The sequence below is a fragment of the Silene latifolia genome, chromosome 1 (assembly GCF_048544455.1).
Source record: "Silene latifolia isolate original U9 population chromosome 1, ASM4854445v1, whole genome shotgun sequence".
Lineage (NCBI taxonomy): Eukaryota > Viridiplantae > Streptophyta > Magnoliopsida > Caryophyllales > Caryophyllaceae > Silene > Silene latifolia.
This window is the reverse complement of record NC_133526.1, coordinates 85,276,219-85,348,307: the sequence shown is the minus strand read 5'-3', so window position 1 is coordinate 85,348,307 and position 72,089 is coordinate 85,276,219. Positions and strand designations below refer to the sequence as shown.

Here is a 72,089-nt window from a genome sequence, read left to right as displayed (position 1 = left end):
TCATCCATTTTATTCAACTAAAAATTTTAAAAGGTGACTGAAAACAATAAATAAAATGAAGAAATACTATTTATGCTGTCTATTATCTGCATGGCTGCGCTGATTTGCAAGTTTTTGAAAGAATTTTAGCTAAAATTTGCGCGTTCAATAGAAAAAACCCAGGTTTAGAGAGAAGAATAGAGGATAGAAAATGGACGAAGAAGTGGAGAAGAAGTGTGTTAAGAAAGGAAGTAAGTGGGAGTGTAAACATAGTACACAGGATATATCCTTTGTCCATCAGTGGAATGTTTGGGAAGAACAATTTTCAGGAAATGTTCTCCTCTCTCCTATCTTAGCTTTTCCTTTTTTTTTGGCCTATATTTTGTAAACAATCTCAACCTTAGATGTTGTCTATCTAAAGGTCCTTATAAGGACTTAAGGACTCAAAAGATGAAATGGTGATTAGATCTCCACTATGTGTATATATATATATATATATATATATATATATATATATATATATATATATATATATACATATATATATATATATATATATATATATACATATATATATATATGAGTCCATAAGTCCTATTTTTAGCCATTAGATTATAACAAAATCAAGGGCTAAGATTGAATCTGAAATAAAAAGCATATATAAAAGACAACAAACCCTAATTCTTTTCATTTCACCTTCCTCCAACTCCTCTCTCTACCTCCCTTTCTCTCTCTTCCTCCCTTTCTCTATCCGTCCCATCTCCCCAACCCCAACCCCAACCCCGACGACACCCACAGTTCCGTTACCACAACAGCATGCCTCACCACAACCACCGACAACATCAACTCCACTGCCACGCCGTAAACGCCTCAACACAACCGCTGACGACAACAACGCCACTGCCACGCCTGCACCACCCGTCACTACTACGCCGTAAAAACCTCGGCACCACCCGCCACTGTCATGCGCGCCTCTCTTCGCATCTTTTTTTGTTATTTTATTTTTTTTCAGATCTGAAAAAGTTTGATGTTCGTGGTTGGAGATGCGGTTGCTATAGGCCTTTCTAGCCGCCTGCTACGCCGCCTCTCCCTCTTCTCCCTTTTTTTTTTGCAGATCTAAGATAGTTGTTGGTAGTGGTGGTTAGAGATGCGGTGGGTAATGGTATTTCTCGCCGCCTCTCCTTCCCCTTTCTTTTTTTTCTTTTTTTTTTCAAATTTGAGTGGTGGTGGTGGCGCTGTGGTGGTTGTGAGTAGTTCGTGTGGTGGTGTTTCTACCTCATAATCCTTCCTTTGTTTTTCATATTAGGTGGTGATGGCCTTGTAGAAGGCGCGGTGGTGCGTGTATTTTTTTTTCGGATCCAAATAAAGGTGTTGGTGGTGGTGGGGGTTGTGTGGCTGGTGGTACGTTTTGGTGGTTGTAGGATTCTCGGATTTGGTGATTGTTGGTGAAAGCAGTGGTAAAGGTGGTGGTTGTTAATTATTAGTGAAAGGCGGGGTGGTTAAGATTAGAGTTTCAACAATATGGACGGAAATTACATGGATAAGGACTTAAATTACATTTTTAACGGACTAAATTTATGTAAATTCAAATTAACATATCTAAAATCACCCTATTTTTAATATAAAAATTCAGTCACGGATTAAAGTTTCATTTGTAAAAGAATAACGTTTCATGATCAGGTATTAAAGTTACATAACCATTAAAATTAAAAATGGCCAAAAAAAAAATAAAGTTTCAATTTTTAGCATTAAAGTTTCACTCGTATAACATTAAAGTTATATTCATAAATCAATGAAATTAAATAAATATTAATCATTAAAGTTTTACTTTAAAATATTAAAGTTTCACTCGTATACTATTAAAGTTACGGTAAAAAAATTAGTTAAATTAAATAAATACAAGTCTCAATTACATTATTTCATAAATTCGAATTTTTATATTAAAAATTGGGCTACAAAAATTAAAGTTACATTTTTTTTGCATTAAAGTTTTTGTCGTAAAACATTAAAGTTATATTCAAAAATTAGTTAAATTAAAAAAATACAAGTCCCAATTAAATTATTTCATTAAATCAAATTTTTATATTAAAAAATGGCTAAAAATACTAAAGTTATATTTTTTTGCATTAAAGTTTCAGTCATTGAACACTAAAGTTATATTCAAAAATACAAAAATTTAAATTTTTATCTATAAAATAATTTTAAAAAACCAAAGTTACATATGTAAATAATTAAAGTTACATTCACAGATTAAAGTTTCCCTGAACATCCGTTCTCGCTTTGATGTAGCCTTTAATTACGTGTTTAATTAACTATTAATCGTAATATCACCCTTAATCTATCCTATATTGTTACTTTAATTTCTAACCTTTTATTTTCCTTTCTTTTCATCTTCAAATTTCCGTTTCGAGTGTATTTTTGACGTAAATCAAGCGAATTATTGTAATTCATTGTAAGTTCAATTATCGTTATATATTTATCGTATTTATTTCTGTATGATTTATTTACTTGTTCTTCACATGTAATCAATCCTGAATCCCAATTCGACATAACTGTTTACTAAACTATTTGTTCACCGACATAGTTTAATTCACATGTTAGGTTTAAAACGTTGGATGTTGCATCGCATACATACAATCGACAACATATCAAATACAAACGATTTCCCTAATCATTAGTATAGGCCGCTATCGAGGCGGACGGGATTAGGTTTTCGATTAAAGAGCTTCCTAATACGTACCCTCACCCCTTACTCCAGATCTCTGTGAACATCCGTGTTCATTGGCATCCACGAGAGTCATTCTAGACATAGAATGCTATGGGTAACGAGCTCTTAGTGTTCATGTCACTATTTTGTGTCTTGGTATGACACGAGGTCTTCGAACGGTTCCAATTTCCCTTAAAAATTTGCGGCGACTCCACAAATGCATGCTTGTTCAAACGCTTCCGCGCGTGCCGCGGGTGGCCCATGTCCACATAATGGTACCAGGAAAACTCTTGTTTTATATCCTCTAAATTAGAATAACAAATTTGTCTTCCCCTGCTTAGCTCAACAATTCAAAAACTAGACGATACTAGTCAAAAAATCCAGAAAAATCACTTTAAACAAGTGTTACATTCCTCTTAATTAGGAATGTCAGTGGGGCGGGTACAAGTGGATACCGCCCCGCACCCGCCCCAGTTGGGGTGGGGATGGGTAGAGCTTTGGTGGGTGGTGGGGCGAGTGCGGGTATAAAAATTCTACCCGCCATGGGTAATGGGGCGGGGATGGGTTTTGCATCTTACCCGCCGCATACCCGCCTACCCGCCAATTGCTAAAAAAATTAGTGCGATTATGACAATTTTTTAAATCTTATTTAGTTATAACGAAGATATAATGTAAATAATAGCTATTTTATAAATTTTTTACTAACTTTTTTGGTGAAAAACTAAACTTATAATAAAGATAAATTCGAAAAAAAAAGAAATTAATAATGATTAAATCAACGTTTGCAAAAAAAATTATCGAATAAAATTACGGTGTAGCGGGTTAATGGATAAGCGGGGCAGATACGGTTTTATATTTCCACCCGTTGGGGCGGGGATGGTTTTGGAAACTTGTACCCGCCATGGGTGGTGGGGCGGGGACGGGGACGAGTTTTTATTAGTGGGTATGGGTACGGGGGAGCCTATATCCACCACTGCCCCGCCCCAATGACATCCCTACTCTTAATCTAGAAAACAAGTCCAACATCTATCAAATAAAATAAAAAGTCCCGAATTATTCGATAATGCTTTAAATATTCTTTACAAAAAAAAGTTACTCTACTCAATGTCGGTTGTCCTTCGGTCACAATTTCTACTATCATGGTTCACCATCTCCCACAAGCCCTGCGTTTTCTTAGCGGTTTCTTGTTCACTTCCGAAGCTTGTTCTCTTTGTGAGATTAGCCTTTTTCCCGAGCCTTTGTTTTTGCACTGCCTTGGAGGCAAAACCTTAATCTCACTAGGGATGCCTGCTTCTAAAAACATCCCAATTTCAGCATTCTTGTCCTTTTCCTTTGCAATACCATTATTGTCACTTTCATCAGGGACATTTGTTACCCTTTCCTTGAACTCAAGTAAAATCCCAAGCAACTCATCACAATAAATAGGAGTGACACACAAGTGAACAATTCCGACCACAATTCACTGATTTTTTTTTATGTACATCCACTGTCGTGCAATCAGCAAGCAACTGCCCATCAGAACTGAAGATTGGCTGGCAGGTTGCTAGTTTGCTTCACCTACTAAGTAGATATTCACTTGGAGCTTTCTTAAATACCCGATCTTTAAGGACATACAGAATATGTCGACAGAGTATTCCATGTCTTTCAAACTTCTTGCAAGTGCATACCTGTTTCACTTCATCCATCTTGAAACCAACCACATATGTATTGTTTCCTTCTTGATCTATGATGTATGTGTAGTCAATTGCATGGTTATCATCTTTTTGTTTATCCCTAACCCCACATGAAAAGCATGCAGCTTTTAATTCATCTTGAAACTCATAAAAGATTTAGGGCATGTAAGTATTTGCTGCGTGTTTTTCGAGAGCAAGAGGAGTTGATAACGAGGGAGGAGAGTTTTTTATTGTGCAATGAGTTTAGATTGGGTCCATTGTTGGCATCCATTGCACTCTCAAGTCGCACCCAAAACTTTACTAGGGTTAGACCTTGATGTAGTTATCATCAAACCTCCTAAAAACATTACTAGGGTTAGACCTCGAGATGCGTGCCAAGACCGAAGTTCAAGAGACCAAAGGAGTTGGTTTCCGCATTTGTAATAGTTTATTAGATTTAGTATTTTTAGGAAGGCCATACTAGGATTTTATTTTTATGATTTGCATTTTATTTATATGTTGCATGCATCGCTAAATCGCCATAACTAAACATGCATTTTAAATCGAGTTTATAGATCGTGTCAATTACAATTATCGTAGTTTACTTAAAACGTGATAGATAATAAATTGACATGACCTCTCGCTAAAATAAACAATTGAGACTTAGCCTTACCAAAAAGTAGAAACCATGAAAACCTATTTCGTGAGGGAGTGCGCTCGGCCAAACCGGGGTACAGACCTTGTTACGTAGGGGAAGTGGGTGATAAATGTCTATCCACCGAATTCATGTTGATGAGGATTGTATCGCCAAAGCGTGCCCAAGTTAATGTGAATTTGGATCATGGACATATTTATTCGAAATTTGGGTTGAACTCAACAAAAGTATTCTCGACCATAGCCGGATGTGTTTTGGGCTAAAGATAAATATTAATGTAATTTTATCGACCAAGAGTTCTAAAAGTAGAATCGATTAAAGAGTTAATCCACCGAGTTATATTGATAAGGGTTGTATCGCCAAACCGTGCCCAAGTTAATATGAATTTGGATCTTGGAATCATTTATCATAGTTGGGTAGAGGTCACTATGTAAATGTTTTACTTGTTTACAAGTATCATTATAACGATAAATGTTAGTTTTCATCATTCCGTTGTCGCATCGTTCTATTTCTTCACCACAATTTATATACGATATCATTTCGATTCAAATCTCCATTAAAACATCGTAACTAAAGACAAATTTGAATTTTCTTCTAAAAACCTCATAATATCCATTACAAGGATCTCTTGTGAAGAGTATAGATAAAAGTTATTCGGGATCAAAAGGGTTTTTGATTCTTGACTAACATATCTACTTACAATGAATTGTTTCTCATATGCTTAATTGAGTTAAGCACTTTGAAACGTTAAACCATTTTGGTAAACTAGATTTGTAGGAAATCAAAATTGACCAGAATACCGCAACCACTTCAATGAAAGTTTTAAGACTAAACGAATAAATTGAAGAGTAGTCTTCATGAAATTCAATTTTGCTTCTCTAAGCAAAGGTTCATTGAAATGAGTGGGAGCATTACCTTAACCGTTAAGAAAAGGACGAGGTTCAAAGAAGTAAAATTAGAATGGAATTGATACAAGGTAATGTTAAAAGTAAAGTTATTGAGAATAACGATACTAAACCTATCAATCCCGACCGATAAAGTTTCCATTGTCTTAATTGTTGGACGCTAGAAAGGAAATTACCCCAAATTATTGAAGAATCGGCAAGTTATTTGTGGGACATCTAATGGGACCTTCTTCTTTAAATGTTTATTTGAATAACATAAATCTTGCTAGTACTACTTCGTCAATATTAGAAACCAATGGAGGTTTTCATCATTGTCTTCGATACATAATATGATTATAATATGACGACTAGCATCAAATAATGTCGAGAGATAGATTCATTGTGTAATCAATCTAGTTTTGGGTTTATAGTTGTACTTTAGTTATGACTATTAAGTGCATAAACTCTGAATAAGAATATAATCTTGTTAAGATACAAAAGAGGTTTCACTTTTGTGACCCTATACACCATGATTTGATGTATGGCTAGCCCATTATCAAGGTGAATATATTCTAAACCAAACTAGAATGATACATCACGTAGATGTTGCAAGACTCAAATTGGTAACCCAAGATTAAACCTTAAATTCTGGAATGATGAACGCAAAGAGTTATCGAGTACTCTTGGAACCATTAGATTGTTAATCTTATTGTATATGCGTATCTTGTATTCAAAGCAAGATGTCTCGTGCTTTTTGGTTGAAAAGGAGATCGAGGTTGTAAATCATTGATCCAAATAGGTTGATCATTTTTCTTTTACCAACGATTTAAGTTGACACTAATTTGTTCATTTAATAAGGTAAATAGAGATATCTTTGAAGAAGTTCAAAGAGTTCCAGGAATCATGATTTAGTCATGATGGGATTATCAAAGTGAAGACTTTGATATAAGCCAAAGGAAATGTGATATAGTATCACAAATTAATCTCTCTTAGCATGCATTATGGGATAATGTGTGGTTGTATAAAGAAATCAAACGCTATTCGATATGGTTCGGACTTTAATCAAGTTACTTTGAGTTACTTGATCCTTTTGAGGATTTTATCATATTGTCTAAATTGTTTTTCCACTAAATCTAAAACGATTCATATGAGATATGAAATGGTAGGGTACCATGCTTGTAAGTTTTTCACAAGAAACAAATGCTCATTTTTCCTTACAATAATCACGAGTACAACGGGTTTGTGGCTCGTGAAGCTGTCTTTCCAGAATACAAGTTTATTTCTAGAAGACAGAGTGGGAGAAATTATTCAAGAGCCACAAAAGAATTGTGTCAAAAGAGCCACAAAAGAATTGTGTCAAAAATTGTATGTCGCAAGAAACTGGTTTTTTCTTGGCTACATGACGTTGTTTCTTCAAAACCTAGGAGGTTGAACTCATCACTCGTTGAAGATGATGAATTCATGTTACTTTTAGAAAGTAAAGAGCTTGCAACTTACAAAGAAATTGTTTGATTCAAGTTACTTCTGGAAAGTAATGAACATATGACTTAAATGAGAGTGTTTAAGTCACAACTCAATACAAGGCTTAGAGCCATGAAAATCCGAAATAAATTCCAAGTGGAATTGTTGGATATCAAAGAGAGATATCAAAGCTTGATTAGTTGCAAAGTGTTTTGCACTATTTGGATCTTCTTAGGGATTGTGTTTCATTATGATGATATACATATAGCGAGTGAATCTAAAACCCACTTCTTCAATTAGAAGGAATGTATTCAATACATGTCTTGAGTTTTGTAGATTCTTGCAATCCTAAGATAATGTGAAACTTAAGAGAGGGTCTTAAGTAGGACATCAATGAGTTGGAATCAATGTTTTGATCATGTTATATAACTTTTCTCGATAAGTCGAGAAGTTGTGTTTATACATGGAGTTTAGTGGGAGTTACGGTAATTTTAATTAGTCTAATATGTGGATGACATATTGATCATTGGGAATGATTTAAGACTTGGAGAAATTTAATACATCTTTAATATCCAGATTTATGGAGATAAATCCACATGATATTAGGGTCAAATAAGAAGTCTTATGATGATAAGATTCATGACTAGTTCAATCAAGTTGAACATATTTGATTGATTCCATTTGCTTCCGTTGCCGGATCATTAAATGAGTAATGATGTATAACACTTCATATACTTTGAGTATGATGAATTGTTATAAATCGAATTAAAGTAATAGTTACCTAGTAGCCATATAGATTATCCTTAAGAGCTTGAGGAAGCATTAAGGATGTAAAGTTAAGTGTTTTTTGATGCAATTCACAAAATTGTGTAAGGGCTTACACTAATGACTGTTGAGATTGTATAAGGTTTCGGACAAAAACCGTATTCAGAACACCTAAAGATGGTTAAGGAACCATTGTGACTATGTTATTTAAGAATGGATTTGTTAGAATCGTTCTAGGCAATAAAGAACAATGAGAGATGCTTACAACGGAAATTAAGTACACTTGCAATCATGAGATGTGCAAGAGATTGATCCCGCACACTGTGAAAACAGTGAGAGCTATTCTAAGGCTAGAGAGCTTATGTCTAGATTGGATCTAGACACGTACTCAGAAAGTTTTGTAATGCAAATGTATACATTACAAAGGAAAACGAGTATGTAGTAAGGTTTAGTAAGGTACAAGAAGTTGATAAAACCTACTAACCAAAGCCTTCTCATAGGCTTAACGTGATGAGTCATGTCATTTCAATTGGATTGAGATGAATAACTAAATACAAAGATCAAATTGGATTGTAAGAATATGAAATAGTAATCAGGTATTGACTATTCATATGTGATAATCACATTTGTCGTTCGAGTTTTTAATCTAAAAACTCCTTTTATACTTTGTTACATCCAAACGGGTTGTAGAGACAATATTGAACCCCGTTAAAGTGAACCGGGTTTAACATAGTATTCGCTCATAATCACTTGTATGAGGTGACATCTCGAAGTGACTAGAGTGTGATGTGATTGATGGCAAGTTTAAGTGCTATAGAGTCATGTGAGATGACTAGACGATCACATAGGAAGACTGTTAGGAACACTCTGTTGGGCAGTGACCACTTATAGAGTTCTGGCAAATTTATAAAGCCTGGTCGTGGCGAGAGCTACTAAAGTATTCTAATGAGTCGATTCTTTTGACTAAAGACTGCTCGCCTAAGGTGGCACAGTTTCAGATTAACTTTGATTTATGTTACTACGACCTTCGTAAATGGGGTCAAATGGGCATATTTTGGGTTATCATGGCTATGGCTAGTCGAAGGGAATAGTGCGATAGGAATTGTCCACCCCCTTGTCACGGTTAAAACAATATCTCAGGGCCACTCGAGGAGTAATGAACTGGAAATGCGTGGCCACGCTCGGAAGGTATCTATCGTAGATAATTCCGGTCAAATCAGTTATTCTTCAGATCGAGGAAACCACTCTCGATATGATCACTTGCAAGTACGACCTGAAAGACACCTTGCATTGAGTGGGAGATAGTAATAAGATAAGAGAATTGGTGACGCACACTTGTCGAGGACAAGTGGGAGATTGTTGGAGTGTCCCTGACAATAATGCGATCACAATTGTCGATCATGATGATCACATGTTTAAATCTCATTTTTAAGAATACGTAAGGGATGATTCATTTTATAGTCAACTGATCAACATTAATCGGTAACGATTGGCTTGCTAGAGTTTGACGTTACTGTCGTGGGACGGTGGTGGTCAGTTGATCCCTTAAGGTCACACCTAAAGGATGATGCCCTAATCTATAAAGTTTATTAATTGTATGACGATACAAGTTAATCAATTCCTTAAAATTGAACAATTCAATTTGTGAGAGAGAATATTGATATCTTATTATAATGGGATTAAATAAGTTTTATTTTAGTAATTGAAATATTTTATTACTAAAATTACTTATTGTTTGAGAAACAATAGAGATAAGAATGAATGGTTAATTATGATTACAAGATGTTGTGAATTATAATTATATGACCCATTTTATTTATATGATCAAGTATCACTAGTCAATTTGTTGTATGAAATTTAATTAATTCGTAAAATGATATTTATGTGATAAATATGCATTAAATTAATTAATAACATGTAACATACTACATGTGACATATTGTGTGACAATTGACAAATTGACAAAATAAAATGGTAGTCCATTTTATATAAATGGACCGAAATAATGAGAGCAATGGGTGTTAGTGGGTGAATTATTTTATGAGATAAAATAAGCTAATGATACCTAATCTACACCTAGCCTTACAAGCCTAAGGTATTGATAAGAACAAAAGAAAAAGTGAAGGACCATATATTGGTCCTCTACCACTCCTAAAACCGTGTGGCCTCCTCCACTTTAGAGAACTTTTGTTCTCTATTCATTCTCTATATTCTTGTCCATTCAAAATACATGCAAAGGTTATGCATTATTCTCTCTACTCTTTAATCTTCATCAAAAATATAAGAAGATTCAATTTAAATTGTTCAATCACATTACTAATATTATTAATGTAATATATGAGTATTAGTAATCAATTTTAAGGTAAACTACTAAACAAATATCTAGCACATATTATTTAGTAGAGATAAGGGATAATCTTGGGTGCAATCAAGAGGAGCGGCTTCTATACTTGAAGACTTTGGAGGATCACCCTAACATATGAAATCTCAAGAACAAGTGAGGTAGGAGACTTCACTTGTGCCCAAAATGGCCGAAAATAAGATGGTGAGAAATCGTTTTTCCATCTCTTTTTATTAAGTTTGCATACATAAGATCCTTAAGTTTTTATGACTAAAACTTTAAACTATAATATGTGATATTTAAAATATAATTTCCAACACAGATAACCCATGAGATTCAACTATTCTTGCCCAACTTTCCTCAAATTCACAAGGTTCCGCATCTTCACCCTAAACACATGAGTTTATCTCCTTCCGAAACTCGGTTTCTTTATATATTGAAGGCCCTACTCTCTCAAGAAGTTTCTTCAATATGTGCCACATACAATACCTATGTTTGACCTTATATTTCCAAGCTCATTTCATTCCTACTTCTATCTCCGCATCTTCATCAGTTATCAGACAAACTGGATGACGACCCCCCATGGAATCTAAGAACTTATTAAACAACCAGGCAAATGACTCTTTGCTTTCATTAATAATTAGCCCGGCACCAAAGATCACACATCTCTTATGGTGATCTACCCCCGTGAAAGGGCCAAATATCATTTTATACTTATTTTTCCTAAAGGTAGTGTCAAAAGATGTTATGTCCCCAAATAGCTTATAATTTTTTATACTAATAGGGTCAGCCCAAAAAATATGTGACAATCTGCCTTGGGAGTCTACCTCAAAGTAAAAAAAATAACGATGGACACACGTGTTTTACTTTCATAAAATGCTTAATAAGCATTTAAGCATCACCTTCATTTAAGTACTTTTTTATGTCTCTTGAAAATTATTTAAAGACTTCCATGGATGCACCCACATTCTTATACCCTCTGACATACTCTTTCAATATCCTAAAGGACTTAACTGGAACTAGGTTAAGTTTCGAGTTGTCAACTATCATTTTTTTTGTGAATAATGTTCAATTCTCTCGATTGCGTCAAATGCGCCATTGTTAAGGGTGTTTGTGGCATACGATTGTGACCTTCGTCAAAATCATAAATTTCGTATTGACTCTTATCAATTCGCCTATACTTAATCAACGCAGGACATCCTATCCTAGTTCGTTTCCTCTGCTGTTGTGTCCCCTTTGCTTCACATTCCCCAGCCTTATTACACAAACATGTTTTGTGCGTAATGACGCCTTTATAAACTTTTTGTGATCCTAATCTAGTCACAAATCCACACTCTTTCGCATATGATTCATAAAACTCAATACCGAGCTGAAGATTAGGGAATACCATACAAATATTAGGCTTAAGATGAATAAGACACTCAAATATCCAATTTATGTTGCTTGAAGAAGCTTCTGTCTCCTCTACCTCCTCTTATTCTGTGTCTTGTACGTGCATATAAAAGCTTTGTATGTGCATTAAATAACCTCCTACATGCATGAACTAGGTAAAATCTTGTTTCCTAATAAACAGTTTGTGTGAGGTTAATATACAGTCCCCATATTTTTCCCTTTGCAACAAATACAGTCATGAAACAAAAGAGAACCTTGAATATACCTTGAATAAATTCAAAAGTCACAACATCAGGAATATCAACCTCATTAACTTCAACTACAAGTACAGAATGAGCTGCATTTAGTTCAACAATGGCTCATTCATTTGTAATTACATTTGAAGAAGTGTTTGATAGTATTGAGCAGTTGTCATTATTGCTGCAACAAGAAACGTCACAAATTAAATAAGCAACAATACAACACTATAATTCACGAAATTGCGTCCCTAATTTTAACAAATGTAGGTGATTTTTCAATTTCTCCAACCCTAATTTCTCAATTAAGCCAATCTGATTTACAAAATCATAATTTGATGCGCCTAAACAGGAATTTGATGCACATAAACAGTCTCAAATGTCCCGATTTCAACAAATTTAGGTGATTTCTCAATTTCTCCAACCCTAATTTCTCAATTAAGCCAATCTCATTCACACAATCTCCAATTTGATGCACCAGAACATGAATTTAGATGCACATAAACAGTCTCCAATTTCATGATTTTAACAAATTTAGGGAATCTCAGCCCTAACCCTAATTTTTTAGTTTCCCGATTTAATTGACGAAACCCTAAATTGAGAACCATAATTCATCAATCCAGAAATTTAATCGATGAATCAAACCCTAATTTCATGATTTTAACAAATTTAGGTAATTTCTCAAATTCCTAACCCTTATTTCTCAGTTTCCCCAATTTAATTGACGAAACCCTAAATTCAAAAGCATAATTCATCAATCCAGAAATTTAATCAATGAATCAAACCCTAATTTCACGAACAATCTAACACGACCGTGTACCTCAGGTACTCGACCAAGTACCTCTTTGGCGGATGTAGTAGTCTAATGATATTGACTGAGTACCGCAGTTCCCCAAAAATTTGCATTAGACCTAATGTCAATCATAGTATTCTACATAGAAACATTAGACCAAAAGTCAATGATTTGCATTACACCAACGTCATTGTAATACTACGGTTTTATGTGCTGCTGGGTACTCTTTCGAGTGAGGCTTACTCTGTCGAGTAAGTGTGTTGTGATTTCGAAACAGTGTTCTGCTTATGGGTACTCGATCGAGTAAGTGGGTTACTCGATCGAGTAGGGGCACTGGATCGAGTAAGTTACCTGCTGGATCGAGTAAGTCGTGCTTTACGGGTTTTCAGTCGGGTTCGGTAGTAATGCGTGGAGGGATATATAAATCTATTTCGACAATTCCTCTTTACTTTTACCCTTATTCTCTAATGTTTTTACAAGGAAAACAAAGCAACGTCGATTGTTCTCCTCTCATTGCTATCAAATCCTAAGGGCTAGAACTGTCGGATCGTTGGGTTCTTTACGCCGTTGAGACCGTCGTATTGTGGGTAAGACCATTGTAAAGTTTTTATATCGTTTAATTGATTTTTAGTCGAAACCCTAATTAGGTATTTTGGGGGTTTTGGGAGTATTTTGATAATAGATGGTGATTGTATGATTGTGTGTTTGATAGGAGGTGATTTCGTAAGAGGAACGTTTCTGATTAGCTTATTGTGACGATCTTGGTGTTTGCTTATCTAGGTAGGGTTTCCCTACTCGGTTATTGGTTACGTAATTGTGATGGTGATTGTGTTTATTGTTTATCTATATCATGTTGGTTTGGTGTTAAAGTTGTTGTTGTATAATTGATTGTATAACTGTCTGTGGTTCTCGAGGTGCGTCCTCGGCTGAATGGAGTCACTTGCTGGAGTGGTTTCACGCCCTTGATTCTCCCTATGTGGAACCCGCCACAGAGGGGATGTGCACATTAAGGAACATGAGTTATCGCTAGGATGAGATGAACGGGGCTTAGGTGGGAACGGTTGCGGTCTTTTACTAGCGGCGAGGAATATCTGTTGCGGTAGGTATTCTGGCACGACTACACACTTTAGTGTGTAGTCAGGTGTGATGAGTTGTGACGGAGTTTGGGTAATGTGTGTGTTGTATCTTATGTATTGTGTTTTGCGTAATCAGTAACTGACCCCGTTTATATGTTTTAAAAACTGTGGTGATCCATTCGGGGGTGGTGAGCAGTTGTGTAGCAGGTATACTATGGATGCGCGCGGGATTATCTGGGGATGGAGTCGCCACGAGTCTGATAGTAGTCTTCCGCTGTGTTATCATAATACTCTTTGTTACTTTAGTTGTAGTTTGGTTTTAGAACAGTTGTACTTTACTTTCCAGTTGGTTTTTATGTAATCACTTTAAATTAATTTGTCTAAAGTATGTTTCTTTTTGGTCAATTTGATATACATTGCCTTGGGTAACCGAAATGGTAGCACGTCCATGCATTAGGTGGTCTTGGTAAGGCACTTTGGTGTATGGGGATGTTACAAAGTTGTATCAGAGAGACGATTTTGGAACCTGTAACTAATGAGCCTAATGCATATAGAGAGTCAAATTAAAATGAACCCGGATAAGAGTTGTTAGGAGCTAATGCAAAGACTTGGAAGACGTCCTAAAGTCGCGAACTCGCCCTACAACTTTAAACCGGTCACTATGGGGTGTCGTGGGATCGCTATGTGTTTACTTATGTTTATATGAGTTTGTTGGATGAATGGTATATGGTTGAATGGAGGATGTGGTGAAAAGGATGAAAGTAATCGTATATGTAATATGATTAGTGGTTAAGCTACTTGTTTACTGTTATTTCATATGCATATATTGGATAAAGTGTATGATGGATGATTTGGCGAAAAATATGAAGTAATGTTGCATAAGAATATGATTTCATGATTTAAGCATGTTTATATGACGGAAGTGAATTTTTATAATGTTGTTATGTTAGTAACATGTGAATATAATGTTTGTGTTTGATGTATACATACATATATATTTTGTTGCGAAAAGTTATAGAATAAAAGCGTGCGGGCAGAACATGATTGGTAAGTTGAATACTATATCATCATAATGGATGTTAATGTTTGGCTTTTTTAGATAGTAACATGTGGTTAATTGAGTATCAAGTTGATTTGTTTACTTTGTTGTTGTTTAAGTTGTTTGGAAGTAGGAATCAAGTTGTTATGTTGTCTGATTACAGTGAAGTTGTCTTTAAACTGTTATAACTTGAGATTAATTATTAATACTGATGTGATTCCACTTGGAGGTGATAGCTTGCTCTTTTACGATTCAAACGATAGGTCACACGCCCAAAATGACCATGAAACGAGTGAGATATGACCGTTTTACGAAAATTGGACAGTGCTAAGAAATGCGTATGGTACTCGATCGAGTGGTCCTTACTCGATCGAGTGTACCTCTTATTACTCGATCAATTAACCCTTACTCGATCGAGTAGCCCTGGTAATTTATTATACGTCCTACTGACCTTCACCTACTCGATCGAGTAGGCTGTACTCGATCTAGTGACCCTTGTTTTGGGTCATATGCTTACCTTTTTACTTCGTCGCATTTCATGTTTAATTCAAAGGTGTTCTTTTGATTCTTTATGCATTGGTTTACATATGTGTTGGTCTTGATGCGTAAGTTACCCAATCTTATGATGTAAGAGAAGCACCAACTGATGCGTATGAGTTTGGTGGGGAGGACATGAGTTATATGTGGTTGTGATGGATAGTGGAAAAAGAAAAGGGAGGTTAATGAGCTTATTGAGGCATGGAGCATGTTTTGTGAGATGTGATGAGTGATATGATGGCGTGTTGAGTAATGTAAAAGTAAGTGAATATGGGTAATGGGATGATGTAAGTTTATGGAACGTGAGAATGAAAAGATTGAAATGAGGGATGCAAATGGTGGTAACTAAGGATGTTTAAGGATTATGAAGGGAGATAGTTACAACTGGGTTGGATAAGAATATATGTAATGGGAAGGTCGTTGTAAATAGATGGAAAATAATGGTGTATAAAAAGCTTAGATTGAATTATGTCGCGATATTGATTTGTAGATAGAGATTTAGTTTGGGAATTTGGATTATCACGAGGTGAGCCTAGTGAGTAATTTTCCTGGACAGTTAACGGTATAAAACGAGTTCTGGTTTCTAGAGGCGAAAAAAAAGTGAGACGGTGTAGACTGATTGGTGACAAGTGTGGGTGATAGCATGATAAGAGAAGATCCATGGTAAGAAAGATTGAGATGGTACTGGTATGAAATAATGGGATTTGAGTTTTGGAGTAATGAGAAGATAACCGGAGCACTAAAGAGTTAGGTAGAAGGAATATGGAGTTGAATTGTTAATTGACTTTGTCGAGTGTAAAAGGAAAGGAACGAGGGGAGTAAACCAAGAGAACGTTGACCGGAGTTATGGAGCATGAAAGTAATGAATCATGGAGATGTACGATAACATCATGAGAGGGTATGAGTTAATGGTTATATAGAAGTTTCGGGACAACATGTTAGCCATGAGTTTTGAGGAATTAAGGAAAGTAAAAATTGGTAAAGTATTGACACGATTTGAGATTTTTGTGGTGAGTTAGGTGACGATACACTTAAAGACTGAATTGGAATGAATGTTCAGGTAAATTTTGTTGAGGGGTTTGATGTTCTTTATTTGGGATGTTAATCGAAGATACTGTTATATTTAGAGGTGAGTGTAAGAGATTTGTTATACGAACAGTGGTGGTGTTGTGGTGTTGTCACTAGTGGTTAAGGGTGATGATTACTGATGCGTGCGATTTATATAGGCTTTTTGTACCGGATTTGCACGCATTTCTACGCATATTACGTAGTGTTTAGCTACAAATGTCTCCCGAATTGTCTACTTTGGTTGCTCTTGTCTTATTTGCAGAAATGAACCAAAGAGAAGCAGAATCAAGCTTAATACATGTCCCTATGCGTGGATTTAGGAGATGAGTTAAGTTGGAGCTTTGAAACTACTATTTTGAGATGCGCATACAAGTAAGGAAGCTTAGCGGACAAAGGAAGAGCTTCATATTGCTAGTGCCTACTTTGAAGAGCCATATCTCGATTTCTACAACATACTTTTAAGTGAGTCCAATTGAAGATGAAAGCTTGTTCTCTTAGCTTTCCAACGCCACCGGAAAAACTCTGTTTGCCCAAGTAATGAAGAACTGGTGGCCGTTTGAAGTTCAGTGCGCGAAGCAGGAATTGTGCGCAGGAAAGTACTCGATCGAGTACCTAATGCTCTCGATCGAATGGTGCCTTTTTGATAGTGTTCGATCGAGTACCTAAATCTTCGATCGAGAGGTTTTAGCTTGGATTTGTTCGATTGAGTGATATGAAAGTCCTCGATCGAGTATTTAGTTGTTGGACGCGGGCTTTTTATCTTAATTTCGTGTTTTAGGTTTAATAATTGTCTCTCCTATAAATAGGAGAGACGTAATTAGGTTTAGATATCTCTTCTCATACCTCCTTTTCCCTTTTCCTATGTTGAACGATGCTTTGCCCTTCTTTTGCCGGATTCTAAACTTTTGTAACCTTTCTTCTCTCTCTTTTATATTAATTCTCTTTTGCTTATTTCTTCATCATGCTTGTTCTTGCCTTATTTCTCATTCCTATTTTATTTGTTATGCTTAGCTAATCCCTTAATGCTAGGATTAGGGGAGCCATGGTAGTATAGCGATGATGCGATATTTGGTTTAGGAGGCTTAATGTGAAAATTGTTTCATTAACAATATAATTATTATCGTTTGGTTGAATGCATGCAACTGAATTAGTTAATTTGGTTAAGTTCAGAACTAGATCGGAAGATTAGAATGAATAGACCTGTTATGAGCAATAGACTACACTAGTGAGGGCGGAAACTAAGCTAGTAGTATTTTAGGGCGGATAGCGGACCGAAAGGACCTTTCCTTTACCCTTCTCACATTAGACCGACTGACCTCATCTCTAGCTAATTTGTGTAATACCATGGTAACCCGACATCCTGGCATCTCTCTCTCTTTATTTTCTCCCAACCCTTACTTTTATTAGTTTAGTTTATTCAACTCAAACCCCCCATCTTGTGACCTTAGACAGACCGAATAATGAGTAGATAGTGACCGCCTCCTTGTGGAGATCGACCCTACTTCCCCTAGCTTTTGTTAGTAATTTTAGGTATTTATTTTTGGTACTAAACGAGAGGTTTCAAATTTTGGCGCCGTTGCCGGGGAGGTGGCGTAATTTTGTTGCTCTATTTAAGTTTGTCTCTCGTCTCAAGGAATTTATTCCTTGAGACTGATCTCATATTTGTCTAGTGCTTTAATAGTTTTGCAGAAAATCTGTCCTAGAAGAAGACATCGCCATAACTGCCGTCCTATCAGCTCCGTTTGCCAAGATGCCAAACATCGCCAGTCACTCAGAGCCTACAGAGGATTCTTTGCCTAAAGGTTTTATGCTTCCCACTATAGATGTAGGAACCTTTGGGATCCATCTGTCTTATATACAGCTAGTTGAGAGGAATCTCTTCAAGGGGGTACCTGACGAGGATCCATGTAAGCACATAGAGTTGTTTATGGAGTATTGCTTTACCATTCCATTACTTGCTGGGGTGACACAAGTGAAGGAAATGTAGATCTTTATACATAAACATACTCATATATGTTATAAATTAATTTGTCATAAAATTAAATATGGATTTTATGCATGCAAACAAATGATAAAATAGAGGAGAAATCATGTTCTTACATTGGTGATTTCGGTTTTATGGGCACAAAAGAAATCTCCTTTTCTTTTGTTCTTGTGCTTTCCTATGATGGAAGAACCAAGATCCAAGTGTAGGATCTCTCCTTAGGATTAATACCCAAAGCTTACCCTTAATAAAATTAATATTATAGAAGCTAGTACAATATTAATTTGAAGAAAATTGAACCAAAATATTATGTAACACTTTGAATATTTCGGTTTTGTAGAGAGAATAAGGAGAGAGTTATTTTTCTCTCTAGAATTATATTTTGGATGAGTAACTGAATGAATGAATAAAATACAACATTTTGTATATTATTAGGTAAAAATAATCAAAAACCATGATGGTTTTTGTCTTCTCAAAACCGGGTGGAAGGGGGGCTTTTAGGGGAGTCAATGCATGCAATTGTTGTTCTTTACAATACATAATAGGCTTGCATGGCTAAATAATAGGTAATCATTGTGTTTATTAATAAATTAAACAACACAATATTAGTCTAAAACCCCTCCCTTATTTCGGCACAATTATAATATGGAGTCCATATTATTTTTTGTCAATTTGTCAATATGTAACATGTCATATGTCACATAAATTTGTTATGTATTTTTAACATATTAAAAATCAACGTATTGATAAAAATACGTCATATACAAAAACGACTTAGTAATTTCATAATTACTTGTACCAAAATATTTTACCGATTATAAATCACAACAGTTTGTATTTATAATAATTCATTCAAATTTAATTGTTTCTATAAACAATAATTTCATCCGAGTAATTATACGATTTAATTACTCAGACCGTATCTCATATAATCACATTTTAATTTGATACGTAAATTTTACTTCCAAAATTGTCCGTCAATTTTCAAATAATTTAATTAACTCGTAACATTATACGATTAATTAAATAATCAATTAAGAGTGTTGCCCTATAGGTATGACCTAGGGGTCAATCGATCACCACCGTCGCACGACAAGTAATGTCAAACTCTAGTCACCAATCATTACCGATATATGTTGACCATTTGACAAGAACAAAATTACTTCCCAATTGTATTCTTTATAATGAGATTTAAACACGTGATCATCATGATCAACAGTCGTGATCGCATTATTGTCGGAGGACACATATTCCAACAATCTCCCACTTGTCCTCGACAAGTGTGCGTCACCAATTCTCTTGTCCTATTACTATCTCCCACTCAATGCAAGGTGTCTTTCAGGTCGTACTTGCAAGTGATCATATCGAGAGTGGTTTCCTCGATCTGGAGAATAACTGATTGACCGGACTTATCTATCATAGATACTTTCCGAGCGTGGCCACGCATTTCCAGTTCATTACTCCTCGAGTGGCCCTGAGATATTGTTATTACCCTGACTAGGGGTGGACAATTCATATCGCACTCATTCCCTTCGACTAGCCACAGCCATCATAACCCAAAATATGCCCATTTGACCCCATTTACGAAGGTCGTAGTAACACAAATCAAAGTTAATCTGAAACTGTGCCATCTTAAGTGAATAGTCTTTAGTCAAAAGAATCGACTCATTCGAATACTATAGTAGCTCTCGCCACGACCAGGCTATATAAATTTGCCAGAACTCTATAAGCGGCCATTAGGCCCAACAAAATGTTCCTAACAGTCTCTCTATGTGATCGACTAGTCATCTCACATTACTCTATGGCACTTGAACTTGCCATCAATCGCATCACACTCTAGTCACTTCGAGACGTCACCTCATACAAGTAACTATGGGCAAATACAATGTTAATCCATGTTCACTTTAACGGGGTTCAATTGTCTCCACAACCCGTTTGGATATAACAATGTACAAGGTGAGTTAATAATAACTCAAACGACAAATGTCGACATCACACTCGGGTAGTCAATATCACATTACAACCTTGTGATATATATCGTAAGTGTAAACACTCATTGATTACAATAGAAGTTTAACATGCCATGTGTCCATATGTTCAAACTTCTTAAACTTGCAATTTCCTTTACATTCATGTTCTCTCTCATAGCATGAATCTTACCAAGTACACATCAAGGTTCCCGACCTTGGTTTTGGTTCTTTAACTTGAAAGAACTTTCTTATCGATTATCTCATAACGAACGAATTTGTGATGAATGATATAACTTGTACTGGTCAAGTACTCCATCCACACACAATGCACTAGGTATATGTTTTGTAGATTCTTGTAACAATTTGTCAAGATTATTAGCCTAGCACTTCTCACAAGTCCTAGCTTAACTAGGAAAGATTAGTTTTGAATAACCTCTTATTCAACTAAGCATCCTTCCAAAACTTCTTATTTCTCTTTCTAGGCTTGAAAGATTTGGGATTCTCATAAATCCTTACATGTGCTCGGACTTTCTATAATATGTGCAACCTCTTATCACATAATGGAGTATTCCGTCAAACACCGAAATCGCTCATCGGATTCTACTTGAGAATTCATGACGTTTCTATTATGGCTTACCAATCAATCATCATGCTCTTATGCATATGATTTATAATTAGACATGTACATGATCATTCTAATGGCGGAAACATTAGTTACTAATAATCATGAGATCAACCGTTCATAGATTCAATGAACGACCATGACTGCTAATGGCAATTCCATTTTCATCTACATGAATAACCTATGTGAATGTTGATTCGATGTGTATCTCTTAATACTAATCCAACATCCCTTGATGTAATTGGATTCATCATTGTCCATTTTCATCCAGAATTGAAAACTCAAATGCTTCTTTATGAAAGAAGGTATTAGCTCGTCATTCTTTAATGAGTGATGAGTCGTAAACATTCAAAGGATGATAGCTCCCACTAAATTCCATGTCTTCACATGAGAATTTCCTAACTCCCACTCAATTTCACACATTTCGAAATTGACTTCTCAATCGAAATTTATCAAGAATTGAAATATAAATTGCATTGCCAAGTTATTAGGATAAAACCATATATGTTCCCATCATATCCTTTCAAAATACCTATTTTGAAGTGGTCTTATCTTAACCTTACGGAAAGAGATTTTAAATCTCCAACACAGTCATGTCATAATGATGTGTAGAAATGTCATTATTCAAATATAAATAATATCTAGAATACGTCCTTCGCAAATACCCTTTTGGAAGGAGGTTTAACCATTTCATAATGAGGTTAAGAAATGACATTTGCGTGGTTAAGACTTTGGCCATTGAAGATATCGGTATATCAATCTTTGCAACTCGATCATAACTAGTATGTTACTATGATTCATTTAGGCTCTTAAGTAAATCTCAAGGTTGAAACTATTGGTCAAATATTTCATAAACTTAGTCAAAAACTTGTTAAGAGTTTACATTAGTCATTTTTCTTCCAAAACTTTCTTTTGGTCTCCTCGTGTAGTTATCTTGAGAATATACTCTTATGATTACTTCACTTGGTCTCTTTAGTCATATAGAACTAACTTGAGATCATAGATCTCATCTATTCGGCATACTATGTAAATAGATATACCTTTATTCAAATCATTATCTCTTGCGTAGATCTTCATATACACAAGTACACAATTTTATCTTGCCTTGTGTGTTGTGTCCTCATTTTTCTCCCACTCTATCTTTAGAATAAATACACTATAGATTTAAAGATAGCATATGAGACACAAATTAATGATGTTGAAGTATAAGGAGAACTATCTCATAGATAGACTAATAGTTATTGATTTCATATGTGTACTTGGTGATTGACATTCCTTTAAGAGAGTTCATAGACTCAAAATCACTTTATAAATGATCATACACAAGCCTTAAGCATGTGGACATATGTCTATTAGATCACTTTAAGTGAATAATCTTATGTTCCTAAGAGCAAGCATTTAAAGATGAAATTTTAGAACATAAAGGATAAATGATAAAATGGGTGACTTGGGTTGCAAACCAAGTCACCATCATCCAAAATACAAATCATTATCCAAAATACCTTTCCATGTCGAACACGGAAACTTAAAGTTCTAAAATTCAAAACATAACTTAAAATAAGACAATGAAAAGCAAAGCTCCATAAAAGCTATCCATAGCTTCTCCATGGTTTCTCATGCTTGCTTTTCCTTTCCCTTGTCTTTGCTTGGTGGAGGCCCTATTTACAATAAAAAGGGAGATACATTATCACAACTTTGCATCATAATACCATAGTTGAATTAGAAACATAAAAGAAGGATAGTCATTTACCTACTGGAGTGATCTTTCCAGCCTTAATATCACCAAGGTATTTGGAACAATTTCTTTTCCAATGTCCCATGCCATTACAATAATGGCATTTATCAAGAGGACCCTTCTTGACTTTTGAGGTGCTAGCTTCACAAGTCTTAGCTTTGGTGAATGTGGGAGCTTGCTTCTTGCCCTTTCTCCCATTCTTCTTGAACTTCCCCTTACTCTTAGTGCTTATGTTAAGCACATCCTTGGGAAGGTTCATATTTAACCCCATGTCCCTCTCGGCTTGCACAAGTAACTTGTGCAACTCCTCAAGAGACACATCCTTGTCTTGCATGTTAAAATTCACTCGGAATTGCACATATGCCTTGACTTTGGACAAGGAGTGTAGAATCCTATCTACGATGAGTTCTTTGGGGATTTCAACCTTTTGAATTTTCAAGGTCTCGACAAGCTCCATGAGTTTGAGCACATGAGGGCTAACCTTTTGGCCCTCTTTGAAGTCGAGATCAAAGAATGCCGCGGCCGCCTCATATTGGACGATCCGCGGAGTTTGTGAAAACATGGTCACAAGTTTGGAGTAAATCTCATTAGCATTGCCCATTTTAAAGGCTCTCCTTTGGAGGTCCGCCTCCATCGCAAATATCAAGACATTTTTCATTGCGGCGGACTCCTTTTGGTAAGCCTCATATGCTTCCCTAGTGGCCGCGGTGGACCTAGTGGAGGGTTCGGGTGGAGAGGCCTCGGTAAGGTAACGAAGCTTGTCGTCACCTTCGGCGGCTAATTTGAGTTGGGCATCCCAATCGGAGAAATTTGACCCATTCTTTTCAAGTTTACATCGATCCATAAAGGATCGGAGCCATGATGAACTAGCGAGAGGTGTGGCGTTTGGAGTTGGTGTTGGTGTTGCCATTTGTTATGAAAAAGAAGTGGTCTACAAAACAAAATATAAGGAGTAAAACAAATGTCGTTTTAATAATAATACTCGAAAAATGTATGATTTAAACAAGTTTTATGCATTTTTCTAGTGACCTCTACCCAACTAGATAAATGATTCCAAGACCCAAATTCATATTAACTTGGGCACGGTGTGGCCGATGAAACCCTTATCAATATAACTCGGTGGATTAACGTTTAATCGATTCTACTTTTAGAATTCTTGGTCGATAATATTACATTTAACATATATCTTTAGCCCAAAACACATTCAACAAGGGGACGGTGTGGCCGATAAAACCCTTATCGAAAAATTTTTGTTGAGTTCAATCCAAATTTCGAATAAATGTGTCCATGATCCAAACCCATATTTAACTTGGGCACGGTGTGGCCGATGAAACCCTTATCAATATGAATTCGGTGGATAGACATTTATCACCCACTTCCCCTACGTAACAAGGTTTGTACCCCGGTGTGGCCGAGTGCACTCCCTCACGAAATAGGTTTTCATGGTTTCTACTCTTTGGTAAGGCTATGTCTTAATTAATTGTTTTAGCGAGAGGTCATGTCAACTTATTATCTATCACGTTTTAAGTGAACTAAAGCGGTGAACTACGATAATTCTAATTGACACGGTCGATAAACTCGATAAAAATATAATGCATGTTTTAGTTATGGCGATTTAGCGATGCATGTGACATAAAATAAAATGCAAGCATAAAAATAAACAAATCCTAGTATGGCCTTTCCTAAAATAGAAAAACTATTTAACTATTACATATTCGGAAACCAACTCCATTGGTCCCTTGAACATCGGTTGTGGCACGCATCTCGAGGTAACACCGTCTTTATGTATCGACATCTTGAAGAAATCCGTCTTTGGGAACTCCGAGATAAATAAAATTACATAATAAATTACATAATTTCCTATTATACATTTGTAACTAAAATAAAATAAATCTATTAAATTACAAAACGGTGATACGAGATCACAATAAATTACAACCGAATCGATATTCCCATACATTTCGGGAAATACCAATTAAAACTAAGGCCATACTAAGTAAAAATTACATAATTCAAAATTACATAAATTAAAATTATGACAATCATAAGGAAAAATGCAACATTATAATATGTATGAACATGCTCAATTTTATGCTAAATCGCCTTTAATTTGCCAATATCGTATATTACTCGGTTTTTACGGATTTGCGTGATTTCAACATTTTTATAATCACAAAAATACATAAACTCATATTTATGCATAAGTTAATTACCCTAACCTCTTAGGACTCAAAATTTAGTCTTCACTAATAATTTGACCATAATTAACCCATATTTTATAAAATTCTTCATAAATGGACCAAAAATTACAAAAATAAGCTATAAACTTCAAATAAATCACAAAATTTCAAATAAATTCAAAATTTGAAATTTAAACTTATGAACATTATGGAAAAATACCATGACACTCATAATGTTCAAAAATTTAGGTTAAAAATTTCGAAATTTTTCCGGAAAAACAATGTTGCGGTTTATCGGTTTTAACAAAAATAATCATAAAAACATGGAAAAATTATATTCATTAACTTTTCAATTTTAGATCTGAAAAATATAATAAAATGCAACATTAGACGTTTTTCCTAAGTCATAGATTATGTTTTATTAATTTTCCACTAATAATGTCACTATTTATGCTATTTTTCTTCAAAAATCCATAAATCATGCAAAAAGACTTATTTATAGCCAATTATTTTACACACATCTTGTAAAATTGTATGTGACAACATATTAAATTTTTATGACCAGATTCGAAATTTAACTCATATTAACCTATTTTTCACCTAAATCCGAATTTAATAATGAAAAATTCATTTTTCGAGCATAACAAGTCCAAAAAATATGAAAATTTACAGGTTATCTCAAAATAATATATGTGACAACATATCCAAAAATCAATGGAAAATTCGAAGTATAGCTAATTTTAGACCAAAAATGACATTTTTACTCATAAAATCATATTTAAATGCCATTATTGTATAATATGAACAATAAAAATCCGTAAAATTAACCAAAATATCCTAAAACATTTTAGGACCAGAAATATTAACATGCATGAATTAATTTCGTGATATATCATAATAACACAAATTTTACAAGTTTTATATGTCATTCTAATAACTCGGAAAAACTTTTAACCGATTTGCATGCAAACAATCGTGGCTCTGATACCAATTGAAGGAAATGTAGATCTTTATATATAAACATACTCATATATGTTATAAATTAATTTGTCATAAAATTAAATATGGATTTTATGCATGCAAACAAATGATAAAATAGAGGAGAAATCATGTTCTTGCATTGGTGATTTCGGTTTTATGGGCACAAAAGAAATCTCCTTTTCTTTTGTTCTTGTGCTTTCCTATGATGGAAGAACCAAGATCCAAGTGTAGGATCTCTCCTTAGGATTAATACCCAAAGCTTACCCTTAATAAAATTAATATTATAGAAGCTAGTACAATATTAATTTGAAGAAAATTGAACCAAAATATTATGTAACACTTTGAATATTTCGGTTTTATAGAGAGAATAAGGAGAGAGTTATTTTTCTCTCTAGAATTATATTTTGGATGAGTAAGTGAATGAATGAATAAAATACAACATTTTGTATATTATTAGGTAAAAATAATCAAAAACCATGATGGTTTTTGTCTTCTCAAAACCGGGTGGAAGGGGGGCTTTTAGGGGAGCCAATGCATGCAATTGTTGTTCTTTACAATACATAATAGGCTTGCATGGCTAAATAATAGGTAATCATTGTGTTTATTAATAAATTAAACAACACAATATTAGTCTAAAACCCCTCCCTTATTTCGGCACAATTATAATATGGAGTCCATATTATTTTTTGTCAATTTGTCAATATGTAACATGTCATATGTCACATAAATTTGTTATGTATTTTTAACATATTAAAAATCAACGTATTGATAAAAATACGTCATATACAAAAACGACTTAGTAATTTCATAATTACTTGTACCAAAATATTTTACCGATTATAAATCACAACAGTTTGTATTTATAATAATTCATTCAAATTTAATTGTTTCTATAAACAATAATTTCATCCGAGTAATTATACGATTCAATTACTCAGACCGTATCTCATATAATCACATTTTAATTTGATACGTAAATTTTACTTCCAAAATCGTCCGTCAATTTTCAAATAATTTAATTAACTCGTAACATTATACGATTAATTAAATAATCAATTAAGAGTGTTGCCCTATAGGTATGACCTAGGGGGTCAACTGATCACCACCGTCGCACGACAGTAATGTCAAACTCTAGTCAGCCAATCATTACCGATATATGTTGACCATTGACAAAGAACAAAATTACTTCCCAATTGTATTCTTTATAATGAGATTTAAACACGTGATCATCATGATCAACAGTCGTGATCGCATTATTGTCGAAGGACACATATTCCAACAACAAGACAGGGTTAAGGGAGTCCTTTTTCCTTTTTCCTTGACTGATGATGCCCGAGAGTGGTTGAGAGACTTGGATAAGGAAGCTGCCGGTGTTACTGACTGGAATTCCCTAGCGTTAGCCTTCTACAGAAGGTATTTTCCACCACAGCGCACTAATTTGCTGAGAGGCCAAATCACCACTTTTACACAGTTGGCCACTGAAGAATTAAATGAAGCTTGGACTAGGCTCAAGAAATTAGTTCGCTCTGTACCTCACCATGGTTTCCAACGATGGTTCTTATGCACCCAATTCTATAATGGGTTGTATGATGATCAAAGAGTCGTGTTGGATAATGCAGCCAAAGGGAGATTCCAGAATAATGTCGAAGATGATAAGGGATGGCGACTTATCGAGGAAATAGCCATTCATGTAGCTGAATATGGAAATCCTACAGGAGGTAGACGAGTGAGCGAGTCTTTAGTAGCTGCAGTGGAAAGTCCCAGTGGAAGGTTAGAAAATTCGGAGATTGTCCAACCTTCGGGGGTACATGAACAAGTTTGTGCCATAATTGAGCAAGAGGTAATTTGTGGTAGATGCGGTACGGAGGGACACGACCCTATAACTGGCATGGCGGATGTAGAGCGAGTCTGTGCTTATCAACAATTCAAGCAACGCGTACCGTTCTCTAAACTATATGAAGATTTGACCATGACAAGTGCCTCTAGTCCTTCTAAACCAATGCCACAACAAGTTGATTCACCTTCCACAATTATAGAACTTACAGAGTTGAAGTCTTTGGTGCTGAATTTAACACTACAGCTTGAAAGAAAGTCAGACAAAGATGACAATGCTATAGAAGAGTTGCAAGACCAGGTCGCGCAACTTGCATCCAAGCAAACACAAGTTAATCATACACCTCAATGTGACCCGATAAATGCAATAAATCTCTGAAGCGGTCTTACCTATGATGGACCGAATATGTCGGAAGATGATGATAAATCTGCTGACGATATCCCGGAAATTTTTCTGGAGGAGTTAATTGAAGATGCCCCTGCTGCGCATCGCCAAACTGCTTGATTGAATGCTAATTCTTCTCGATCGAGTGATATATCCTCCTAAAGTACTCGATCGAATACCCCCGTTGTTCGATCGAAAGACGCTCAAACTAACGATCTCAATCGAGGAGATTGTTCTTCTCGATCGAGTAATTTGCCCAATAAAAGTGTTCGATCGAGTGACTCAGGCCTTCGATCGAACTATGCCAAATCTATTTTATCGATCGAGAGGTATGCATTCCTCGATCGAGTAACTCGCCTATAGAAAACGTTCGAACAAGTGGAAATTGTACTCGATCGAATGCCTGCGCCGGTGGAAGTCCTATTTCAAAGCCTAATTCCGCTACCGTATCGTCTTCCCCTGCTGCGAAGATGTCGCGTTCTAACGAAGGTAAAGAGAAAGTCGCAGACCCGCTTACTGCTACCAAGATTCCCTATCCGGGCCATCTAAAGGATGCTAAGGTCGAGCGACAGTACGGTAAATTCGTGGTCGTAGTCAAGAACCTTCAGGTAACCGTCCCATTTACTGAACTTATTACCCAGGTACCTACTTACACAGAATTTATGAAAGACATTTTGATGCGTAAAAGAGAGCTTAGTGAATTCGAGATTGTTGTCTTTTTGGAAGAGTCTAGTAATTTGCTTCTAAACAAAGCTCCACAAAAAATGAAAGATCCGGGTAGTTTCTTTATTACCCGTACTATAGGAAACGAAGTGATAGATAAGGCTCTCTATAATTTGGGATCCAGTGTCAGTGTCATGCCTTTTTCTGTCTGCAAGAAACTTAATATGGGTTACCTTAAAATGACTAACATCACCTTACAGATGGCTGATAGATCTGTTAGACGACCCATAGGTATCCTAGAGGACGTGCCTGTTAAAGTAGGCAAGTTCTTTATACCAGTGGACTTCATTGTCTTAGACATAGCTGAGGATACCCGGACCCCAAGTATACTAGGAAGACCGTTCTTATGTACAGCTAGGGCTATTATTGATGTCAAACAAGGGCGTTTGACTCTTGCAGTGAGGGATGATGCGATCACTTTTAGTTTACCCGGTACACTTGCTCGTCCGATGATAGAGGATACTTGTTATTCAGTTGATATTGTTGACTAGTCTGTTTATGAGTTGTGGTCGGATTCCTTTATAAAGGATCCACTATAAGCTTTGATTGTAATACTACGGTTTTATGAGTCTCTCGGTACTCTATCGAGTGAGCCTTACTCTGTCGAGTAAGAGTGTGTTGCGTTTTAAAATAGTTTCTGACCTGTTGGGTACTCGATCGAGTAACCTTGATACTCGATCGAGTAGCAGGCACTCGATCGAGTATGTCAGCTACTCGATCGAGTAGCCGGTTTACGGGGGGATGATTTGTCGGGTTTTGTTAATAATGCGATTTAGTATATAATTACTCCCGTCACTTTCTTTAAACACTTTTACAAACCTAATTACTTTCAAAAGAGAAAACAATCTACGTTCTTCGCATCAATCGCATTGTTGGCAAATCCCGGAGCTTGGAAGGTCGGAATTCGTGTTTCTTTATACCTTTGTAATCCTTGCGTCGAGGGTAAGATCTACATACTGTTTTTATAGTATTTCGTTAAAGTTAGTTAAACCCTAATTTGGAGATTTGGGGGTTTTGTTGTATTTCTTGATTGGTAGTAATTATATGATTGTATGTTAGGAGGAGGATTCGTAGAAGAGGCTTTTTGATAACAGTTTTTGAGACCATCTAACTGTGTTGCTTTCCAGGTAGGGTTTCCCTACTCAGTATTAGTCCCATAATGTGTTGTTGGTGTTTTGTGATTGTTGAATATTATCATACTCGTATTGTGACGATTGTTGGATTTGGTTGTTGATAGTAGTTGTGATTGATTGTATCTGTCTGTGTTCTTCGGGGCGCGTCCCTGGCTGAGTGGAGTCACTTGCGGGAGTGGCTTCACGCCCATTATTCGCCTTCTGTGGAACCCGCCACAGAAGGGATGTGCACATTAAGGAATTTGGGTTTATCGCTCGACGGAGATGAACGGGGATTTGGTGGGTACGGCTGCGGTCCCCCACTGGCGGCGTGGAGTGACCTGTTGCGATGGGCACTCTAGCAGGGCTACACATTTTAGTGTGTAATCAGTATTGTGGAGTTGGAAATGGAGTTCGGAGGATATCTGTGATGATTGAGGTGTTTGTTTACTGTGTTGTTGGATTATATAAATTGTGTGATTAGTACTAACCCCGTTTATTGTTTTGAAAACTGTGGTGATCCATTCGGGGATGGTGAGCAGTTGTTGAGCAGGTATGAGTTGAGTTACATGGGATAGCTGGGATGTGCCACCGTCTGATGATAGAGTCTTCCGCTGTAGCATGATTAGTTTATTAAACATTTCATTTAGTTGAGTAGACAGTTGGTTTTGAGAACATGTAACCATATTTTGGTATTTGATTTTGGATTGTATTCTATTCACTAAAGTTATACTATTTAAATGTTGTTTCGTTATTGTCTTATGATTATCATTGCTTCGAGCAACCGAGATGGTAGCATCTTTATACCTGAGTGGTCCTGGTAAGGCACTTGGAGTATGGGGGTGTTACATTGATGTTGTTAGATGAGTGTGCAGATAACCCAGAGAACAATGATGTTGTGTTGGATTTGCTTGAAGCTGCATTAGATGAGCGTGAACTCACCGACTCTGAAGGAGAGAGAGTGGAACAAATGATAAATACTCTATGCGCCATAGAGGTAAAGGTACCTGAGCGTAAACCTCTTCCTTCTCATCTTAAGTATGCATTTTTAGATGATATAAAGCAATATCCAGTCATTGTTAGTGCTAAATTGGATGATGATCAGCTGATCGCTTTGTTAGCTGTTCTTAAGAAAAACAGGAAGGCCATGGGTTATTCATTGGATGACCTTAAGGGAATCAATCCTAATATTTGTATGCACAGCATTGAGCTTGAGGAAGATCACAAACCTTGTAGACAGGGTCACCACTGACTGAACCTGAAGATGCAAGATGTCGTTATGGCTGAGGTAATGAAGTTGCTCGATGCAGGTATTATTTACTTTGTTGGTCATTCTAAATGGGTAAGTCCAGTTCAGGTAGTTCCTAAGAAAGGAGGGACTACTGTGGTTAAGAATCATTAAAACGAGTTAATACCCACTAGAGTAGTAACTGGTTGGCGGATGTGCATAGACTACAGACAGCTAAATGTCGCCACAAAGAAAGATCACTTTTTCCTTCCTTTCATTCATTAGATGGTGGAAAGGTTAGCTTCTCATAATTTTTCTGTTATCTGGATGTATACTCAGGGTTCTTTCAGATCCCTATTCATCCAGACGATCAGGAAAAAACTACTTTTACTTGCCTCCAGGGTGTTTTTGCTTATCGCAGGATGCCTTTTGGTTTGTGTAATGCCCCTGCCATCTTTCAAAGGTGTATGATGGGGATATTTTCTGAGTATATTGAGTCTATTATGGAAGTCTTTATGGACAATTTTAGTGTCTATGGAAGTGATTTTGCTAATTGTCTGTCTAACCTTGATAAAGTGTGCAGCGCTGCATTAAGGTTAATCTTGTACTTAACTGGGAGAAGTGTCATTTCATGGTCAACGAGGGAGTTGTCTTTGGGCAATTAGTTTCTGATAGAGGCATTGAAGTTGATAAAGCAAAGGTGCAAGTGATTCAGCAATTGCCTCCTCTTGTCAATGTTAAAGGAGTGAGGAGTTTCCTTGGTCATGCCGGCTTTTATCGCCGGTTCATTAAGGATTTTTCAAAAATTGCTCAACCACTTACACAGCTGTTGCTTAAGGATGCCCCATTTGCATTTATTGATGAGTGTCTTTATGCCTTTAACAGGTTAAAGCATGCCTTGATCACAGTACCGATTATACAGCCCCCTAACTGGGAGTTGCCGTTCGAAATTATGTGCGATGCTAGTGACTATGCACTAGGAGCGGTGTTAGGCTAGCGGAAAGACAAAGCTTTAAGTACAATTTACTATGCGAGCCGAACTTTGGATGAGGCTCAAGTGAAGTAAACCACTACCTAGAAGGAGTTATTAGCTGTGGTTTATGCGTTGGAGAAATTCCGTTCATATTTGATAGGGTCAGAAGTCACTGTTTTTACTGACCATGCAGCACTGAGACACTTTCTTGCTAAGAAGGAAGCTAAACCACGACTGGTGAGATGGATAATTCTTCTCCAGGAATTTGATCTACAGATCAAAGATAAGAAGGGTGAAGAGAATGTAGTAGCTATTCATCTGTCGCGATTATCGCAGCAGGAGGGAGAGGATTCATTACTTATTGATGATTCTTTTCCTGATGATTCCTTATTTGATGTTCTTGTTAATACTAACCATGATCCATGGTATGTAGATTTGGCTAACTATGTTGTTAGTGGAGAGCTGCCACCCGACCTTTCCTATCAGCAGAAGAAGCGTTTTCTCTATAACGCTAAGCAGTATTTCTGGGATGATCCTTATTTATTTAAGGAGTGTGAAGCTGGTCTCTACAGACGGTGTATTCCGCAGTGGGAGACCAAGGTAATCTTAGAGGGCTGTCATTCATCTTCTTATGGTGGTCACCACGGTCCGTTGCGCACCGTGGCTAAGGTACTTCAATCTAGTTTTTACTGACCTACTTTATTTGCCGATGCTAAAGTGTTTGTTTCGGCTTGTGATGCTTGCCAACGCTCTGGGAACATTTCAAAGAGACATGAGATGCCACAAAACAGCATCTTAGAGGTTGAGGTTTTTTATGTCTGGGGCATTAATTTCCAAGGGCCATTCCCGTCTAGTAAAGGTAACAGGTATATCTTGGTAGCTGTAGATTATGTGTCTAAATGGGTGGAGGCGATTGATTCACCTAATTGTGATGACAAGACCATGATTAAGATGTTTAAAAAGATTATTTTTCCCCGATTTGGTGTCCCAAGAGTCGTCATTAGTGATGGGGGAATGCATTTTAAAGAAAATAAACTTACTTCTAGATTGTCTAAATTCGGTGTCCAACATCGTCGTGGTCTGGGGTAGCATCCCCAAACTAGTGGGCAAGTTGAAGTCTCTAATAGGGAACTAAAAGAGATTTTAGCTAAGGTAGTTTCTAAATCACGGAAGGATTGGAGTCTAAAATTAGATGACACATTGTGGGCTTATCGGACTGCCTTTAAAACACCAATTAGTGCATCACCATACTGGTTGGTTTATGGGAAGTCCTGTCATTTATCTGTTGACTTAGAGTGTAAGGCTTGGTGGGCCATTCGTGAATTAAACTATGATCATAAGCTGTGTGGTCGGAATCATTTATTGCAGCTGGAAGAGTTTAGGCTAAATGCTTATGATAGCTCGCGCATTTATAAAGAGAAAACCAAGCGATGGCACGTCAAACGGATCATACCTCGAGAATTTCATGTCGGCCAGAAAGTGTTGTTGTTTACTGTCCGACTACGTTCGTTTCCTGGTAAACTGAAGTCCAGGTGGAGTGGTCCTTATACGATAACTGGTGTCACTAAATTTGGATCCGTTGAATTAGAAAGTTCCGAGGGTAACAGGTTCAAAGTTATTGGCCAATACGTGAAGCACTACCATGAGGCAAATGAAATGGATGGAAGAGTTGAAGTGTAACACCCCCATACTCCAAGTGCCTTACCAGGACCACTCAGGTATGAAGACATTACCATCTCGGTTACCCGAGGCAATGATATTCAAACAACAATAAAGAAACAATGTTTATTATAAATAATTTAGTGAACAGATACAATCCTCAAAACCAAACCAAAAGTACGATACATGCTTTCAAACTGACTGTCTAACGGAAATGTAAATAAACTAAAGGCTATAGCGGAAGACTCCTATCATCATGTCGTGGCATCCCGGCCTATCCCAAAGATACTCATCTCAATACCGCTCAATATCCGCTCACCATCCCCGAATGGATCACCGCAGGTTTACAAAACAACACCGGGGTCAGTACTAATCACACAATCAACATGTATAACAATAATAAGATAGACAGACAGCTTAACTGTCACACACACACACACACACAAACCAACCAATTCCCATCATCTCAATCCCGATCGTCCACTTTGGACCACCCGCCGCGATGGGGGACGCAGCCGTGCACCCACCAAATCCCCGCTCCACATAGTGAGCGATAACCCCGTCCATTAATGTGCACATCCCCTTCCGTGGCGGGTTCCACGAAGGGCGAAACTAGGCGTGAAGTCACTCCCGCAAGTGACCCCACTCAGCCGAGGAACGCATCTCGAGAACCATCAACAAGAATCACAACCACAAACACAAGACAATCATTATATCAAACAACCAAATATAACACATCACCAATATCCCATTATGGGACTAATACTGAGTAGGAAATCCTACCCGGAAAGCACTGTGATCAGACGGTATCAACAAATTTGTATCAAAAAGCCTCTTCTACGAACCCTCCTCCTATCATATAACACATAGAGGCTACACATCACATACTACACACAAAAACCCCCAATCTCTAAATTAGGGTTTAACCAAATCAAGGGAAAAACAATAAAAAGGGTACATAGATCTTACCCTCGACGCAAGGAACTCAACGATACGAATAACGACAAGAATCGACCGTCTCGAACTCCGGAATTGCTAAGAATGCGATTAGGAAGATGAATGGTTGCTTTCTCTCTTAAACAGGTTTTAGGTTTTGTAAAAGTGATTTAAAACAATGACGACGAGACTTAAATACCTTAATCGCATAATTAACAAAACCCGAGAAAATTCCTCGTAAAACCGGACACTCGATCGAGTACCCAAGGTACTCGATCGAGTACCCCCTTACTCGATCGAGTACCCCAGCTACTCGATCGAGTACCCAACAGGTCAGAAACTATTTTATTTCGCAACTTACCCTTACTCGACAGAGTAAGGCCTACTCGATAGAGTACCCCAAGACTTATAAATACGGAGTATTACAGTCTTCCCTCCTTAAAAGGAACTTCGTCCCCGAAGTTCAAACCACTACTAAACAAAGGTACTCCCACAACATTCCCGACTCAAAAGCCAAACAAAATTTAACATAAAACATGATACTAACCCAACTCATCCCGACAAACATACCGACACTACATATAAAAGGTGTATAAAACTCTTAAAACCGCCGCGATCATCTCCTACCCCCTAAAAGAAACAAGGTTACGTCCCCGTAACCATACATACCTGATCAAAGAGGAAAGGGTAACGCTCTTTCATAGCTTCCTCTGGCTCCCATGTGGCTTCCTCGGTCTCATGGTTAGACCAAAGGATTTTGAGCAAAACTGTCTCACCACCCCTAGTCTTTCTAACCTTTCGGTCTAGAATCTGTTTAGGCACCTCAAGATATGATAAGGACTCATCTAGCTCTAAGCTCTCTGCCTCTAACACATGTGACGGGTCACTCACATACTTCCGCAGCTGCGATACATGAAACACATTATGCACTCTCTCTAACGCAGCTGGTAAAGCCAGACGATAAGTAACTTCCCCAACTCGCTCTAAGATCTCATAAGGCCCTATAAACTTCTGACTTAGCTTGCCTTTCTTCCCAAATCTCATAACTCCGCGCATAGGAGAAACTTTCAAAAGAACCTTGTCCCCAACTTAAAACTCTATATCCCGGCGATGTAGATCTGCATAACTCTTTTTTGCTCGTCCCGAGTGCTCTCATCCTTTCCCCGATCATCTTAACTGTTCCACCATCTCATGCACCATCTCTGGTCCTAAAACCATGCCTCAAAGATGTCGTCCCAACAGATTGGACTCCTACATCTCCTCCCATACAAAGCCTCAAACGGTGTCATACCAATACCGGTGTGATAGCGTTGTTGTAAGAAAACTCTATCAAGTCCAACCTCTCGCTCCCAGCCTACCACCAAAATCCATCACACAAGCTCGCAACATATCCTCAAGAGTCTTGATTGTTCTCTCGATCTCCGCCCGTCGTCTGTCGCAGGATGAAATCTTTGTACTCATCTTCAAAGTTGTTCCCAACGATTCCGCAACTCTTTCCAAAACCTCGATATAAACCTCGCATCTACGTCGACACTATGTCCTTAGGGACTCCATGTAACTTAAGCACGTTCTTTCGATAGGCCATAGCCAATTGTGCCTTAGTCCATGTATCTTTTATTGGAACAAAGTGAGCTGACTTGGTCAGACGATCCACTATCACCCAAATCATGTTGTTACCTTGTTGGCTCTTAGGTAAACCCACAATGAAATCCATGGAAATGGATTCCCACTTCCACTCAGGCACCTCTAAAGACTGAATCTTACCTTGTGGTCGTCTCTGTTCCCCTTTAACTCTCTGGCATGTCAAACAACGGGACACAAACTCAGCTGTCTCCTTCTTCATCCCAGGCCACCAAAACGTTTTCTTCAAATCCTTGTATAGCTTGTCTCCACCTGGATGAACTGAATATGGTGTGCAGTGCGCCTCTGTCATGATCGTCTTTTTCAACTCCTCATCATTAGGAACACACCACCTACCATCAAACCTCAAACTACCATCTCTATGAATAGAAAAGCGGGACACTGTGTCCCTTTCTCTACTCCACTCTCCACTCAACTATCTTAGGGTCCAAAGCCCGTTTACCTCGAATATCATCATAAAACTCAAGTCGATCTTGTCATATCACCCATGGCATCTCCTTTTCGCATCATATGTATCCCAAAGCTCGCTACCTCATCCTCACCTCATTAAAGATAGAGCTGTACACAAGGAATGTACACTCTTCCTACTCAAAGCATCAAGAACAACGTTGGCCTTCCCTTCATGGTAGATGATTTCCATGTCGTAATCGCCAATCAACTCCATCCACCTCCTCTGTCTCATGTTCAACTCCTTCTGCGTGAAGATGTACTTAAGACTCTTGTGATCAGAAAATACCTTAAAGATTGCTCCATAAAGGTAATGTCTCCAAATGTTGAGAGCAAACACCACTGCACCCAACTCCAGATCATGAGTAGGGTAATTCTCCTCATAAGGCTTCAACTGCCTAGAAGCATAGGCAATTACTTTACCATTCTGCATTAACACACATCCAAGCCCATTCTTCGAGGCATCTGTATAAACCTCAAAATTCTCGCTCCCTTCAGGCAATGCTAGGACAGGAGCTGTGGTCAAACGCTCCTTTAATGTTTGGAACGCCGTCTCACAACTCTCATCCCAACGAAACCTGTTCTCTTTCCTCATCAACGCTGTCATCGGTCTAGCTATCTTGGAGAAATCTTTCACGAACCGTCTGTAGTATCCAGCTAAACCCAAGAAACTCCTAACCTCAGCAACATTCTTTGGTGCTTCCCACTTTGTCACCGCCTCAATCTTCGCGGATCCACACTACCCCATCTTTAGAGATGACATGCCCCTTAAAAGCAACTTTCTCTAACCGTAACTCACACTTGGACAGCTTGGCATACAACTCATGGTCCCTCAAAGTCTGCAACACGATCCTCAAATGCTCCTCATGCTCCTCCTTAGTCTTAGAGTAGACTAAGATATCGTCGATGAATACCACTACAAATGGTCCAAAACGTCTCAAGATTTTGTTCATCAAATCCATAAACACCGCCGGCGCATTAGACAACCCAAACGGCATCACCACATACTCGTTATGGCCATACCTCGACGTGAAAGCTGTCTTTGGTATGTCCACCTCTCTAATCTTCACCTGATGGTACCCCGACCTCAAATCAATCTTAGAAAAGACTGTTGCACCACTCAACTGATCAAACAGGTCATCTATCCTTGGCAAAGGATACTTGTTCTTTATCGTCACACGGTTCAGCTCCCTGTAATCTATGCACAGCCTCAAGCTCCCATCTTTCTTCTTCACGAAAAGAACTGGTGCTCCCCAAGGCGATACACTTGGTCTAATGTATCCCTTCTCTATCAAATCATCCAACTGCTTCCTAAGCTCCTCTATCTCCTTAGGACCCATACGGTACGGTGCCTTAAAGATTGGCCCCGTCCCTGGCTTCAACTCAACGGTGAAATCTATCTCCCTCTTCGGTGGCAACCCCGGAATCTCCTCGGAAAAACATCTCGCAAACTCTCCCACCACCGGTATCTCATCAACCGTCGGAATCTCTATCCGGTCATCTCTCACATGGCACAGGATCAAAGGACATCCCTTCCTCAGATAAGACTTCAAGGTAACAAATTTGCAATCAACTTAACTTTGGGTTTGACTAGAAACCCACGATAAGACACACTAACACCCTTTGGACCTCTTAAGGACACTTTCTTTTGATGATGATCTATCTTAGCTTTATACTTTCCTAACCAATCCATCCCAACTATCATCTCAAAACCGTTAAAAGGAAACTCTAGCAAGTCTACAGGGAAATCAACTTGCCCAACTATCAAAGATACACCTCTAAACAATCTCCCACACGATACAGACTCACCCGAAGGTATGAAAACTTGCTCACTAACAGATTCATATACTCTCAAACCCAACTGTTTAACATGACTCGAAGACACAAACGACTGAGAAGCCCCCGAATCGAACAAAACAAAGGTAGGAATACCATTAACAAGGAATGTACCGGTGATAACGTGCGCATCTTCCTCAGCTGCTTTCTTCTCCATCATGAATAACTTGCCATCGGTCTTTCGTCCACCTCCCCGGACAAGATCTTGGGCCGATGCGGTCGGCTTAGCACCCGACCCTTGATTGTTGTTGTTGTTCGTCGGTGTTTTCTGATAAGAATTACCGCCGTTGCGGTTGCCTCCACTCTGGTAACTCTGACTTCCCCGGTTTGGCCATGATCCAGCCGGTCTGTTGCTCGCGAAGCTCTGTGCAGGTCTCTGAAAAGATCCCGGTGCACTCGTGCACTCATGTCTCTTGTCGCCTACACCACCACAACCATAGCAGGTCACTCCCCAACTATTACTCACACTTTCACGGCCACGCCCAAAGGAAGCCCCAAAGACTAAACCCGCACCTTAAGAAAATCCTTTAGGATCGATTGTGGTTGCCTTTCTTGTGATTCGATTGGCCACCACCCTCGCTCTCGGACTTACTCTTCTCACCACCCGACCTCCGAGCCATCTCCACCAACCTCTCCGCTCTCCCAGCCCTCTCATAAGCTTCCTTAACATCGGTAAGGATCCCCACGGGTAACTTATCCATAATCTTGGTGGTCAACCCCCTCTCAAACCTCAATGCCAAATTCTCCTCACTCAAACCCATGTCCTCAAAGATACCTAGACTTCTCATTGAACAGCCTGTAGTACTCAACCACAGACATCTCAGCAGTCATCTTAAAACCATCAAACTCTTCTCTCAACTTACTCCTCACATGTTCCGGTACAAACTCCTTTCTCACAGCCCTACGAAACTCCTCCCAAGGTATAGCAGGTAAGCCTTGGTTGGTATATATTTCCTTAGCACTCACCTTCACTGAATCCCACCACTTGCCTGCTGCCTCCCTCAGATAGAACGCAGCCTGTTCCACTCTCATCTCATCAGGACAATGAACCAAGTCTAAGATGTTCTCCATCTCTCTCAGCCAACTATCAAGCAGATTAGGCTCCCCAACTCCCTTGTACTCTTTCGGGTTAAACCTCGCAATATAGAGGCTGATTTTAGAATGATCAACCTCCTTCTCCTTATTCTTATCCTTATCCTCATTCACTCTCTTCAGGGTCTCAGTAAGAGCATCCTGGTGCTCTAACATCTTAACGATGTCATCCATGGTCATGAGCTCAGCTCTCGCATACAAAGCAGTCTTCTTGGGCGGTATCTTGAAGCTATATAAGAAAGGGTAAACATAAACACACGTACTAAACCTCAAAACACGAAAACACGCTGCCCAGAACCCACTCGATCGAGTTCCCAAACACACTCGATCGAGTAACGGGCTACTCGATCGAGTGCCCCACGTACTCGATCGAGTACCCAAACTTCAGACCCCAAACAGACCTTCTGATCTTTTACCTACTCGATCGAGTATCTAGGTTACTCGATCGAGTGACCCCCTACTCGATCGAGTACCCCTAGTTACTCGATCGAGTGCCCCAAAACTCGATTCTGGACTCAAAATCGCCAAAACTCCACCCGATCGAGTCAGTCCCACTCGATCGAGTAACACTAATTCATAGAAGCTACCCGCATGTTACGTCATATGCTAACATGCTAAACTTTATAAACCACACTATATCATAATAAGCATACTACGAATCTTTTCTACTATCTACGAAACCATTTCATCATGTTATTAAATGCCACATTGTAAATCATCCAACATGTTATCATCTCATCAGCAAGTTTCCTCATATCACCATTTTCTTTCACATGCTCACTTTCTACTTCAACATCCAACAATTAACACATTCCATCACATTCGTAAACAAGTTAACCAAACACACATACCACTCGACAAACACTTCCCCCATGTGACCGGTTCAAAGTTGTAGGGCGACCCCTGCGACTTTAGGACGTCTCCCAAGCCTTTGCACTAGCTCCCACAACTTTTACCCCGGGTTCATTTTAATTGACTCCCTATGTTCATTAAGTTCATTGGTTACAGGTTTCAGGATCGTCGCTCTGATACCATTTGTAACACCCCCATACTCCAAGTGTCTTACCAGGACCACTCAGGTATGATGACATTACCATCTCGGTTACCCGAGGCAATGATATTCAAACAACAATAAAGAAACAATGTTTATTATAAATAATTTAGTGAACAGATACAATCCTCAAAACCAAACCAAAAGTACGATACATGATTTCAAACTGACTGTCTAACTGAAATGTAAATAAACTAAAGGCTACAGCGGAAGACTCCTATCATCATGTCGTGGCATCCCAGCTATCCCAGTACTCATCTCAATACCTGCTCAATATCTGCTAACCATCCCCGAATGGATCACCGCAGGTTTACAAAACAACACCGGGGTCAGTACTAATCACACAATCAACATGTATAACAATAATAAGATAGACAGACAGCTTAACTGTCACACACACACACACACAGCCAACCAATTCCCATCATCTCAATCCCGACGTCCACTTTGGACCAGCCCGCCCGATGGGGGACCGCAGCCGTACCCACCAAATCCCCGCTCCACATAGTGAGCGATAACCCTGTCCATTAATGTGCACATCCCCTTCCGTTTAATTTTGCTTTTAGGTTGAGTCGGAACGTTGAACTTTGATGCTACTTTGAGTCTTTTACCCTTGCCTTGCACATTCTTAACATTTGTTGGCATCGGTGATGTGCATAATCTACGAGTTTTTGCTGAGAAACATATCTAAACGAATAGACTTGACTCTTATATTGGCAAGCTACATTTATATTCTAAGATTAGAGCCTGATAAACTGGTGACATTCATGACCAGTTTCATATAGGATGTGAGTAGTACTCTCTATAAGGCATGTAACATCAATTTGCATAAGCATGAATTCTGTCTACTTAATACCTGTATGCATTCGGGTCTGCGGTCAGTGGCACATGTTAAGAGAGGTAATTCCCTTTATGTCATTTTATCCATGAGCTTCACATAGCCAAATTGCCTGTTTTATCCCATATAGCTACAATCTACAATTCTGCCTACCCTAGCCGAGCTAGTAATAGTAGTTGTTGGGAATGTTCCGTTGCAATATGGCTACATCTGGTTTGAGAAGTTGGTGAAAATATTGAAGGGAATGAGAAAGACAAATGAATAAAAAATTTTGTTGTGAAGAAGATCGAAGAAGATATATGAAAAAGAAAAGAAAGATTATGAAAAAATCATAAGTAGAAAAAATTACGTTGTGATTTTCGCTCCCATGTTGTATTAGTATTTTATGGGGAGTTGACGATATTATGGTAATTATTGAGTTTGTGTGCTGCAAATTGGCACTGTTTTGCAGTGTTATATATTGAGTAAGAAGTTGGGAAGTGTTTCTAAATTTGGATCCGTTGTTGCTAGCTTGGCTATTAACTCCACATCTCCAAATTCATTTTAGCCCCTTCTTACCCATTATCTCACTTACCCAAATGTAAGTCCTCGGCATGTGTCTTAGTCATTAGTTGGTTGGAATGCATACGTACGGTTGTAGAGACTTTATTCACGTTAAACTGCATACATGTTCTAATAGGTCGAGTTAGGTGAGTGTCTCTACCTCTCTCTATCTCATGTTTATATATTCACCCTTTGCTTAATTTCTGTGACGAGCGGCCCGTGAGAGTCCGATAGTTTGAGTCTTGCAAGATCGACGGTTTGATAATTTGAAGCAGTGATTTAACTCGTTTGCACTCACTTACAGCCACTTTGTTAGTTGTTGCATTAAATTGGCTTGGGTGGAAAATTTGTGGTTGATGAGTTGGTCTCGTTCCATTAGTTGTCTTTAGTTGCATTCATAGTTTGTTTGGGGACAAGCAAAGGTTTGGTTTGGGGAGATTTGATGTTTATATAGGGTTTTTACCTCTTTTTTCCACGCATTTCTATGTTATTTACGTGGCATCTCGCTACAAATGCCCCAGATTAGTCTACTTTGGTTTGTCTTGTGTTAATTGCAGGAATAAACCGGAAATGAGCTAAATTAAGCCTGAACCTGTCCCAATCACATGCATTTTGGATAAGGAGAAAACTGGAGCTTGGAATTTGTCACTTAGAGATGCATGAAGTAGCCTTGGAAGTTGTCAAGGAGTCCACCCGTGCTAATATAGCTCGATCGACCAAGTTTTCTATTTAAATTGGTCGATCGAATGCTTTATCTTGCTGAAGTCCTTGATCGAACTCTTTCCTTGCTCGATCGAGGTGGCCGCTTGTTGAAGTTTTCGATCGAGTGGTTTGAATCTACTCGATCGAGAGCCTAGGTGTTTTAGGTGGATCTTGAGTTTATTCTTGAGATTTTCCTTTTGTAATCAGGGGATAAATAAGAATGACGGCAGTCATAATAGCTCTCTCTTCTCCCCCTTTGACTTCTCTTCCCTTTTACTCTCCCTTAGAATTTTATTGTAACACCCCACGTTAATTAAAGGGGTCCAATGATAGGCTTAAATGACTAGTGCTTAAAGGGATTGAAATTACTACTCATATCAACAAAGTGCACTTTCTTTTATGGTCATCCATGCGAAAGAACTCCAAAGTTAAGCGTGCTTGTCTGGGAGTAGTCTTAGGATGGGTGACCTCCTGGGAAGGTTCCTGGAATGCGCATAAGTGAGGACAAAATGCGCTATAAAGGACTTGTGTTGATCTATGGGCCATGTACACAGCCTGGTGAGCTATCATAAGTAATCGCTCCCGACCCGGTTTGGGCCGGGGTGTTACATTTATACTGAAAAACCTAATTCTCTATTGATCTCTCTTTGTAATCGGTACTCTCTATTCTTAATTCTTAATTGATTACTTTGCTTTGTTGCTCCTAATCCTTTAATCTTTATTCTCTCTTTAAGATTGCTAATTATGTTTAACTCTTATCGTTTAAGTGTTATTGTTGCTTGTTCGATAGTCATGCATAGCTAAGTTCTCTTGCCAGGACATAGGGGAGCCATGATTTTAAGGGATCTGTGAATAGATGATTAGAGTTAATGCGAACTAGATCTATGTTGTTAATCGCTGCAATTAATTGTTCTTGTCTACTTGAGTCGACGCAATTAGATAATTAACCTTGGTACACCTTGACCTGGATCGGAAGATTGGAATATATAAGACTTGCAGTGAACATTAGAGCATTCTAGTGAGGGCGGAAGCTAAGTTAGATTTGTTTTAGGGCGAATAGCGGACCGAAAGGACCTTTTCATTACCTTGTGGATCGAGTTAGCATTGGCCTAAGACCCTAGAATCAGTTTTCTAAAGAATCATGGTGAACCGACTGTCTTAGCTATTTCTCTCTGCTTGATATTTGTCAACTTTCTTCTTTATTTCTCTATACTCTATTTCTCTTTTGACCTCCATAGATTAGAACAAACTATTAAAACCCCAAGAACGGTCACTCAGACGAACTTAGTTTAGCAGACATTTTTCCATCTCCCTATGGAGATCGACTCTACTTCTGCTAACTTCTGTTAGTTGTTTTAGGTATTTATTTTTGGTACTAAACGACGGTATCAATTACTACGAAAGGTAACCATTTTAAAGAGGTTGACTTTTGTAGAGGCCGGATTGGTATGTATGGTTATGAGGGAGTATACAATGTAATTATAGGAGGCGGTTACTAGTACTTGGGTATTCATGGTATGGTTACGTTTGTCAGGAGGTGATAGTTATGCGAATGGGAGAATGTGTTATGAAAGGCTTGCAAGTTAAGCTCGGGCGAGAGATAACCTTTATCTAGTGGTAACTTACGTGATCAAGATTGACTAGTTGGATGTGATTACGGGTCTATGATGTGTATAAATGTTTGTGTGAGGTTCTGACCTCACAAGAAGTAGTATGGTGTGGTAGTTATAAAGTCATTACCTGAGTGTTCTGCGTCATATGTTGTGTACGGTAAACTAATAAAATGATATTTAAAAAATTAATATTTTGGATGCTCTTGATTGGCTAGTTATACTTGTATGTGTATGTATGATATCTGAAAGTGATAGTGTGAAGTTCTGACCTCATGAGTAATAGTATGGATGATATTCATAAGGTTATCTGTTTATTCTGTATGACATGTTGCGTTGTGATCTAGTAGAGAGGTTTTTAAGGAAGTTTTCTTGTTAAGAAAGTTATAGTGAGTCAGTGTTTATGGGATGGTATAAGTGGCAATGACTATCGATGTGGTGGTTGTGCCTCGGGTGGTGATCCGGGCACGGTACTTTGTGTTGTGATGCAGGTATTTTCGCGCTGTGGTGAGGCTGTTGGTGGCGGTGTTGCGATGCCGTCATCGGTTGTGGTGGAGTAGACGGAATACTTATGAGATGAACTTTCAAAAGTGTGTATCGGTTACGTAGATTGTTGTTTTCTTTACTGTTGTTTCCTGTGAGTTTCGGTTCGGACATATAGACGATTGTTTTGTTTATTGATGTTTATTACCAGTTTCAGCTTGGGAGTGTGGGTAGAGTATGATATGAAAGAGAGTTGGGTATGTTTCGTTGTTGTCATGATATAGTAATATTCTGTTGATGGGACTTTTTATCTTGTGTTGGATGAGGCATTGGTGACACAGTTGGAGCAAGTGATTTGTGGAACATGTGTTGTACTGATCTGAAAGCTGCAAGTGGCTCATAATCTTTTATTGAGATAGTGAGTATAGGGTGTTGGAATTTAGTATCATGTTAAGTTATGAATGAGTTTTGCGGTAATGAAAGAAAAGAACTTGAGGATCTAGTGTGAGTGTGTGTGTGAAATAAGTGTGAATCGTGAGTTATGCATTTGAAGATAGGTGCTTTATATAGAGGAGTATTACGATAATGTGGAAGAATTGGAGTATTGATTATGCTAAGGATTTTGTGGTATAGGTTAGGTGGTGTGTCGTATGAATTGAGGTATGAGAACTGTTTAAGTAAGAGAGCCTTGGAAATATGAATGGTTATAGGTGTTGAGGTTATAGGCGGTTATCTTTGACATGCGTTGGTGATGAGGATGATGAGAAGCTATAGCTAAGGATCTAGTATTAGTGAGTTACGAGGACGTAACATTTATCTTAAGAGGAGTAGAATGCGGCAAAGAGAGTTCGATAGTTGTACATGTTGTAGTAGATTTGGAAGTTTGAGTCTTGGTGGAAAATAAAGAATGGATTTGTATTGTGGTTGATATTGTTAAAAGGTCATGGTTGTGCTTGTAGTAGCGTGATGTTTAGGAGTGTGAGAATACTTCGATAGTATTGACAGTTGTATGATGATGTTTATGAGTGTGAGTAAACTTCGAGGACGAAGTTCATTTTAAGGGTGGTAGAATGTAACATTCCGTTTGGTGGTTGATCTTGCTTGGTGGATTGTCTTGACGTTGTATTTTCTAGTGGGTAATAGGTTAGTGAGACGGAGGTAGCGACAATTGTGGTTGGTATTATGGAGTTTGTATCGAGAGGTTATGCTATAGTTGAGACAATATCGTGAGCCGTGTTGTGGAAGTAGGCATGGTTGGTGGAGTTAGTGTTAGGTGTCCTTGTCTTATCGGTTAGGTTAGAACTTCGGGGACGAATTTCGTTTTTAAGGAGGGAAAACTGTAATACTACGGTTTTATTTGTTGTTGGGTACTCTATCGAGTGAGGCTTACTCTGTCGAGTAAGTGTGTTGTGGTTTCTAAACAGAGTTCTGCTGATAGGTACTCGATCAAGTAAGTGGGTTACTCGATCGAGTAGGGGGCACTCGATCTAGTAAGTGACAAGCTTGATCGAGTAAGTCGTGCTTTATGGGTTTTCAGCCGGGTTCGGTAGTAATGCGTAAAGGGATATATAAATCTATTTCGACAATTCCTCTTTACTTTTACCCTTATTCTCTAAAGTTTTTACAAAGAAAACAAAGCAACGTCAATTGTTCTCCTCTCATTGCTATCAAATCCTAAGGGCTAGAGTCGTCGGATCGTTGTGTTCTTTACGCCATTAAGACCGACGTATTATGATAAGATCCTTGTAAATTTTTTATATCGTTTAATTGATTTTTAGTCGAAACCCTAATTGGGTATTTTGGGGGTTTTGGGAGTATTTTGATAATAGATGGTGATTGTATGATTGTGTGTTTGATAGGAGGTGATTTCGTAAGAGGAACGTTTCTAATTAGCTGATTGTGGCGATCTTGGTGATTGCTTTTCCGGGTAGGGTTTCCCTACTTAGTTATTGAGTACGTAATTATGATGGTGATTGTGTTTATTGTTAATCTATAACATGTTTGTTTGGTGTTGGAGTTGTTGTTGTATAATTGATTGTATAATTGTCTGTGTTTCTCGAGGTGCGTCCTCGGCTGAGTGGAGTCACTTGCGGGAATGGCTTCACGCCCTTGATTCTCCCTCTGTGGAACCCGCCACAGAGGAGATGTGCACATTAAGGAACATGGGTTATCGCTCGAATGAGATGAGCGGGGCTTAAGTGGGAACGGCTGCGGTCCCCCACTGGCGGCGAGGAATATCTGTTGCGATGGGTATTCTGGCAGGACTACACACTTTAGTGTGTAGTCAGGTGTGTGGAGTTGTGACGGAGTTTGGGTAATGTGTGTATTGTATCTTATGTATTGTGTTTTGTGTAATCAGTAACTAACTCCGTTTAAATGTTTTAAAAACTGTGGAGATCCATTCGGGGGTGGTGAGCAGTTGTCTAGCAGGTATACTATGGATGCGCGCGGGATTAGCTGGGGATGGAGTCGCCACGAGTCTGATAGTAGTCTTCCGCTGTGTTATCATAATACTCTTTGTTACTTTAGTTGTAGTTTGGTTTTAGAACAGTTGTACTTTACTTTCCAGTTGGTTTTGATGTAATCACTTTAAACTAATTTATCTAAAGTATGTTTCTTTATGGTCAGTTTGATATACATTGCCTTGGGTAACCGAGATGGTAGCACTTCCATGTATTAGGTGGTCTTGATAAGGCATCTTGGTGTATGGGGGTGTTACAGTCATAACAAATGAATAGATGAATCAAGTTATAAACAAACGACTAGATCTAGGATTGAGTTTGATTTGGGAGAGTGAGAGGGAGAAATAGAGAAAAATAGGTTTTGGGGAGTTTGTGATGTTACCTATTAAATTGTTATAGCGGTTGGGTTGAGAGAGGACCATGTTATTTTTTATTTTTAGTTTCTTGAAAAAAAAAACAGTCTTCGATTTTGAATTTTCTATAACAGAATCCGCTTCGTTTTAATACTAAGAAATTTGGTATTCCCAATGATAAGGCTCATTGTCAGAAACTCTTTCCTATAACACATCAAGAGATAAAAGAGGTCATGTTCAGTATTCCCAATGATAAGGCTCCAGGTCCAGATGGGTATTCTAGTCAGTTTTTTAAAGACTCCTGGAAGATTGTGGGAGATGGGATTTATACTGCTATTTCTGATTTTTTCCAATCAGGTCTCCTTCTTAAACAGCTGAACACAACTCTTCTCACTCTCATCCCTAAAGTGAAAAACCCCACATCTGTTCTCAAGTATAGACCTATAGCCTGTTGCAATGTTTTATACAAATGCAACTCAAAATTGATTTGCAATAGGCTAGCTTTTGTTTTACCTGACATCATCTCTCAAAATCAAGGAGGTTTTATTCAGGGGAGAAGCATTATGGAAAATATTCTAATTTGTCAGGATCTTATCAGAATGTATGAAAAACAGGCAGTGGCTCCTAGATGCCTAATCAAGATGGATCTCCAAAAGACATATGACACTATAGAATGGGAGTTTCTTGATCAAATGATGCAGGCTCTTAAATTTCCAGGTACTTTCAGAGGGTGGGTAATGCAGTGTGTCACTACTGCCACCTACTCCCTTAATCTAAATGGGAATATGTTTGGTTTCTTCAAGGGTCAAAGAGGATTGAGACAAGGGGATCCCCTTTCTCCCTTGTTGTTTACCATATGTATGGAGTACCTTTCAAGGTTACTGCAGACATCTACTTCTACAATGGGTTTCAAGTTCCATCCTCTCTGCTCACCTATGAGGCTCACCCATCTGATGTTTGCAGGTGACTTTTTGCTTTTTAGTAAAGGAGATGTTACATCAATGATGATTATTATCAGGACTTTCTCTACTTTTTCAGCTACCTCAGGACTCAAGATGAGTAAAGGAAGGTCTAATGTGTTTTTTAATGGGGTGAAAGATCCTTTAAAGCCTGATTTCCTAAGGGTCTCTGGGCTAATTGAAGGTAACCTTCCTTTCAGGTATCTAGGGGTGCCTATTAAGACTACCAGGCTTAATGCTCAGGACTTCAAGCCTCTCATTGATAAGATTGTGGCTAGAATACGAACCCTGGGAGCCAGGAAATTATCTTATGCAGGAAGGTTGGTTCTAGTCAGGGCTGTGCTGAAGACTTTACATAATTATTGGGGCCAAATGTTCATTTTACCTACTGGAATCATTACAAGCATTGAACAAGTTTGCAGAAACTTCTTATGGGATGGGGGAGTTAATTACCTGCGATCACCCTTGGTTGCTTGGGATAAGGTGTGTAGGCCAAAAACAGAAGGTGGTCTTGGGGTTAAACAGGACATTATGTGGAACAAGACAGCTGTAGGCAAACTGGTTTGGTGGATTTACACTAAACCAGACCTATTATGGGTCAAATGGGTAAATCACATCTACCTAAGAGGATCAATTTGGCAAGACTATTCTCCAAGTACTAACTCTTCTTGGTATTGGAGAATGATCTGCCAAGTAAAGGGGGATTTACAGCTAGCATACCAACAACAAAAATGGGATCTTAATGCTAATAGATACACGATTTCTAAAGGGTATGAGTTCCTGTGAGTCAAATCGCAGGATGTTCCATGGTCGGATTTAGTATGGAATGTTTGGACTGTTCCAAAACATGGTTTCATAGCTTGGATATATCACCATGGAAATATGAACACAAAAAGCAAACTACATAAATTAGGAATCAATGATGATGGTACCTGTTACATATGCGGAATATCGGAGGAAACAATGGAACATCTCTTCTTTGACTGCCCGTATCGCAAGAGACTTATTCTTCAAATTGGAGGATGGCTTGGAATCAACCTTCCTGCGAATAACTGGATCTCTTGGCGACTGGGGAGAAATGGCTCTCAGGTTCAAAAGGGGATACTAGATGCTGCGATTAACGCATGTATCTACTACGTTTGGCATCAAAGGAACAGGAGCATATATGATCTAATGCTTATTCGGCCACGCAAGCTCGCGAGAATGATTAAAGAAGAGCTGCAATTGAGAATTCGAGGTTTGGATCGAAGGAGGTTAAATAGAAGGGATGAAAACTGGATTCTGGAGATTCTGAGTAATGGGACTTAAGTTGTTGGATTCAGATGGGGAAAAAAGGGGATGATGGAAGAAGACGATTTCTATTTTTAGGGTGCTTCCATCAAAAATCTGATTTTGTTTATCAGATTTTGTTTGATTGAGTTTGTTTTGTTTCATTGCTTTTATGTTGGGCTGCTGATTTGGGCGGATTATGTAATATGGGCCTTGGCATCTTCGTAGTCTTGAAGATTGTCTCGATCCCATTGTATGGTGACCTTTCCTTTTTTATATATATCTTACATTTTATCAAAAAATTAAGTAAGAAATTTGGTTTGGTTATCCGCACAGGAAAAAAACGAATACTCGGTTTTCGGTTCGGTTTCGGTTTAAAAATACGGTTCGGACATTTTTTTTCTCAGTCCTAGTTAAAAGGACGGACTTTAATAATTTACCTGAAATTGGAAGATATATTTAGGTAACTAATCATTTTCAAGAATTTTTTTCATTTATTTAAATATATTATTTGATAAAATTAAGTATTTTCTATGTTCAAGTGAATTTTATACGTTTGTTAAATATACAGTATATGAGTTATATTTCAATCACTTATGGAATTCATTGAAAGGAGGGGTGATTGATTAATTTAAGGGTTAGATATATATTAATCATTGTGAAATAAAACTAACATCAAGAACATTGAAGGTAGTGTAAATATCCGTATCACTTAGAGCAAATACAATGGTAAGCAATGACATTCTAGCTTGGCAAATCAACATCTTATTCTAAGCTACAACTATTCTAAGCTACTAAACTATTCCAATGGTTTAGCTAGGTTTTATATACTAGCTTTGCTTTTATTGAATAAATCAAAAATTAAGAATAAATCAAATCTAAATTTCTATTGGTTGTTTTATAAATGTGGGTCATTGTAAGTAAGTAGCTTAATGAAGCAACTAGCTCAAGCCAAGCCACCTTCTCCAATGGTGTAACAACTAGTTTGCAATTTTATGAATTTGCAAGCAAGTCCCTAAACTCCACCATTGGACTTGCGCTTATCAGTGGTGAGAATAATGAAATTAGCCAAGAATATAAAAGTAACCCTAGCAACAATGAAAGTAGTTAAACTAACAATATTTACAGGAAGTAGTGTATTGTATTTCTGTTATAGTTAACAAATGTTATCTTAACCATAGTTTTAAAAATCTAATAAAAATAATGTATAATAAATGATAAATATACGAATTAGACGAGTTAATCATATTCTATGCATAAAAAAAGAAAGTTAAAATGATAATTACATGTAGCTCGATTGGGACCGAACGGTGATCGATTATGATATCAGTGGATGGAGACTTAGGAAAGATGTATATGAGTTAACATACGCCATCCCCAGTTCCCCACATTGGCCACAAAACACAATCAATTAAAACTTGAATTTAGAGAGAATCAATTTTTTTGAAAATGGCGAAACAAAAATCCAAATAGTTGAAGCTATACAAAATCGAATGTCACCCCACAAGATATTCACTAAGTAGCAACTGTAATGATTAGTCTTCAATCCTTATGCGATATGACAGAGATGGGGAGTTTCTGCTTCATCTTCACCGTTGGGAAGTATATTATTTCATCATTTTCCGCTTTCCATCTGCCATACAAAGCAAATACGTACTCCATATTAAAACTTACTCATCATTTAAAACTCTTTACTAGAATGAATATGTTCGGGTAATAAAAAAAAAAGGTACCTTGTAGTTACGAAGTTACTTTTTGTTGCTTCAATTGACATTATACATACAATGTCGTAACTCAGAGCTTTTATTAGACTAGAATATTTTTACTACCTGTCTTTGAAATCCTACATCCGCTCCTGATTATATGTACCAGTATTGTTTGATAATGATGTAAAGAGAACCAAAGGAGTAGTTTGATACAAATAGGTTTCAAATCCAGGTTATTATATTAACACGATATTTTGATGGACAACATTATCAGCTAAGCTTGTGACATCTACAAATGTTCCTAGTTATTTTGGATAAACCATGCAAGTAGAAGTATATATATATATTATATATATATATACCTGTAAGTGGTGACAAGATGGTGGAGAAATATAGAAATTTCAAGCCGAGAAAGTTCAAGTCCAGGGCAAAGTCTTTGTCCGCCACCAAATGGAGTGAATGCATGGCTACTTGCAACAACTCCTCCTTTCTTCTGTGGATAATAGAGCCAAATAGTTAGTAACAAATGCATGGTTGGACCTAGTTAATTAGAATAAATATAAGAAGATGACAATTATGTTTGCTCTGTCCCGGTTATTTGTCGTCATTTTTCATTTTTGGGTATCTCAGTTCATTGTTATCCTTTCTATTTTAAGAATGAACTTGATGAACAATTTGATCATTCACACTCAATTTATTCTATTTGTCATTTAGTGATTGGTCTTTTCCTCTTTCCTTTGTCTTTGTGCCAAAACCAAAGAACAACAAATGACCGCGACGAAGGGAGTAGTTAGTAGCAATCATTATGTCCGTCACTTATTGATCATGCATACATGTTTGTGTAATCATGGATTTCTTTAAGAAATCACCATCATTTAAAGTCATGAGCTTAAATTAATTTACACTACAATGATGATTTGAGCAATGACATGGATCTTCTTATTTCTACACTCTTCTCAAAACCATCTACCAAGTACTCCCACCTTTCCTTCACAATTGGCGAATCAAGCGGTGGAGGAGCAAAGTTTTGAAATCAGCAAGGGTAAAAAATCTCAACAAGGGCAAACGTGTAATAGTATAAGAAAAACTTGAAAAAAATTCGAAATTTTTTAAAAAATTTTTTTGAAATGTTCTTCCCAATCAAGGGCGAGCGCCTCTACTAGCCCCACCACTGGGCGAATGGGGAAGGAATCGAGTCAAAAACCTACCGTCAAAAAACATATACCTTAATCACTATGCACACGGCCACACGCACATTACAGTAGGTTTGAAAACTAACTAGTACAACTAACCAACTAACCTGATCGTCCCATCTCCAAGGATCAAAAAGGTATGGTTTCTCATAATTCTCTTCATCCATATGAACAGAAGTCAATGATGCCAATACACCCCATCCTTCTGGGATCAAATAACCTGTGAATAAAAGTAGAAATGATTCTATAACAGTCTCTTTTTTGCTGTTAAGACCGGCACAAAAGGGTTTTTGTTTATGTTGACGGATTTCGAATCACATTATAAGTGGTATAATGCTATTATTGTAACATTTATCAACTAACTTAATTAGTTGGCGGCTATATTTCAAAAGAGTAACGTAAAATTGAATATATAGGTGAGGAAAATGAATAGGTATTGTTTACCTTTAATTTCTACATCTTTAGTCGCTTTTCTCCAAATCGCGTTTATGATGTTTGCCATCCTTAGTGTTTCACTAATAACCTAATTAATAATGGAACATATATAAATTATAAGATAATTCGACTTTTTCAAGAATTGTTATGCACATCGACGTATCAAACTTAAACCAACTCACATTTTGAGTGAACGTTAAAGACATGTATTCGGTCCAAGCGTAGGGAACCCTTGAATGAATCTTTTGCTTCTTCAAATTCATGTTCTCTTCCTAGCACAAAATAAAGAATTGGAAAAGAAGATGAAGAACAAGAGAAAAGTAATTCAATGAAGAAGAAGAAGAAGAAGAAATTAACAAACATCCAGAAATCCAAAATTGCAAAAGAAAATAAATTGATGTCCGTGATAGTTTCCTTTAGAGGACGTTTCATCCTAAAACTAATAATTATCCATAAAATGTACTCGTATCTAATTGGTTTACTCCGCGATCAATTTTCTCATTTTTTTATCGATAATAACCAATCAAAATATCTATGCAAGGAAGTTCTTTCCACACTTGAACCATTGTTTTCCTTTTACCATAATGGGAATCAGGGAATGCATAAGCCAGAAGGGTAAAATTTAAAGAGATGCATGCGTGAAAAACATTTAACTTGAGTAACTTCTATGTTATGTTACGTCCGTGTAAATTCTAGAATCTGAATGTTACTGATTAATCAACTTACAGTCAATCCCTTCATTGGATAGCCAGAACTCTAAAGCAACAAAACAAAGTTTAAGTACAAATTACCCCAAGGTTAACTTCATTTTCCACTTAATTATCTCAAACTCTTGTCATATCAACATGACTAATAAGACAATATAAAGTCTTGTTTGTGAGTCTCATTCTATATGCATGCATGCGCTTTACATAATGCGTTTAGTGCATGCGATAGGGCGGAGTTAGGGAAGGGCTAACAGAGTAACTGGGGACAATTGTCCCCGGTATAGGAAGAAAATTTTGAAATTTTTAGTTGAAACTTTTGAATCTTTTTCGATTTTACTTTATACCATTACCCATTCTTTTCAGTTGAATTTTTTTTTATCCCCACCAAGTTTAAATCCTGACTTCGCCATTGTAGGCAGTGTCATACGAAGTATATAGGATGATATTATAATTCATTGAAAGATTAAATGACAATAAACATAAACACGGATAATAAGACCTTCGATTAGTTTTATGATAAATCAATGTATGTCCTCTCTATTCAAACCATGTCACCAAGTTTTTCGAAATTTTGTGAAAAGGAGTATATTCGTATAATTTTGACATTCAAGATGAGGAATTCGTCTCGGAATACCAAAAAAGAACCCACATCATAATGTAGCTTTTAATTGTTGCTTCCACATATAAGGCACTAGGAAAAATGATGGAAGAATAGTGCAATTTCTTAGTTAATGGAAGAATAGTGCAATTTCTTAGTTAAGATATGGTGTGAGCTTTAAAGGAAAAAGGCAACTAACTAATAAGGTACACTTTAGAAAGGTCATTTTCTGTTTAACATGGACGGCTGGGGTTTACGACATGCCATGCAAATACCATTTTCATAATTAAAACGTGATCACGACAGCTCATCACGTACCATTCACTACTACCATACGTCCATACCATTGCCCCCTCATTTATTATCATTACCTTTTTTTCTCATATCTCTTCTTAATCTCTCATATTCAATCTGACTCGATCGTGTATGTACCATTGTACGCAACTTATCCCTAAACCAGCGCCTAATTTTGGAATTTCTCAACAATAAAACTAAATAAGAGTGGGAGTACATCTTATTCCTGCATCTTAATAATCTGACAGAATGTTCAGTCATTTTTCTGGACCTACAACCATGATAGCAGTGACGGAACCGGAATTTATAATTTATTCACAATGGGTTAGGAAGGTCCCGATTTCGATAAACAATAAAAAATTTTAATTTTTGGTTACAAATTTTCAAGTTTTTTTTCCTCGATTTTACCTTATTACATTATTCATTCGTCCTCTAGAAACTTTTTAACTACCAAGTGAAAATTCTGGTTCCGCCAATTTTTAAAGTAACTTGATCTTGTTCTACGGAATAATAACCTCGATAATATAAGTAATAAGGAGTAGTAAAGACGTACCATAAGTTGTTTGAAAGCAAGGGGGTAGTCACTTAGGTATTTGACAGCCAGGGTCATAACCATGGGTACCGAGTCTTCACCAGGGACCATCATTTCGATTATATTTCCGGCGATCACATCCAAACGTTCATCACTCTCATCTCTTCCCATTTGATCACTCATGTCACGTAGCAGTAAATCAATTGCATCACCTGTTGTTTCTAATAAGTCCATTGTGACATTTGTCTTGTCTATTAATCTCTTCTCTATCATTCTTCGTATCATTTTTCGTAGTCTCTCTTTTGCCTAAGGTAAATGAAAAAAAAAAAATTTATTTATAAGAAAATTATTAGTCGAATCATTTTGGTTTGTGGTATCATTCAAATGTGTTACTATTAAGTCATTTAGAGGTAATTACGGTGTGTGTGGAGCTAACAGGATTCAGGTCAACTAAAATCGGGTTAGGTCAGTTCAAGCTTCATGAGCTTCATGTCATTTTTAGGTTGATGAGCTCGGTTATGGCTTGAGTCGGGTTAATAGTATCAATGGATCAAAAATCAAGTAAATCGCGAAAATGGCAATTAAGCCCCATTACTTTGGCTAATCGTGAGATTAAACCCCTTAAGTTTGAATTGTAGCAATTAGGCCCCATAAGTTATGCAAAAGGTGAAATTAAGACCCTTACTCAAAATCTCATGATAAATTCAATTTATCATATTACATAAGTGAAATTGATTACACTTGTTACAATATATACAATCAAAATAAAAGTTAACAATGAAATCAAAATTTAAAATAATGAATTAGCATCAATTACAGAAAAATTTAAATTATTTCATAAGAATAAAAATATTTATGTTTTATTAAAAAACTGAATATTTTTCTTAAATTTGTTAATAATTCTTTACGAAATGAAAAATATATATATAATGTTTTTTATTTATTTTTTTATGAAACGATGAGACATACAAAAAATATATGTGCTTAGTTTTTTCTGGGTAATAGAGATATATTTTAATAAAAATGACGATTTTCTCGAAAAAAGTAGAATAAAACTAAAGTTTTTACTTTTCCAGAATTTTAAAATATGTTCTTTGTTTTCATTTTTTTTTAAAAAAAAAGAGAATTTTATACTCCCTCCAAGTCAAAATAAACTTCCCTATTTCTTTTTCCGTCTATTCACAATAACCTCCCTATTTCCTTTTTTGGTAAGTGTTTGTGTGGTCCAAATTTAATTGTATGGTGGGGTAGTGTATTTGTGTGGTTGAAATTTAATTATATGGTGGGGTAGTGTGTTTCCTTAATATTTGTGCCAAAATGAAATGGGAGGTTTATTGTGAATGGGAGGGAGTACTTTTCTTTAAAAAAAAATATAACCTAATTGAGTTTTTGTGATATGAGAAAATGAATTTATCATGAGATTTTGAGTAAGGGGCTTAATTTCACTTTTTGCATAACTTATGGGGCTTAATTGCTACAATCTAAACTTAAGGGGTTTAATCTCACGATTAACCAAAGTAATGGGGCTCAATTGCCACTTTCGCGTCAAGTAAATGAAGTTACCTTTAATGATTTGTACAATTGTGTGCCAGGAAGCTTGATTCCCAAACAAATTAATCCCTTGATGAACTCTTTAAACTCTTTCTTGAACATCTCCATTTCTTCACCCGGGCCAAGGCTCATTAACACTTTAACTAATATTTCAAATGTAATCTGAAAACGAAAAAAAAATAACAACTTACTAAACAAGCTCATTACATCGAACCTTCTTTTCGTTTAGAAACTTCCTTTTCAACTAATTACTTCCACGGTTAAAACATGCGGAGTATCAACATTCGCCTTAAAAGACTTTTACTTGTGTATATGTTTACAAATATAAATTGTTGTTTAGTTGTGTATATTTATATATTCTCAAGTATATACGGAGTACAATAAAACGGAATAGTAATTTTCAAAAATAGTAGAAGAACGACCTTGTTAGTTTCATCTTGGACGTAAACAAGTTGTTTAAGCTTCCAATTTTCTAAAGACAGCTTCACAGAATTCTCAATATCTCTTGTGATTTGAGCTTTTAATTCCGGTGATTTTAGAAATCTTCCAATCGATGCATGCAACCTTTTATGAACGACCCCATTCATTCTCAGAATCGAAGATTCACCAAATAACTCGGTTATGGATTTAGGATAAGCCGGCACAAAAATATTCCCATGATTTTGTAAGATAGCTCTGTTTATTTCCGGATCAGTTGATACAATTACTGGTTTTCCTAATAAATTTGTCTTGAACACCTTTCCATACCTAGTTTCACAACATAAAATCACACAATGATTATATTGATTAATGACATAGGGATTTTTTAATGGCGAAGACCACCATGACGATTATGTTTCCAATGTTAAGAACGGGAATCTAGTGTACTACTCTTCGTGACTTTACAGAATACTCGTAAACTAATTGATCTAACCTTAACTTTAAACACTCATACATAACTTTAATATCTAGTATAAAGAGAGCCACAAGCCCACAAATAGGGCAATTTTAATATCACAAAATCTTGTTTCAGACGGACACTTTTGGTGTTATTTGTCCGACGGATAAAATGTTGCCATTTTTTAAGAAAACGTAACCAATTAATTCACAAAATGTTATGACTAGAGGTGTCATTTTTTACCCTAAAAATGATGTGAACAATAATGGTAACATGTTATCAAAAAATAACATCATTTTATTGTAAAATGATGACATGTTACCCGTCTCATTTCAGACCAAAAGCAATGGTCTTAAGAAAAACGGACTGTTTTAATACTCCCTCCTATTCACAATAAACCTCCCATTTCATTTTGGCACAAAAATTAAGAAAACACACTACCCCACCATATAATTAAATTTGGACCACACAAATACACTACCCCCACCATACAATTAAATTTGGACCACACAAACACTTACCAAAAAAGGAAATAGGGAAGTTATTGTAAATAGACGGAAAAGGAAATAGAGAAGTTTATTGTGAATAGGAGGGAGTATTTGCTATGTCTTCAAAATGTTTGCAAAGAAAATTAAAGCAAAATTGACATGGGAAACTGAAGTGCATTAACAAGGGATATGTTTATGTGGCAGAGTTTTCACTGCTCTGCATGCTGACAAGCAATATATTTACATCAAGGGGGCTCCAGTGTCTTGAGTCTATTTACTGTGTGTACATACACAGGTTTTGCATGCAGCATGCCTACCAAAGTACCAATCTACCATTTATAACCCCCACAAATAGTTTTCGCTAAAACAGAGGTATGTGTTTTATAGTTAAAACGGGTCAAGCACTACACTATTTATACAAAGACAAACTTTTTCTTTATTCTTGTCTTATCCGTGCCAAACTGCAAATGGGTGTGATACTTGACCCGTTTTAACTATAAAATGAATATCCGCATCTTAAACAAGAATCTGCAATACGAATAATGTTATCTCGCCTTTATGCTCACAACTCTAACAAAATTCCTTCCTTCCATCTTCGGCAAAACCGTTGATGGGAGGTGGGAAGACATTTAAGAAATCAAACTAGGCCAAAATCACAAGTACTCCGTGGTAACTATACTGGTTTTAACCCATATTTAATGTGAAGTGTGAACCACAAACAAAATGCAGGTTCTACTTAACCTACATATCTACAATGCTATCCTTATAAAGTGGCCGCACCTCCAATATTTCAGTGATTTGGTATCATTTATACTACAATTTATTATGAGGGTCAACATGTACAACAACATAAATTCTTGGTTAAAATTGTGAAGTCAAGATAGCACTTGCATCTAATTTAAATAACGGAAAAGCACAAATAAAAAGAGGGTTGTAAACCAAGATCTACTATTAACAACATACTCCCTCCTATTCTAGATAAATGTTTCATTGTGGATGGCACAAGAATTAAGGAAATGAGTTAAATAATGTAAAGTATTGTGGTAGGATGAGGTAATTAGAGCAACTCCAATGGATAGCTACAATCTCTTGTAGCCTGGATTTCCGTCTCATCATTTCAAGCAACCCTATTTTCCGGCTAAAAAGTCGTTTAGTTGTAAACTACAATACTATGTAGCTTGTATGGGTCATACAAGTTAAATTACTATTTTAACTTTAATTTTATTCAATTTTTACACTATTATTCAAAGCATTCAATTTCAAGCATGTAGTTTGTGCAAGCTACATTAGCTTTCAAGCATACATTACTTTTTCTTCCCCAATGGTTATGTTGTAGCTAGGTAATTTATCTAAATTGCAAGCAGGTCCAAAAATTGTACCATTGGAGTTGCTCTTAGAGAGATGGAAGGTATTGTGGGGTATTATTGTGAGTGGAGTGATTAAAATAAGTATTGTTGTGGCCTGTGGGGTGAGATTGGGTATTGTTGTGGGTTTAAATGTTTAAAATAAGTATAAAAGTTTACCAAAAATAGACAATGAGACATTAGTGTAAATAGACGAAAATGGACAATGGGATAGTTATGTGGAATAAGAGGGAGTAAATTATTGAGTTAAAATAGCGTTTCACAAAAGACGTCTACTTAACGGGGGAAAAACGCCTCTCAGTTACGTAATTTTATGCACTGGTCTTCGCATTACCTCATGTCCTCATACCTTGCGAGCTGTGACTTATGAGGTGTCGCGCCATTAAAGAGACAATTAACCATCTAGTCACGAATCACTAATTTTAATTAAAAATATTACAAGTTGTAAATATTTAAGATCCGTATAATGGTTGTATAATAGTTGTAAACCGCGTACACAATGGTGAAGTTAGGGGGTAGTTGGGGCGCTCGTCATGAAAAAATTCGAAAGTTTATGTTAGGTCATTACTTGTTCCCTCGCTGAATTTTTTCGCTCCCTAACCGTAAATTCTGGCCATGCCACTTGCTTACATTACGTTGATCATGCCTTTAACATGATGATATTCATGATAAGACTTTTATCAAGGCAAGACAAACCTCATGGTTGCTCCACTAGGGTTAGAATATGGATAAACGGGTACTTAACTCTCCCAACTCCGATTAATCCGATTCATTTGGCTAAATGGGTTTGATTCGAGAAACTAGATGTACAATATACTCCATCCATTACTTTAATTAAAGTAATATGTATTCATTAAACTAAACTTCCAACTTTGATTGCCATTGCATTGTTTAATTCAGATTTCGAGGTTCAAGGAAAAGGCCACGTTAACTACGAGTAATTCAACATTCAGTCCGTCTCATTATAGACGGTCATTATCCGTTTATAACTATAGACGGATAGTGGCTCTCTCACAATATTAAAGTGGGAGGGCAAGTGTGGTATCCATTTCTCACCATTTACATTACCCACTTTCATTTGTGAGAGGTACACGTCTATAGTTATAGACGGATAGTGTCCGTCTATAATAAAAATTTGTGTTCAACATTTGACTAGTCATTCGTTGAACTAACATTGTTCTTAACGATAGATCTTGCAAAGTATTAGAATATTAAATTATCGATTTAGACCTTTAACCAAATTGAATTTTCATTGGAAAAAATTTTCAGTTTTCTGGAAGAACCATTCTCCTTATATTTAAAGTCAATCTACCAAATGAAATATATAAAGGCATAGATGCAAGGAGTATGGTCCTTTCGATAGACACCAGAATTTTTTGTTTCATTGAAATGACATGATATTATAGTCTGGGAGTAGTGGGAGATGTATTTTTCAATCACAAATTCTCATTTAAGGGAGGCATTATCCGTCTTAACCTTAAATGAGTCAAATAGAAATATAGAATAGGTAAGACAAAAGGAAAGTTCCTAGGGATTAGCAAAATAATTGTACTAACTAGCCATGTAAAGTGGTATTTGAGCAATTTTATTCTTAAGACGGATATACCTTAAGAGAGACCAATTAAAATGACTTCATCAAATAAATGTGTCGAGTTTTCGATACCATCCTGTCACACTCTTTTAGAAGGGGTACTGAAGGCAATTTAATGAGTTGATCTCTTCCAAGTTTGGCTTTTTCATTTAAAAGAGTAAAAAATTGAACCTTTAACAACTTATTTAAGAGATAAGAGTCATTATCATTTACACCGGCTAACTTTAGTACGTTTTGACAAAGCATAAGCATGGAGTATAAACAAAGGGTGTTAATACGGTGCTTATGGAATGAAGGAATTGTTGTCGCACTTTCCTTGTCTATTGTCATAGGTTGCAAGCCCAAGGTATTTAATACGAGGGTAGGATGGTTGAACAAAACTTCTTTGTTTTTTTTTTTTTACTCAATTTTGTTGAATTTTTCTGAATTTATAGAATATTAATTTTTCTAAACTGAATTTATGGAATAGAAACTGAATTAATATAAACTAAACTTAAATTATAGGAAGTGAATCTATAGAAAATTGAGTGTATAAATTTAACTGAACTTTTATAAACTGAACTTATAGCATTTAAAGTGAACTTAAAGTTATTAACTTTACTCTTACTTCAAGAATCCAACAATTTTATTTTCACAAAATCATATTTTTAGAACAGGTATATATTCAATTTGGTGTTGGACATGGTTGATTATAGATTCTTAAGTTTCTAATAAAAGACAAGCAACGTTGATTAAATTTCTTCTGTTAAAATAATACTCTACTTGTATAATAATTTCTGAAGCGATCAAAATCATTACTACTCGTATATCTATTTAGTTTTTTTTTTCGTTATTGGTTTATTATGATTATTACACTAAAGTACATCTACTAGTGGAGTGGAGTTATTGGAGTACACCTTAAATCCTTAAGCTAACAAGCTTCTATAGTAGTTGGTTTTTTTTTCCAAATGGATTACAAGGGCATATTATATACGAGTATTATGGGATACTTCTGGTCTACACCAAAAAAAAAAAACATACGAATAATTGAGTATTATACATTGAAGCGAGGAGGAATTTGTAACTAGTCTAATATCCCGAATGGTCCAAATGTCCAATACACCTCCATCTTCGTCATTTGATGATTTGACTAAGACATCTATATCAACATAATACTTCCTCCGTCTCAACAGATTCTTTACATTTTATTAAAATACTCCTCACAAATGAATAAAAGTGTAAAAAATTTGTTGACGGAGGTAGTAAGATTCAAATTAAAGGTTTTTTTAGTGTAAAGGGAGTCACAAGAGTGATATGCTAGTAAGTATTGGCGGCATTCAAACCCAACTCAACATACTATCTACCAACATTACCCACTAAACTAGTTAACATCTGTAATATTTAGATTTAAGTTGCAGCAAATTTTACTTATGATGATCACAAACCCCCTTATACTTTTTAACATATATTTTGAATCGGGTCTGAGTCTGGTGACGGTCCCAAATAAGAATTTGGGTATAAGTTGATAACCATGTCATTTATGTAAAAATATCTCCAAGTACAAAATGGAGTACCAAGAAACTTAAATTCGATAGGGAGATCTCGAAATCTCGATCACTACTTTGAAAAGACTTCCATACACCTTCTCTACACTAACCCTTGTGTTTGTGGACATCCACTTGCCACTACTCACTAGTTGATGCTCATGTATCATCAATTCATCATCATCCTTCATAATAAAAATAAAAAAAAAAAAAAAAAAAAAAAAAAAAAAAAACCCAACCCACTTGAACCAAAAATACAAACTAATAAAGACCGATGGTACTAAGTTTCAGTATCATCCTTTCAGATATTAAGCAGACGATATTGAGAAAGATAAGCGTAGACAGGACGACTTACAAAGTTTTGCGTTTGTGCATGAAGGAAACCGGCTTAGAAGTGTAAGAAGATGCAATGAATTCAAGAGTTTCTCCGATAAAAGGCCATCCACGACTTCCTTTAGGAACCCTACAACTACTACTACTACTACTAATCGTATTATTAATATTACAAGTCGTCTTCATCTTTTCTCCATTGTGATTTTTTTTCATGTATTTTTGTATCTTATTATATGATGTTAAATACAACAATTTTGTTATGTGAATAAGAGGAAGAAGCATGAAGGAAACCAATAGAAACCACCATCCTCCCATTTTTAGTGTTTTTCTCTCTCTCTCTCTCTCTGAGAAGTGTTATCATAACTTCCACTATGGAGTACAAATACTATTTATATTCTTTCAACAAATCCGCCGCTTGTGCTTCCTTTTCTAGCTTTTGCTGTATTTTATTTCATGTGGGTACATATTAAGACTTAATTTAATGTAGAAAACGATCCACATCTTATAGACTTCAATTAGTCTTACTTATAACGGTTGTAAATTATAACGAAGAAGCGTATTACCCTATTGTAAATTATAACGAAGAAGCGTATTACCCTATTATTCCGAAAAAAGGTGTTGATTAGGATGGATTTATACCTCCATTGTAAATTATTCTTATTTACAACGGATGTAAATAAGAATTTGTGTATAGACTTATAGACTATAGTCCATAAACACGAATCAAAAGTGAGTATTTTACTTTTGGTTCAAGTTAGTGAAATGAATTATACTATCTATATGTCAGTTAGTCATTCCGTTCTGGTTGGAGCTTTTGGAATGGATTAGAATGGATTCAATCCATTCTATTGTTTGGTTGGAGGGTTTTGGGATGGAGTTAGATACCCAATGGATTTTAATTCCATTTCAACCTCTTAGAATCTCATACCAATGTATAAACTCAAGTTTCTAAATCAATTCCATCCTATTACTATTCCAAGATCGAACCAAACACTTGTGAGAGGTATAAGATTCTAACTCCATACCTCTATGGTATTCCAATCCATTCCGATACTTTGAACCAAACAACCCCTAAGAAATAACGAGAGAACTGTTAAAATATATGTAATATATTTAGTCAACCTTTGTATTATTGTATTCCTTAATTAGTGGTGACTAATTAGGTATTATGTAGATATGATTCCTTGTATTTAGGTGAAAATATCATTCCTAACTTGTACAGTACATATCAAGTGAGCAATAATGAAATTAGATGATCAAATAACTCATTAGAGAGACATACCTAATATAGAAAGGTAAACAAATGAATGAGACACCCTAAAATAGAAATGGTAAACAAATGACCGAGACGAAGGGAGTATTTGTTTATCTTTGATTTTGACACAAGACCGAGAAGAGAAAGAAGAGCATTTTTTATATTGTTATTGAATGACAAGTGAACAATAGATTCTGTAAATAATCAAATTACCCTTTAAAAATATTCATACATAAAAAAGTTAAGGGTTTTTCTATACGATACCCTTATAATTCTACGTGCTACTCCTCGCTTATTAAAGATATCGGTGGTACCCCTAAATTTAATGAAAACATCATAAAATACCCAGAAAATTCTAATCCGCCTTTTTGATTGATTTTTTGGCAATAATTTGTCAAGTCATTAACATAAATATCATTTACTCAATTGATAGAGTTTTAGAGAGCCGCAAGCGCACGGTGTGTTATAGCACTTGAGGTTTGAATCCATGAGGAGCAAGTAGAGTACTAATAGTTTATAATTCAACGGTTTAGCTAAGTCGACGATAAATGAGTTGTGATTTTAAACTAGTCAACTAAACTAATTAAGATAAAATGCAATTGAACTAATAAAGGAAAAAGAGTAAGTGAAATTAAAAGTTGTGATTCGATGATAGAAAATGCATAGGACCCGATTTCCCCACCAACAATTCGAGTTTACTATTATGATTCCCTTTTTACTAGCTATTGGGATGATACATAAGGAGGAGATAGCTCTAATTCGCCTAATACCCCCCTCTCGGGTTCGCATTAGAACACTAGTTCTCCCAACCCCCTCCCGTTCGGTCTCGGAGGTCGGAATCCTAAGGTAGAGGCCCGACTACCTTAGAAACGTGCACTTCTCTAAGGTATCCTAGCATCTCCTAAGTCCATTAAGCTCTCATCATTTTTCGGGTCATCCAACTCCTTCTCTCGAAGGTCGAATTCAAACACTAGTCTAGAGGTGCCCTCCCTTGGTTCTCCCTTTCGGTCTCAACCTAGGTTAGCAATAGGTCCAATTCTTGGATACTCCGTTCCCGACCTAACCAACTCTCGTTGGTGGACAAGGGTCACAAACTAACATTACCCACAATTGACCCAATCATCAAAACAATCCTCTAGCCTACCCTTACTAATCCTCCCCAACAACTATTTTATGGGAATCAATTAAATAAACTACTCATGTTGGGGGTTAAATCGAGTCCTAGTTAAAGGACTACTCACTAATCATAGTTACTAAGGCAACATAATTGAAAAAGATGGATACTTTAACCATAGACATGATGTAAAATTAATTTCTACTACTAAACATGTAATAAATTGTGTAAAAGGAGATTATCAACTAATTAAACTAAGATTTGGGTAGGAGAATGTAAAAAGAACAAACATTATCACTACTAATCAAAGGTTCTAACTTTACTATAGCAATAACACCAAACAATCATGAAAAAGATGAACAAGAGAGAGAAAATTCTATCCTAACAACAAATGAAAGGAATTCAAACACAAACTACCAATTTCTAAACTAGAGAAGAGTAAATGTAAACAATTGAATAAAAAGGAAGTGGAAGAAATTGTAAAATACCAACTATGAGGAATTGCAAGATCAATGGAGAAACAAAGAAGAAAACTTGGTGGAATAATGCTTCAAACTTTGTAAATTGATAAGGAATTATCACAAATTACAAGGATGATTAGTTCTTCTCTTTCTCTCTCTCTTAAATCTCTCCAAATCTAGGTTAAGGTCCCTAATTTTCTGGAAAATTATATAATAGAGAGAGAGAGAGAGAGAGAGAGAGAGAGAGAGAGAGAGAGAGAGAGAGAGAGAGAGAGAGAGAGAGAGAGAGAGAGAGAGAGAGAGAGAGAGAGAGAAATGCGGGATCTCGTGAGTTTGGTTCTTATGGTGCGTTTGTGCTTTAAAATCTAGACCATTAAATAAAAAGAATTAAAGGGCTGAGATTTAGTCTCCTAATACAATTGATTTAACAAAAAAACTCGTGCGATAAACGAAACAATGCCAAATAAATCTTAGCCCATTAAAATAAGATACATCTCTTTCTAGAAACTGCATCAGATTCATCGTGATTTTTTATCAAATCACTCTCAGCCCAAAAATCCATAGAAAGCCTAGAAAATTACACTTTATTATCGTGATTTCTTATCAAATTCATTAAAACTGCATCAGATTCATCAATTCTGTGGAAAGTCATCAAACTGCTAATTAGTATGTGGGATCCAAGTCAATCGAACAAAGAACACGACCCAATTCAGCAAACCGTGATTATTGATGGTGGAGATATAGTGCTGGTGACCGATTGGTGTTGAGGCAAAACAGAGCCAGCTCGAATTGGTGTGAACTCAGCGGTGGCGACAATACTCGAGTTGTGGTGGCTGAATAGGTGATAATCGACAAAGGTGTGTGGGTGTTGGAGCTTCGGAAAGTTGGTAGTCTGAATCTGGTGGGAGAAGATGGTCGAATGGAGCCTTGGTAGGTTGTTGTCGATGTGTGAGTGAATTGGTTGTGTGAATTGGTTCGACCATGGTGACGATGGAGTCGGGTTTTCTGCTGATTGACATGAGTAGTGGTTGCTTAATGGTGAGGTGAGAGAAGACAGAGGCATGGTGGTTAATGGTGATGACTGAGATGCTGCGAGATGCAAGGCACGCTGCTGCCATGGACTTCGGCTGTAACACCCCGTATTTTATTAAGTTGGATGAAATTATTTTAATTGCTACTTTGTATTTATTTACGTTGGTTAACGATTTATATATTTATTTTCTCAGCTAATTAATTAATTTCATTATAATTCATTACGTTAAATTTTAATAATCGTTAATAAATTATGTTCCTTTTACGAGTCCTTTATGAAAGTCGAGCTAAGTGGGCTCAAGACAGACTTGAGAAGAATCGTCTAGTTAGCTATTTTGAGTTTGTTCCGCTAAATTAGCCAATTTCGTTAAATTCCGCTAATTTAGTAAAAATCACTAAGAATTCCAATTCGATCCGATTTCGTATTACTGCCGTTAACAAACTGAGTTTATTTTTATTTTCACTCATTAAATATATTAATGATTGATTCCGTTTATTTCTCAAACTTTTACTTAAATCGGTTTATTTTAACTCGAGACGGTTTTAAAAACTAGCGAAATTTCTTAACGATGAAGAAACGTACGTATAATAAATAGCTAGCTAGCTGCTCCCTCATTTTCCCACGCATCACCTTCTTCTCCCTTCCTTTTTCTTCCTTTTTGTTCTGTTTCAAATTTTTAAATTTTAAATTGATTCTGCTACTCCGTTTGTCATCCGTTATCAATGATTTTCGTTCCATAGTGCTGCTCTTATCATTCCTGTCAATCCATTGTAAGTAAAATTCATTTTCGTCATGTATTTTTACAAACCCAATTTATACTTTCAGCTTTATTTATTATAAGACGGTTGTAGATGCTGAGATAGACGGTCTTGTATAAGATTTGTTAGTTATGAAGGACTAGTTCGATCGAAAAAAGGTAACGATGACAAGTTACTCAATATTACTTGTTAAATATGTGTATTTTGAATGTTGGTTAGTCTGTTGTATAGTTGAGACGGTGTATACTAATATATAGGGATCATTTTGGCTGCTAATTAGCCCGTTGTATAGTTGAGAAGGTGTATACTGATATGTAGAGATGATTGAGACGGTGTATACTGATCCGTAGGGATCATTTGGAATGATAGTTAGTGTGTTGTATATTTAAGACGGTGTATACTGACACGTAGAGATAGTTTTGGATGCATTTACTTATCAATTTTGGTAAATGGGAGTGATATATTGTTGTGTGGACTTGCCTTGCTATATTTGTATTTTGTTGCAGGTGAGACGGTAAGCATTATAGGTTGTATATGTACTTTAATTATGTTGGAACAGATACGGAATGCAAAATGGATTGTTCGGCCAATACAGGGAGATATTTTTATATTTATGCTTGTTGTTCCCATTCCTGTATTATGTACATGTTTCCGCCCTTGGATTGTATGATTAATCCATGTTTGTTATGGAAGTAAATTGGGTCTTTGTGTGTCGTTCTAGTGCTAATCAACCCATTTGTCTTGATCTCGTATTCGGATCTCGGTACGGTTATGTGCTGAGTGCTGGGTACAAGGTTACTTGACCCTGGTACGGTTAGGTGCCAGGTATCGGGTCTTATCACGATCGTCTCCTATTCGGACCTTGGTACGGTTATGTGCTGGGTACTGGGTACGAGGTTACTCGACCCTGGTACGGTTAGGTGCCAGGCATCGGGTCTTGGGTTTGCGGGTTGCATCACAATCGTTGAATCGGGTATTTGTTCTGATCTCGAGAGTCGGTGGCAAACCTCCAGGGGTTCAATATCGGCTTAAGCTAAGGACGTATATGATCGTGGCCTTACTGGGAGATCGTGGTTGTGTTTCTTTAATGGTTGATTGGCATTAGTACATTGGGACCGGTCCAATGTGTCGTCTTTGGTTGTGGGTTTTTACCGTGCTTCATTTTCTACGATATCGTTTTTGGTCGTAGTAAAGTGGGATATGTTGTGGTTGTTTTCATTCCGTTATCACATGATTTATTTATATTTCCTATCTTGTATGATTGATAAACGGATATATTTTGTGTTGTACTTACATCCTAATATGGCTAGGAGGACACTTCAGCTACTCCCCACTGACTGTTGCATTCATTTTATGAATGTCAGGTGATAGGTCGGGTGTTATATGCTGGGGGTTACAAGAAGAGTGGCTAACGAGCGTTGTCAAGGCAACGATAGATATATTTTTTTAATTATCGTTCGTTATTGCATTTTTGGAAATTTGGAGGGATCCGAGATCCCTCGTATATTTTTATTCGTAGTATATATTTATTTTGTAAAAATAGAAAATAGGTTAAATAGTTTTCAAATGTTTTCAGTGAACTCCGCGGTCATGCCTCGAAGTTTTAAAAATTTACGTATTTTCCGCTGCTAGTTATGTGTTTATTCTTTTGTATAATCGCAGGGGTTCACATCGGCAGGTTGGTGCTGGTAGCTGAACGATGGCCTGAACTCGTGTTTGTCGAATCGCTGCTCATTTTGTGTTGATTCGAGGGATTGGTAATTGGTAACTGGTAATTATTGTATTCAACTTTGGAAATCTGTTTTTAAGTTTCAATTTTCGTAGCTGCGTTGAAACGGTTTTTCTTTATCTATGGGCAATGAGTTTCGGACAAATAAGAAAAAGGGAAGATAAAAATTATAATTGAGCTTCATTCGAACTATATTATTGATGAAAGCTCTTGAATTTGTGTGTAATGTAATGGTTTTCATCCGAACATCGGTCGTCGGAAAATAAAATCGCCAGAAAATGTCAAAAATTGTAGCGAAGGACTCGCCTTCATGGTCACTGTTTTCGAATTCGGGTCTGCTTCTGATTGGGGTACTATTGTCGGGTACTTCCCCGTTTATGAGGAGCTCGAACCGTGTCATTGGGAAGTTATTACGGCTCAAGATTCTGATGCACCTCAGTTTTGGGTTGTCTTTTGATTTCACTTCAATTTTATGTCTTTTGTTTATACGAATACGAGTAATAGTTTGGTAAAAATCTTATCGTTTATTAAGTTTTTGTTGCTTGATTGAATGAAGTGTACTGTTACGGTTAATTGTGCTTTTGAAAGTGTGTCATTCCATGAGCTGGTAACATCGAGAGGATCATGAGTTATTTTGGCTTTGATGGCGAGCAATGTTGTACGGTCGGATTAACATCACAATAACACCAGATTAACAATAACACCAAAATAACAGCACAATAACATGTGGTAAAAGAAAGGGTAAAAAAATCAAAGTAGTAAAAAAATCTAAGTGACACCGGAATAACATCACAATAACACCAGAATAACAGCACAATAACATGTGGTAGAAAAAAGTAAAAAAAATCAAAAGTAGTAAAAAAAATCAAAGTGACACCGGAATAACATCACAATAACACCAGAATAACAATAACACCAGAATAACAGCACAATAACACGTGGTAAAAGAAAGGGTAAAAAAATTAAAGTAGTAAAAAAATCTAAGTGACACCGGAATAACATCACAATAACACCAGAATAACAATAACACCAGAATAACAGCACGATAACATGTGGTAAAAGAAAGGGTAAAAAAATTAAAGTAGTAAAAAAATCCAAGTGACACCGGAATAACATCACAATAACACCAGAATAACAGCACAATAACATGCGGTACAAAAAAGTAAAAAAATCAAAAGTAGTAAAAAAATCAAAGTGACACCGGAATAACATCACAATAACACCAGAATGACAGCACAATAACATGTGGCAGAAAAAAGTAAAAAAATTAAAGTAGTAAAAAAAATCAAAGTGATACCGGAATAACATCACAATAACACAAGAATAACAATAACAGTAGAATAACATCACAATAACACGTGGTAAAAAAAAAGAAAAAAAAAATCAAAGTCGTAAAAAAAATCAAAGTAAAAAAAAAAAAGCACAATAACAGCATAATAACACGAGGTAAAAAAAAGAGGGAAAAAAATTAAAGTAAAAAAAAATCTGGTACAACAAGAAAAAGAAAAAAAATGGAACATAATGAGAAAATTAGAGAAAAACATAAGAGAAAAAAATCAAAAGTCGTAAAACAAAAGCACAATAACAGGATAATAACACGAGGTAAAAAAAAGGAGATAAAAAAAATTAAAGTAAAAAAAAAAAGAGTAACACTGGAAAAAAGAGAAAATAAGTAAATGTCAGTGATTTTATATGACATGTAAGATTAAATCTTGGTCATTCATCTATAATATATCTAGTGGCTGAGATTTCAAAGCACAAACTCACCATAAAAGGCAAAACTTACAAGAACCTAACTATATATACATATATATATATATAGGAGTTCTAATGAGTCCATAAGTCTCTCTAAGGGCCATTGGATGGACCCAATGGATGGTTGAGATGAATTTGATTAAAGGACATTAAAAAGAAAAGGAAAAAAATGTGGATGGTTGGATTGAGATGGGTGGTTGAGATTGAAAATTACCAAAAAAAAATTACCACTAATCAAATTTCTATACACTAATTAATTTTTCTTTCTCTCTCTAACCCCTAATTAATCAGTTTTGAGTTTTAGATTTCAGAAGTGTAAATGTAATGTTGTATGAGTTTTACAAGTGTAAATGTGACGGAAATTTTGAATTTATATAATTTTAACATTTTACAAGTGTAAATGTGATGTTTTACGAGTGTAAATGTAACATTTTAAGAGTGTAAATTTGTTTTTTTTTTTTGTGACGGAAATTTTGAATTTATATAATTTTAACATTTTACAAGTGTAAATGTGATGTTTTACGAGTGTAAATGTAACATTTTAAGAGTGTAAATTTGATTTTTTGTGACGGAAATTTTGAATTTATATAATTTTAACAT

The 72,089-nt window shown here is 36.6% G+C and overlaps 1 protein-coding gene across 1 annotated transcript; it reads right to left on the bottom strand.

The window, feature by feature from the left end:
• Positions 1 to 51,373: 51,373 nt before the first annotated feature.
• LOC141607447 (3-epi-6-deoxocathasterone 23-monooxygenase CYP90C1-like) lies at positions 51,374 to 63,859 on the bottom strand. The gene is made up of 9 exons (XM_074426799.1): positions 63,407 to 63,859; positions 57,631 to 57,955; positions 57,221 to 57,370; positions 55,679 to 55,963; positions 53,709 to 53,798; positions 53,536 to 53,614; positions 53,199 to 53,311; positions 52,261 to 52,391; positions 51,374 to 51,825 (listed from the first exon to the last, which is right to left on the bottom strand). The coding sequence occupies exons 1-9, from the start codon at positions 63,697 to 63,699 to the stop codon at positions 51,735 to 51,737; spliced, it is 1,557 nt and encodes a 518-aa protein (XP_074282900.1). The 5' UTR covers positions 63,700 to 63,859; the 3' UTR covers positions 51,374 to 51,734.
• Positions 63,860 to 72,089: the final 8,230 nt, after the last annotated feature.

Coding starts and splice junctions, on each gene's coding strand:
- LOC141607447 (XM_074426799.1), bottom strand. CDS start 63,699: ATGGGAGGATGGTGGTTTCTATTGGTTTCCTTCATGCTTCTTCCTCTT. Junction 53,615..53,708: donor CTTTAACGTTCACTCAAAAT/GTGAGTTGGTTT, acceptor ATTATTAATTAG/GTTATTAGTGAAACACTAAG. Junction 51,826..52,260: donor CATCTTGTCACCACTTACAG/GTATATATATAT, acceptor TTTGTATGGCAG/ATGGAAAGCGGAAAATGATG.